Source organism: Myotis lucifugus, unplaced genomic scaffold (assembly GCF_000147115.1).
Source record: "Myotis lucifugus unplaced genomic scaffold, Myoluc2.0 scaffold_476, whole genome shotgun sequence".
NCBI classification, from domain to species: Eukaryota; Metazoa; Chordata; class Mammalia; order Chiroptera; family Vespertilionidae; genus Myotis; species Myotis lucifugus.
In genome coordinates, this window is record NW_005871524.1 from 145355 (window position 1) to 214252 (window position 68898).

Sequence of the window (68898 nt, forward strand, 5' to 3'; positions counted from 1 at the left end):
CATTCTTGCTATAATAATTAAAATACATTTATCCTTACAATCACTCTCTCCATCCTTTTGGCACTTTCTTTTATTCCTGGATGGAATTGCACCTCATAATTGTTTAAAGAGCAGTCATCCTGCAGCGTATTTCCTTTGGGGATAAGTTCTAATGTCCTGGAGTGTGCTGAAAGGTACAGATTGATTATAACCTCTATGTACTACTTGGATCAGTAAGTGACAAATAGCCATCCTTTGGTCCCAACACGGCTGCGTTGCTGGCTGCTGCATATTTACCCTGGAGGGCACTGCTGAGCCTAAAATTATTTAAAATTGCTGAAAAGTTAGGCACCTCATTTCAGGGAAGACAAGAACCTTTTAAAAAGTTTATAACACATATGCATCATATTTCCATCAGCAGTTTTCTCTTTTGCCTTCACACTCTCTTTATGAAAAATCTGTCATGGAAAGCTGAGAGTCAAAGTGTAGATTTAAGTGTATGACTGCTTAAAAACCTTTAACTTGCAGCCCATTCATTACCTGCTGAATAAGTCTAAATGGCGGTTACCTGTGCCATTCACTTACCTCTTATACTTTTGTAAACTACATTTGGCCATGTAACCGCTCTGTTCCACCTTCCAGTTGCATATTCAAAATCCACTAAGAGCTCCCTTAATTGGAGGAATGAAGTTTGCTGGTCAATAGGATAGTGTCATTAAAGGTATATTTGTAAAGGCAAATCCTCCATCCTGTTATATGTCGCAAATTTCCCTCTCATTTGTCTCAAATCCACATCACAAAATTTAGAAGTTGGTGTTCAGTTTGCTATATTCAGTAGTATTCAATGTTTTATTTCAAATTAGAGATGTCTATGGATAATAAATAAAATAATTATAAAATCAGTCTGTAAATGCTCTAAAAAGTATAAAAAGAATACGAATATGCAGAAAATGAGCAATTATTGACAAATAGAGATGAAGACTAAAATTCGATCTAATGTACAGATTCCAGACTAATCAATTGTTAAGTCTTGTTGAGAAAGAGAGAAAAACAAGTATTTGAGATAAGTGAAGCTATATAAACACACACACACACACACACACACACACACACACACACACACACACTCTTACACAATGTTTGGACAAGAAACAGCCAAAATAGTGAAATAACATCTGCAGGGCATTAATGAATTTTTTTCCCAATGTGTTCTTCTTTAGAGAATTATGAGCAGAGATCATAGTAATCTTTAAAGAGAATTTATCTTAATAATTGGTAGACTTCTAAAGGGCTATTCCTTGCCCAGTCTGCATTGTCTTATCCTTTTTCACTTTGCCGCCTCTGCTTTCTTCATTTCTCCCCCAAGTTCATTAAAGACCTCTACCTAGGCCCTGCCTTGTGTAAAAGCCAATCTTGACAAAGAATTACAGTACGTCCCTGGCCAGTGTTGCTCAGTGGTTGAGTGTTGACCCATGAACCAGGAGGTCATGGTTTGATTCCTGGTCAGGGCACATGCCAGGTTGCAGGCTTGATCCCTAGTAGTGGGCATGCAGAAGACAGCTTATACTAGTAAATGATTCTTATCATTGATGTTTCTATCTCTGTCCCTCTTCCTTCCTCTCTCTAAAGGTAATTATAAGTATATGAATCACAGCCTCTTTCTTACTTCATGGAACTCAGAACTCAGCTACTTATACAGCTTATTCCTCAAGATGAGAGTAGATACTGGTGCATTATAAGTGATCAATAAATGTTTATTGAAAGAATAAATGGACAGATATATGAGTTGTTTTTCCAGTATCATTTTATGTTTGAGTTTCCTTTTCTGCCAATTAGACTCAGAGTTCTCCAATACCTGGAACTGACTTCCAGTCGCCTACATTATTCCCAAATCAGAGTTTTGCAACTTGCCTATCTTTGCTTAGTCCTGAAACTCATGGGTAGACCCTTCAGTATGCCTTCTTGCTCTCTCAATTCAAGCTAGCAACTGCAGAATCAACCTCCTTATCTTCAATTTTCTACTTGCCCTTTTAGTTTTGCCATCAGATTAATCTACAACAGTATGAACAGTTTATCTCCAAGTTCTCTTCCAATCTGATAGTAAGGATATGCTTTAATTCTGGTCCATATTTAACTTTCAAATCTGGTCTCAGGTCTTATTAACAAGACTCGGACCAAAGCAGAGTAGAAAAGACAAATTCCATAAGAGACTATCTACAGATTTCTATACCATCAATATCCACATTTGAAGACTAAGTGGGTAAACACATAATCTGTGTTTCCTTTGACTTAACTGACTAAGTAATTTTATTTCATAGAATCTATAGGGAGAAACTGCTGGGAAAGTTTGAAGAATTTTGCATGAAATGAATGGAGGAGAATTTGAGTGTCAGAGGCAATTAAATCATTATCCTATCTAGGACAGAAATTATAGCCCTGGCTTCCTTATTATAGTGGAATTTAACCAGGCTATCAGTAAAATATGAATGGAAGTTACTAATAGTTGCTTGCTCAACTTTAATTTCATAATAGTTCATTTCCTAAGTGGCTGTTAAATGCTAAGTTTGTGTGCAGGTGCATGTGGAACATTGAGGTTTTGTGGTTATGTAAATGCAATTGGCAAATAGAAAATCATAAAAGGGATGTCACGAAACCAACACAAACTTTACAATTTGTGGAGAAATACATTAAAATTAAATGTATGAACTCCTTTTGAAATTGTCATTAAGTATTTGTAAGTGCCAAGAACTTTTGTGAAGTAGGAGACAGATGTGAAAAGCTATGAGAAGTGTATGGTTCTTTGTTACTTTCTTTTGTAGGAGGGTGTCCAGTGCTTTTTCTGTAATATTCAAGATCTTTGAGATGGTTTTACTAAATCTCTCCTACAAAAGACAGGCCAAGGTTCCCATCATGGCCATTTATTCAATAATCATTTATTTTACAGCTTGTCTAGCCTCTCCATTTTCAGTGTTATCAGTCTTCAGTAATTTGTCCTAAGGCAACAATCTGTCATTCACCAAAGACAATTCAACCCTCTCAGCTCTTTATAGGGAATAGCTGTAGCATTATAGAATGTAATTTGCAAAATGGCATTCTAGGATCCTAAAGTTTTTCATTCACTTCACAAGACAAGTCACTTCTCTGAAAATGGTTATGCTATCATTGTATTATGGCAAAGGGCCAAAGGCAGATCCTTTCAGCTAGTTGAGGTCACTTGGTAGGCCAGCTGACATTTCCTGGTCATGGTGAGATTTATCCTAATGACCAAACATTTACCAACCCATCAAAAGCCTGTTTTTTGAAGAAAGTCTCTGACAGAGGAGCCTTCCTCAAAGGAAAATAAAATTGAAGAGATTAAACAAACCAGAGTTGTAACTCCAAACTCTAGAAATAAAAAAATTAGACTAGAGATACTTGAAAGATCTTTATGATATGCATTATACCAGAAACAACATTCTGATTAAAGTAATGTAATATTGAAAAAAGTCAACAAGACAACAACAAACACACACAAAAAAGTATAAATGTAAGCCTTGGGAACAGAAAAAATAAAGGAAGGAGGCTATTCTTGTGGAAGAGAAAATCTGGCAAGGCTCTGGGGAAATGCCAACAGCTCATACTTGCAGAACTTAGAGTACAGAATAATCTAATTAGTCTAGAAAAGTGAGAGCTATGCCATTAATCAGATAGAACTTGCAATCTCTCCACTGATTAAAAGTCAATAGAGAGAAGGGGCATGATTATTAGAGGGTACAGAGATGACAAGCCATCCTGGTTTACCTGGGACTGAGAAAATTCCCCCAGACATGAGTAATGGAATGTTAGAAGTAGGACAATCGCAGGAAAATTGGGATAGTCCCAGGCAAGACAGGATAGTTTGTCACTTTAGGGTAGTTTGGAAGTCCAAAGTCTTAGAAATCAATACCCATACTTGGTAGAACTGGATGAGACAAAGAAAAGTCAAGTATTTAGACTTAAAGATAGAAAGTTGGAGAGTTAGGTCATGGGATGGGCCAGACTTAGAGGTAGAAATGAAGATAAGAGAGTGAAAGGTCTAAATCACTAAAATTCTATTAGGGTAATTGAATAGATAAACATGTGCAGAGCTTTGCAAAGTAAACACCAGAGCATTTTCTAACGAAGTGTTATGGGAATTCAAAAAGGGTAGAGAGTTGCCAATGGCAGTGACATGGAAGGGCAGGGAAGGCATTATTACTCAGGAATATGAGTAATGAGTTAAGCTACATTTCAGATGATTTGCACAGACAATGGTGAAGAGACAGGCTTTGCAATAAGGAATCACTGGATAGAGAGAGTTCTTGCAAAGGACAATGAAGATTACACAGAAATGAGAAGAAACAACAGCTTGAGAGAATGAGAGAAGGATGGAAAATGGTGGATAGGGAAAATATTAGAATTCCAGGCAGTGTGGCAAAATAGGATGAGCTCAGGCTGTAGAGACAGACTGACCATGACCGATTTCAAGCCTCAGCTTACTGACACTATGGCCTCGAGAAAATAGCTCAGCCTTTCCAAGCTGCAGATCTCATCTATGAAACAATACAATATTACCCATATTGAATTATCAAATATGACACTAGAAATAAAATCCATATTAGAATGCCCAGTACTTAAGTCAATGATGACAATGTGCTATAAATTTACAGAGTTGGGAAGTGATCACAGATGGAAGTAAAGAGTGTACAAATATGAAAAGTATCCTAAAAATTGTATTTTAGAGTCATATAAGATTCCATGAAAGTTCACGATGTAGCTATTGAGAGTCTCCTACAATTATAAATAATTTACCTGGCTTCAAGTTCTGTCTTAGCCACATTCTAGTCTATAGACTTGAAAATTCACCTAATTTTTCTGGTTATTAAGTGTGGTACACAAATACATATGTGAATCTATTTTTTTAATTTATTGGTTGATAGGCTTCAGAATGCTTATATTCTTACTTTTATTTAGAACTAAATTTTAGTGTTGGATATCCTCCAAAACACACACACACACACACACACACACACACCAATTTTATTTTCTAAAGAAACTGTCAATTATTCCCAACAAAAAATAGGTGATAAGGTTATGATATACAGCCTAATTGGATGATACTGAATTAACATCTAGGTATGGAAATGCTCAGACAAGAATAATTGTACTGAGGGATGGGTATTCCCATGGGCAAGACCATGAGGCAAGCAAGATCTGAGCAGAGGTGCATAATACGATTTATTGGATGGGATTCTTGAACAGGAATCAGAACAGTTTTGTGCAATACTCCAACCTGTTCTATTAGCATACAAGTGCCTCTACCTGTGGTAAAAACCCCTGGAACAGTCCTTTCCTTTTCCAGGCTTACTAGCTGATTCTTCTTACTTCTTGGAGATCCTGATGATGGAGATGCACATGTTAAGGTGTAAAGTGGGACCAAGAATTTTCCAGAAGCAGCCATTCGGCACCAAGTTGTAAAAATGTCTTGAACGATGGCACTTAAAAGACCTAATGATCCAGGTGAAATGGAAACTAAACCTAGATGTAGTGCAGAACCATTCCCAAGAAATGTTGCCTTTGAAGAAAGTTCATTTTCCATGCCACATTGGTCCTCTCTGAGGATGATTTTTAAAAAGAGGAAAGCTGAGGACATCCTGTGCGTCCCATGCAGCCCATAGTAAAAGATGAGAATACCAGTGCTCACATTGGAATTTACATTATTGTGAGGGAATATATATCCATATGGCTTGGGAATGCCCCTCAGCCAATAACTGTTAGAAGGAAATTATAAGTGCACTAAGGGGCATCATTAACAATGATATTCTCTTAACCTTACAGTAATGCATTTCAGTTTATGGAACTTATACCAGCATTTACAGACCTTTGGGGAAAGAACTAAATGTGGGTTTGATCGCCATGGTTAGATATGTGAATGTCCCGGCTGGTATAACTGTTTTTGAAAGCACATTCCTTCTTTCAGTTTCAACAGGTGTTAGGAAAATGGATTTGTATGAAATATTGGTGCCTTGGATAAATATATCTACCTAGGGAAAAAGATTAAAGGTGTTTCTGTAAAAACTCGTTACTGATATGAGTATATTAAGGAAACCAAATTGTTGGTTGCTAGCATAAAATCAATTGTGCATTGTTAGAGAAAGTTAAATCCACAAAAACAATTGTGAAGAAACTCGCAGGACTGTAAGCACTTATTGGCTAGAACAGCTCACGCTAACACATTTTTATGAGAGGTAGATGTGATTCAATCATTTGCTGGTAAGTAACATTCCCTTCCCTCCTTCTGAGTAGGAACCGGTTGCCTTAGCAACACAGGTACCCAGATGACTCATCATGCATATTGTTTTGTCGTTTCCTCTGCTTTGATCAGCTCTCTAATACGTGAGGTTGAAGAAAGGAGAGAGACTTTAAAAAAAATACTTTGGGAATATGCATCAAGAAAATACACCAGCTTGCCCCATGATTACTGTTTTTCATAGGATAACACTGAATACTTAGAGCTATGATACAAATAAGTACAGTGTGCAATATGAGCCGGAAAGAAGAGTTTTGACACATTTTTATCCCCAACAACATGCATTTAGGAGAGTTGTCATGCAGTGCGATACGTGTGTCTTACTCCATTCCCTACACATTCTCCAATACAGGTGCCCCCCACTAGATGAAAGTAGGATGTTCCTATGAAACCCTTTGCAAGCCAAAATGGTATAAAGTGAAGAAGCACTTACCATTAATTTGTATAAGAAGAAAATCGAGCTTTACCAAAACCCCAAAATAACCCATCAAACCGTACCAAATACACGGAATTATGTCCAGTGTTATGCTGTTCTAACGCTGTTCTGGTACCGCAGGACACATGTGGCTAACAGATGCACGGAGTGAATCCACATACGGCCCGGATGCTCACAGACAGAGTTCAAAGCTCTGGCGCTCGATGCTGAGATGCTACCTGTGGTCCCCGCGGAGGGAGCTTGGTGGCAACACTGGCTACGCCATTGATTGCTGTCTCCATGATGCTCACTGCAAAACAAGCACTGGATGCTAATTTTGCTTTTTACCTTTTTTAAAATAAAATAAAAAATGTACCTTAGTTAGCCAAAGCAGATACTAATGTAGGCCTTTTATAAAGTTGCTGGGTGCAAACCGTTGAAAATGGGGGAAGAAGGGAACACCTGCACTTAATTCCACTGGCTCCTCTGTGACCACTCCCTCGCACCATGTTTACTCTAGTAAATCTCTAGTCCCCTGACGTTTTGTCACAATTCATATATGGCCCATTCCTTGGGCTGCCTTGCCCCGTGATTACTGTTTTTTGTAGAAAACTGAATACTTAGAGCTATGATCGAAATAAGTATAGTGTGCGATATGAGCCTGACTCAAACTCGCTCAATATCCTGGTGCATAAAGAACAGTTATCTGAGCCCGGCCAGCATGGTTCAGCAGTTGAGTGTCGACCCAGGAACCAAGACTTCGCTGGTCCCAATTCCTGGTCAGGGTATATGCTCAGGTTGCAGGCTTGATACCCAAGATGGGGCGTGCAGGAAGCAGCTGATCAATGATTCTCTCTCATCATTGATGTTTCTGTTTCTCTCTCCCTCTCTCTTCCCCTCTGAAATCCATAAAAATATATTAAGAAAAAAAGATGTTATCTGAAGAGGAAGCAAGCCATTACTATAAGTGAGCATTGCTCATTTCCATAAGCAAAAGATGATCATCCTAATAATTTTCCTTGCTAGCTGACAGAAATTATACCTGAAGCGTAGGCACATATGTCTAAATAATTTCAGCAGAGGTAATTGTTAGAAAAGGATTCCGGAGCCTGGCTTTTACCTATACTTGCTACATGCATCGACTGAATTAACTGGCTAATTAACTGCCTGCACACACATTATACAGAACCTACACTTAACGAAGACATGAGGTCAATGTGTAATGTTTTTAGCGCAGCTCTATGTCCCTTTCAGCGATCACGTCTTCCCCACCAGCTGCTGTAGTACTTTCGGGGTTTTTGAATATGGCAATTTCTTGTTCATTTTACCATTAGCAGCACTTGTGCTAACCGTGTTCCTCCCTCCCTGTCCTGTGGCTCCATCAGACCCAGAGAGCAGTTGATCTTCCCCATGGTGGGATGATGTTTGCTGGTCATCCTACCTCAGACATGGGCCTTTTCAATGTCATGAATGTCTCGTGGCCCAACTGTGTAGGTGCTATGGGGAGCTTGTGGACAAAGGGCACTTTGGTGCACGCCAAGTCACAGAGAGTTAATGGCTTTCGGTGGCACTAAGCTCTCTTTTCTCTGCAGCTATCCTGGAATTATTTACGGCCAGTTCTTCTTAGGAGAATGGAAATTTGCATGTTTCTGTCTTTTTCTCCCTGCAAAGGATTGCTCCTCTCACTTGGACCTTGCGAAGTGTTTCTCTTCCCTGGAAACTGCAACACTACTCGGGGGGAGTATGACTTGGATGCATTGCAAATGCACTCGATGAGAAGAGAAGGAGGCAATGAAGCATTTGAAATGCGTTCCTTTTCCTCGCTAGTAAATCTAACTGCATGGTGCCAGTCAGACCAGCTCACAGTCATCTGGACCTCATATCTTTGCAATTCACGACCTGTGCGATTTATAAATCTTCCATGAATCCGTTCCAGGGATATCCATAGAGAAACACAAACACGTTGCATACATCAGCATATGAAACAGCAACTTTAGTAGAAACCAGTTTTTCAGTTCAAAAAAAGAGGGAGGTGGGGGCATGCTATGGAGCGACTAATTGCCTTCCATCTGATTGCCTGAGATTTAACTCCTTGTTCCATTTGTCAAACTGTCTCACCGGCACTCATTTTTGGCATAAATTCTTTTCACACAATTATTTTTAGGTTCTCTTCTATGAGATTCTCTTCTACTTTAGAGGTGTCTTTATGCTTTTTCCCTCTGCTTCCTGCAAAATGTGAATCATAGATCAATGGAGATGTAAGGTAACTCAACACAGGCTACTTGCCCTTCCTTCTCTCCACCTTCCCACAGGAATGTGCTTGCACACCAAATAGTATATCACTGTCTTGCTCACCAACAGGAAATGATGTTATAAGTTTAGTGTCACACTCCCTCTATCCCTCCCTTAATGCCCCCACGCATGGAGCACTTGCTAAGAGGAGAAGTTAGGAGAAGTCCTGTAACAGCTGATATTAGGAAATATCTGGACAAAACTTTGAATGTTGTTGCTGGAAAATCAGCTCCTCCTCATCTTCTTTGGACTCATTTTGTTGATGGAATAAGAAAGAGCTGTTTGTGGATATCTTCAATAGCTCCCTGCCATCTGCTAAATCAATCTCTAAGTTATAGTTTCCTTATCTTTAGAGAAGGAATAATAAAAGGTCTTACCTCAAATAGATGCCACCAGGATAAAATTTGGGTATTGTACCAACATGAAATATTTTAAAAACATTGACTCACTCATGATAAATGCTCAAATTCAATTTGCTGTTGTTAATATCATTACAGTGGGGCCTTGACTTACGAGTGTCCCGACTAACGAGTTTTTTGAGATACCAGCTGTCTCTCCGCAGTTTTTTTGCATTGAGTTGATAGAGTAATTTGAGTTAACGAGCTCCTTAACGAGCTCGGTCTGGGAACGAATTAAACTCGTAAGTAAAGGCCCCTTTGTATTATTACCCACTGAAATAACAGGAAAGGCAGACTGTCGACTTAGCCATGTAGGCAGGTATCAATATCTTGCTAGAATTAAAAAAAAACTTGCTTTGCTTTCAGTTTATTTTATGGTTTCCTACTCTTAAAGCAGGTTTTCTGTTTGTGGATGTACTGCATTGTTTTCTTCATGAATGAGTTTATTCAAGGATAAAAGTGAGTCCATGTAAAGAAAATATTAAATAAATTATGCTTCAGTTTATTCACTGACATAACCACATCGCTCAAGTAAATGATTTTCACTTGGGACTATGTAAGAAATGATGTACATCTTTTCTCTTATCTTCTTATTGTCACATCCCTCTTCCTCTACCCATTTGCTACCTCCTTACCTTTATCAATCATGCTGTTTTCCTGCCAAAAACACTCTCACAGTCTCCTTCACAGATTGGGTCATTTTCTCCAGGAATCCATCCCTAATTAGCCTGACTTGTAATTATGTTCATTAAAATATTTTTTTTCTTTTTAAAAAATATATTTTTCAATTATAGTTAACATACAACAATATATTAATTTTAGGTGTACAAAAATGTATATACTTTACAAAGTGACCACCCCAATAAGTTTATTACTCCTAGGGCATCATACACCAAATTATTGACTATATTTCCTACTCTGTAAAAAAGAATGAAATCTTGCCATTTGCAACAACATGGATGGACCTAGAGGCTATTATGTAAGTGAAATGATCATACAGACAAAGACAAATAGCATATGATTTCACTTATATGTGGACTCTAAAAAAATAAATGAATAAACAAAATAGAAACAAACTCATAGATACAAAGAACAAATTGATGGTCATCAGAAAGAATGGGTTTTGGAAAGAAGGGTGAAATACTTGAAAGGGATTGATAAGTATAAACTGCCAGTTATAATAATAGTCATGGGGATGTAAAACAATTCTTTTAAAAGGGCTTTGTGTTCAAATGATAATCCCGACTTTGCCTCTTGCTGGATGTATGACTACAGGGAAATACTTCACAGTTTCCTCATCTTTAGTATAAATGCATAAAAATTATCACTAGTTGTATGTTAGTATAAGAATCAAATGAGATAAAATATGTGAGACATTTAGATTAGTTACTCAAACTGAATGAAAGTAAAGTGTTATGATGGCTACACTGTATTTTAGAACCACATTTATTTTATTTCCTACCTTCCCTTCTTTCATCTTCTTTTTACAACTATTCTTTGAGCATCTTCTTGGCTCGGGTGCTTTTATAAGTACCCTGTTTGCAATATAGAAGGAGGATAAAGGTCACTACTTTCTCCCTAAACTCTCCGATCAAACTATATTTATTCATTTAATGGTTGTTTATTGAAGCTCAATAGCTTTTTGAGTTTGCTTACAATAGAAGACATTGAAACTAAGACCATATATTATACTTAAATGTTAAGTTCAAATATATATGGAGGAATGGGATATAAATATGCTGAATACTGTGGCTAATGAGAATTACTGTTATTGAACCTAAATTCAATTGTGCCATCTTGGCAGCCTGGGCATAATGGGACTTCTGACAGGTTAGGAATCTGATGAATATTTTCAAAGATTAACTACATATGACTACTGGTTGTGAAGGCTGAAAGTTGCCTTCAAGTCCTAACCGGTTTGGCTCAGTGGATAGAGCATCAGTCTGCAGACTGAAAGGTTCCAGGTTCGATTACGGTCAAGGGCATGTACCTTGGTTGAGGGCACATCCCCAGTAGGGGGTGTGCAGGAGGCAGCTGATTGATGTTTCTCTCTCATCGATGTTTCTGACTCTCTATCCCTCTCCCTTCCTCTCTGTAAAAAATCAATAAAATATATTTTTAAAAAAATAAAAGTTGTCTTCAACAAGTGGGATCAGAGATAGTAGATCTATAAATCTATGTCCCTAAGTGTTATTTGGGGATATCTGTCAGAATGGTAGAATTTAATTAAATATAACTAAGTCAGGCTACATGTTTTGCAAAACATCTGTCCAGTTTGCCATTGTTTTTGTGATTTTTATAACACATTCAACCATAAATGCAATTTGGTATATTGCCCAAGTGATCAAACTGAATGCATAATGCAATATTTGGAACTGAAGAATAATTTTTGGATAGCTAGTGTATCAACAAACTAATTCTGTTCATTTGTCTAGTATTTTACAGTTTACAAAGTGCTTTGGAATATATTACCACTTTTAGAAACACAGCTGAAATATATTAGGAAGAGAAGCGCTCTGGGCTTGAAGTTAGATGATTTGCATTCACTCTGTGCACCACAGTCCTATTGCCATAACTTTCTCTTCCCAAGTCATTCTTCCAGAATGATTCTACAGATAGGCATCTCCAAGTTAGGCACAATTTTCTTTTAATTATTTTATAAGTTTGTAAAGTTTTCAACAGGGAATCCTGGGATAGACTATAATAAAGAATGAAAACAAATTATTAACCAATCATAAAAGGTAAAAATTATGTCTTATTTCCATGAATTTCTTTTCAGGTCAATGTAAAGTTGACTTCAGATGGTGGTATGACATCTTTCATCTCTCTTCTTTTTTTTTTCTTTTGTGTGTGTGTGTGTGTGTGTTAATCCTCACCAGAGGATATTTTTTCATTGATTTTTTTTTTAGAGAGATTGGAAGGGAGGGGGGAGACAGAGAGAGAGAGAGAAACATAGATGTGAGAGAAACACATCGAGAGCCTGCAATAGACTGGTAGGAGCCCTTGATCAGAATCGAACCCACGACCCTTCAGTCTGCAGGCCCATGCTTTCTCCATTGAGCCAAACCAGCTGGGGCTTCATCTCCCTTCTTGAAACTAACCCACTGCACTGGTTGCTCCATCTGCTGGCAGGTGGGAAGATGCATACAGCTCTGGTCTTTTCATAATATTGGTCACTTTTTAAATATACATTTATTGTCTTATCTAACTAATTTTTTATGTCTGGTTTTGCTGTATCACCAGAGATAACTTCCTCTCTTCCTTCAGTAAGTTAGAGGGGGAAACCCAGATGATAATAAAAGAGAGATGTGTATGTGTCCCAGTATGCATGGGAGATCTTGGAGGGACAACCAGTGTTATTTCAATGCTAATGTATTGTTGTTAATTTTTTTATTTTAGTTTATAAGAAGAATAATATACTATAAATCTTATCTTCTTTTTACTTTAAATTTTCAGTACCTTTTAAAAAGATGTATCATGCCGTTTTATGTCTGTCAATCTCATTTATTACTTTTTAAATTTTTTATTATTTTTTATTTTATTAAACTTATTGAGGTGGCATTGGTTGATAAAATTATATAGGTTGCAAGTGTAAAATTCTAGGCCAAATCACCTGTGTGCCCAACTCATTTCTTTTTAATGCTCTACAAAATCCCATTCCTTGTATTCCTGAATCCTGGTTTCTATTCCACACCTGATCCACATCTAGATTGCCTGTAATGTCTTTCAATATTAGGTCCAATATCCTTCCCTTTGGGGTTATATAAAAGTTTCGATTGTCAAGGGCAGGGGGAAAAAAGGACACATATGCAATACCCTTTGTAATACTTTTAGCAATAAAATAAAAAAAAAGTTTCTCCTGGAAACACATCCAAGATTGGGACTACTTTGTAATGGGGTATAGGTCATCCTCATATTGCAAAGTGTTATCAGCTATCGCTATGTTAAGCAGTACGCAGATATTCCTCTTGCCCCAAATTCTTGCCAACAATTGATTTTATTAAATGATTGACTATTTGTCCCTAGTGGGTATGTAGTAATATCTCATAATCATTTTAACACACATTTATCTGGTGACAAATGAAGTTGAACATTTTATATTTCTCATTCCCAGTACTATTTTAAGACTATTTTTAGAGCAGTTTTTGTTTTACAACAAGATTGAGGTGAATATACAGGGATTTGCTAAGTAACCCCTGTCCCCACACATGCATAGCCGCCCCCATTATTAATAACCATCACCAGAGTGGTACATGTTTTACCATGGATGAAACTGCACTGATAAATCAGCCGAAGTTCATAGTTTACACTATGGTTTATTTTTTTAATACAATCTATGGATTTGGAAAAATGTGCAATCACATATACCCATCATTATAATATCAGAGTATTTTCACTGCCCTAGAAATCCTCTGTCTTCTGCCAATTCATATCTCCTTCCCTTTCACTACCCTAGCAACCACTGATCTTTTCAGTCTCTATAGCATTTTTGCTTTTTCAAGAATGTCATATTGAAATCCTACAGTTTGTAACCTTTTCAGATTGGCTTCTTTCACTTGGCAATATGCAATTAAGATTCAACCATGCCTTCTCATGGCTTGATACCTCATTTTTTTTTTAGTACTGAATAAGGCTGCACTATCTGAATGGACCACAGCTTATTTATTCATCACCCAATGAAGGATAGTTAGCTGCTTCCAAGTTTTGACAATGATAAATAAAGCTGTATTTTACATTTTGGTGCATGATTCATTTTTATCTTATTGTAAATTCTAGATATTAATTTCTTATTGGTTTTAGACATTGCAAAATCTGTTCCATCCTGTCAATAATTCTATAATTCTGTTTGTCATTTGTTTAAAAATATTATATTAATTTTTTTCATGAGTCTTTATGTGGGCATTTTTAACAAAATGTTAAATGATATTTTCAAAGTTAGTTTGGCAAAAAAAAAATTAAAAACATGCTTGCATGGATGGAACTGGAGAGCATTATGCTAAGTGAAATAAGCCAGTCAGTGAAAGAAAAATACCACATGATCTCACTCATTTATGGATAATAAAGAACATTATAAACTGATGAACAAAAATAGATACAGAAGCAGAGAAGCATCGAACAGACTGTCAAACAACAGCTCTAAGGCTGGGGAGAGTTAGGGGGGTGGAGGAGGTAAGAGATCAACGGAAGGACTTGTATGCATGCATATAAGCATAACCAATGGACACAAGACACTGGGAGGGGCTTGAGGGCATGTGCAAGCGGGTAGGGGAGACTGGGGGAAGGTCAATTGGGGAAAAAAAAGGAGACATAGTACTACTATTTGTAATATTTTAAACAAAAACAAAAAACATGCTTTATATTCTGAATTCAGGTATACGGTAATATTTTAAATACAAAGTACATAAAATTAAGGTACTACTTTAAAGAAGTGAACATATTAGATTGTCTGTTTTAATGGCTGATTGCTTGATTTGTTATTTTTCCATCCATTGTATATAATCAATTTTATTATTTTTTTATTGGTCTAGTGATTGTTATAGTTTCTAATTCTTTATTAATTATGCTATGAATAATCCAAAAAAATAAAATTCATAAAATAATTTATAAAATAAAGAGCTGACACTTAATCTGTTACATAAAAACAAAAAACAGATATGTAAAGTTATGACAGGACATATCAGACCAAAAAAAGTCATCTATTTCTAAAAAGAATTTTTTCCCCCACATAAAATGTAGCTAATTAAATTATTTTTAGAAGTCAGAAAAGTATGAAAAGGTTTTACGTTTTATCCTTTAAATTTTCTTTCCAGTGGCCAATAACCAAATTTATCCCTTTGGACTTTCTGATCATATGTTGTTGTTTTTTCCAATTCAATAATCTTCAAAGTCCTGGAAAAACTGAATTTACCATTTCCCTTGATGATACCATGGCATCTAAGCTATACTAAAATTGTAAAAGTCTTCTTTGCCTGTGATATTTCCTTCTAGGCAGGAATTCTGAAGAAAATCACACACATATTCATCTCAAGAACCAATAGGGTCTTATTCACATGATGCCAAAATAACAGTGAAGTTGTATTCATCCTTGGGATGCTTGCACACTCCTTCCCTAACACACTCATGCACACTCACACACACACACACACACACACACACACACACACACACAAACACACTCACACACTATTCTCACAGGGAAAATCATTTCTTCATGTCTAAAATATAACTACCAAGGACCCCAAACTAATTTCTGGGCCAGAGCTATCTATCTAACCACTAAATTTCAGGGGTTCTTTAGCAATCAGAATAGACTTTAGTCCAGATCTCTTGTGTAGAAAGGCTTGAGTCATGTCAAACTCTCACTATAGGATCTGTTATTCATTCACAAATACTGTTGCTTCTGAAAAGCTTTATACCTATTGAATCATTCGTTGCCTTTGGCTCTATGGGGACTTGCCACTTCATGGGATTGTGTTTCCAGGAAATCTAGTATCAGGGCACTGATGTAAAAACTCTTAATTTATGTGAAATACTTTTGAGTCTTCTTTATCTAATTCTATATTCCAGTGTTAAATATTCACAATATACTTTTGCTTAATGGGCCTCAGAAGATCATTTTGAAAGTGACAAAAGGCCAAATTGAGCCCAAGGAGACACTAAGGTGAACTTGAGGAAGAGTGCTTGAGTAAAGTAGCTCTTAAATAATTAAAAATAAAATACAGCTTTTAGAATGTCAGAAGTTGATGGGAAAATCAAGGTCCAACTAAGAAAAACCCTTAGAAAACAAAGCACAATTTTGTCATCTGTAGAACCCAATACATGGAAAAGCACTTGAAGGGATAAGAATATAGCACCATGACATTTGGCTGGTCATAGAGGACAGCTTCTGCACAGTGATGGGTTATGAAGGTTTTATGAAGGAAATGAGCAAAAGAACCTGAATTTCTAGGAGATGTAGGCATGAAAGACCAGGTGGTAAGATTTAGCCTTATCATGGGATACTCAGGAGGGACCTCCTGAAGACATTTCTTAAAGTGCTCAATGCAGCTGGCAAGCAGGATTTTCTAATCAAATATTATCCCAGTGTGGGCTAATTATAACCTCTGGTTTCTGGAGTGGAAGATTAGTCTGCAGGTGCCTGTGCACTCATCAGACAGTAGCAAGATGGATCTAAGCCAAAGAAATAATTAATGCTCTCTGTGCTACTTTACACAGACGTTTTTACACAATCCTTACAAACCAATTTTCTTTACATTTCTATTAGTATAAAGCATAGTTTTGCTCTGTGTAATGAGAGTAACTGTAGCTTTACTTGATCTGTTCATTTGTAGCTTTTGCAATCAACTTCATATGATTTCATATGCAAGAAAACTTAAGCTTTTTCGGTAAGCCTCCCAGTGTGTTCACCAGGTCTCTCTACTGAAAAGAAGAAAATTTCTGTTGACCAAATCTGTTTCCCTTCCTTTGGCCCAGGGATGGTCAAACTACTCAGTGGCCAAGAATCATTAGATTTTTATTGGTAGCAAAAGCATTGTAACATAGATATCATCTTTTATTTTTCTCAAGACTATAAAAAAAAAGTTGCCATGAGCATCCTTTCTAATTTTTTAAGTATTGTCTAAATTACCATTTATTCAAAACAAGTTATGCTGAAGAGTCTAGAGTCTTTAACTTTTCAGGACATATCTATAATAATGAAAGCATAATATGCTAATTAGACTGGACAGCCAAACGACCTTCTGGACGTCCTTCCGGACGAAGCTGCTGCAGCCGGGGGCCAAGGCAGAGGCGGTTAGAGACAATCAGACAGGCAGGCTAGTGGTTAGGGGTGATGAGGCAGGCAGGCAGAGGCACTTAGTGGCAATCAGGAAGGCGAACTTAGGGGTGATCAGGCAGGCAGGCAGAGTTATTAGGGGTGATCAGGCAGGCAGGAGAGTGGTTATGAGTGATCAGACAGGTAGATAGAGGGGTTAGGGGTGATCAGGCAGGCAGGCAGAGTGGTTAGGGGTGATGAGGCAGGCAGGTGAGTGGTTAGGGGTGATGAGGCAAGCAGGCAGGTGAGTGGTTAGTGGTGATGAGGCAGGCAGGCAGAGTGATTAGGGGCAATCAGGCAGGCAGGCAGGCAGACGAGCAGTTAGGAGCCAGTGGGCCAGATTGTGAGAGGGGTGTCCCACTGCCGGTTTAGACCCACCCGATCCCGTGGGATCGGGCCTAAACCAGCAGTGGGACATCCCCCAAGGGGTCCTGGATTGTGAGAAGGTGCAGGCCGGGCTGAGGGAACCCCCCTCTGGTGCACAAATTTAGTGCACCAGGCCTCTAGTTAATCAATATAACACATTTTGGAAGAAACATTTTGAGATTGACATTGCAGTTTGGTAATATGACAGGTTATAAATGGACAATAAGAAACACAGAATAGCCTGGCTAGTATGGATCAGTGGTTGAGGGTTGATCTATGAACCAGGAGATCACAGTTTGATTTCTGGTCAGGGTATATGCCTGGGTTGTGGGCTCGATCCCCAGTAGGAGACCTGCAGGAAGTAGCTGATCAATGATTCTCTCTCATCATTGATATTTCTATGTCTCTCTCCCTCTCCCTTCCTCTCTGAAATAAAAAAAGCATATATTTTAAAAAAAGAAAAGACAAAACATGGAAACAGCATGCATATAACTTATTTTGCAAAAAAATAGAGATAGTTTTTGTTGACTCCCTTGCTGGCATGACCATAACTCCAAAATGTAGTCACTTAGAAGCATAATTTTGTTGGTCCGTTGTCACTGTTTGTTCCTAAATTGCATAAGTCCAGTGCATGGAGCAAATGGACCTGGAAAGGACATGATGAAAGGCTGAGTCCAAATATTCTTCTTTCCAGTTGTTATCGATAGTTCTGTTGCCAAGAGATGTCTTAAAGAGCAGGAATCTTTGTGGTTCTGGTGTCTACTAATGAAGCTCTTCTCCCTTCACCCTGAATTAATAATTTACCGTCACTTTGGCATCTCCTTCTTGCTCCTTTCTCCCCATGTCGGCAGGTGGTGTTTTTTTTGTTGTTGTTGTTGTTATTGTTGTTTTTCTCCTATAATATCCCTCATATATATATCCCTCTTTATCTCCACACTAGACATGATAATAATGCATCACATTAATAATTAACAACCATTAAGCACTTGATAAGTGCCAGGCACCTTGTTAAATAATTTACATGCCTTATCTCAATGAATCGTCACAGTAACATTGGTATCTTCCCTATTTTACCAATAAGGAAAACGAGGCTCCAAATAGTTAAACAAGTTATTCAAAAATCACATAGTCAGAAAGGAGGTTAGGATCTAAATCAAAAGCCTGAGCTTTGGAGCACTGCCCCACACCTCCTCGCTCTGGGTCATACCTTCTGCAGACACTTTAGTGTAAATTTCCCTCAACACTGCCACCTGATTTCCCTAACATGCACCTCTAATCCTACCAGTGTCCTTCTCAAGGATTATTCCCCCGTTACTGAAGGGAGCAGGGTAGTGACTTGGACTGTGGGCTCTGGCAGCTGACCCTCTGAGTTTGAAACTTGGTTCAAGTACATCAAATCCTCTAGTGTCCTCCTTGTTGGGTTTTAGGCTCTTTAAGAGTAAGGCTGAGTCCTATTGATCCACATATCTGTGATAAGTACTTGGCTCATAGTCACACATACTGTCACCCCACAAACATTTATGGGAATCAGCTAACATAAATAGAGGTGACAGTTCTTTATAAAGATAATTTTATTACATTAAAGAGGCTAATCTTACCACTTTTTTAAAAAATGCATTATGAGATAGAAGCAAGCTCTTTGTTATTTGGTGTAAGAGAACGTAAATAATGAATATTCAACAATGCAGTATAATGATGACAAGGACATAAAGTACGGTCCATTTCTAGTTTTGTTGTGAAAAAAAAAGAGTTTATTGGTTAAGTCAGTGAGTCCCTGTGTCCTAACCAAGATCATTTTAGCAGGATATTTTCCATTTGACTGTCCTATCTTTTAGCAACCACCCCCATACTAGTCTATGTCCCATTATGCCCAATCAGTCTAGTTTATACTTCTAGGAAGTTCTAAAATCTACTTTAGTTCTTACAGAATACCCTTTACCTATTTTGGGGTTCTGGTAGGAAAGGAGTTGTCTTCTAATGGTACCCCAATAAAACTAGAAATTATACTTAAAAGCCAGTAACTGTGGGTATAGCCCTGCCTCATAGATGTGTCACACTAGGCAACCACTCAAATTTTTTGAGACTGAGTGAAAAAAAAATCTCACAATATACAATCTGAATAACATATCTCTCTCAAACAGAGTGTAGGACAGATTATTTTTTAAATATAAATGCATTTTAAATTCAAGAATTGTCCTGGGAATTTTGCAAATATTAAAATAACATTAATCTGCAAGGGTATGTTTATGAACATATTTCCAGACTACTTAAATCAACAAACTATCATTTACAATCTGGGTGAAGTTGAAAAACATACTTAACTTTTCTTTTTCTCCATCTGTAATATGGAACTAATAATAACACTCATTTGATAAATTGTTTTTAAGATTAATGAGACATTAATTGTAAGCAAGATCTCCACGTACATAAAAGAAGGCGATAAAGTACATTATCAGATGTTAAGTTTGTTTTTCTTCTTATTATAAAGCATACCATGTTGTTATTTTAAGCTTGATTCTACATAGAGGGAGGCTAAGATACTGCTTCTAATTGGATTGTGAGGGTTTTGGGGGAAAAATTGCTGCCTCCTATAACTGGTGCTAGTGTAATGTGTTGTTTAAGTTTTATAGAAGCATTAGGAAAAAAAATAATCTAGCTAACAGAGCAGACCTCAGTGAGAGTCATACAGAGGAATCATTTATTTTAAAAAATATTGTTAAGCCAGTCAGAGCAAGATAAGTATCATATACTCTCACTCATATGTGGAATCTAATGAACAAGATAAACTGATGAACAAAATAGATCCAGAGACATAGAAGCATGGAACAGACTGACCAATTTCAGAGGGAAGGCACGGGTGGGAGTGGGTGGGTGGGGAGTGATCAGCATCAGGCTGCACATTGTCTTGCTTCTTTTAACCATCTGTCTTTACACAGGTTAAGGACATATTCCTGTGTTTCAAACACCTTCTGAAAAAAAGTTAATGGAACATGAGCGGGTACAGACAGAACTGCTGACTCACCATACAGCATGCAAACTCCCTGCAGAATTCACTATTTAGTTCCTTTCCAACCTGGTCTTTCAAGACTTCTGACAGATACCCATTTCAGGTTGATTTTTGGAAACAGAGTGATATGTTTCAGCGTGTACATGGCCTTGTCACAAAACATAAAGTGCACATAATCAGATGAAGCTGCTGACTAGTTGCCGCATGCAGTTAACATGCAACATACCTGATGCAAGACTAAAATGGAGGAAGAAATACTTTTTGATAAATGAAAGAAAAGCAGCTTTATTCACATAAGTTCATATTAACATTTTTATGAAGTATTTTATGGAATCATTGCCTATTAGACTTAGCAGATATTTGGCTTGAAAATAATTGCAAAGCAGAAACTACTCCAGAAAGCAGGTCACATGCCTCCCATTCTGTACTTTTTCCCAATTACACTCTGCTATCATATAAATCACACACATCTAATACATGTGTGTTTTTATTTGCTACAAGAATAATTTCAAACATTATTTCTTCTCCATTAAATTATATGTGCAAAATCTAAATAAATAAGTTGTTCAAGGTCATTTTTATATGTCCAAAGTTGTTTAGTATCTTAAAAATGATACAGCGACTCTAAACATAGTTCTCTTTCTTCATTTCACAATTGAATCATATTCTCTCAGTGCCTTAATGCTCCAAGGCTGAGATACCGCCAGAGGAAGGAGATGAAAAGTTCCTTTAGAAGAAAAGAGGTTACTATTCAGTTGAATTATTTGACTGCTTTTAGGGAGATGATTGTTTATTTAATGCCACCATATCACAGTAAGATAAAGAATACTACATTTGAAAGCTCCTTAACACCACAGACACTCCATCATATCAGTCCAGAAAAGAATAAAACCCAGTAGGGAACTTGGAGTGTATGAAAATCCACCCTTTCTAGGTCAGAGATTTGGGGGGAAAGGAATGAGAGAGGCTAACACATATCAGTGGACATACCCACCTTTCCCTAGAGGTGGTGGAAGAGGGTAGAGGAAGATTCAGATGGCTGTGGGAAGTCTGAGACCACTGCAGACCAAAGCACCCAAGTAATAAGCAAAATCCTGCAAATGGTTACTCCTATGGAGGAAAGGGGCAGGGCACAATGCCCTAGATGGGGCATGTCTGCTCAGAGGAGTCTGAGGCCTGGTTCCTGGCTCTTCCTCAGCTGCCTGCAGACTGCTGGGCCCCCGTGCTCAGCTTGCTTTGGTGACTGCCCTACGTGAAGCTCAGCTGGGCCCAGATGCCAGGTGTCTGTGGGGTAGGAGAGTAAAAAATTCTCCTCTTTTCTCTTTGTTCTCTGGATACTCCTAAGAATTAAACTTCTATAAGATACATTAACAGGAGAAAAGTGTACAAATTATATTGAATTTTCACATGCACAGAGGATCCTTCGCGAGGAACATAAAGACCCAAAGAAGTGACCAAAGCAGGAAGCTTTTATACCTTTTAGGCAAAGAAATGATAAATTTGTAAAGAATTGACAAAACAAAGGGGCTTAAGCCAGGGGTAGTAAATGATGGAAACGTAAACAGGATGATAAGGGTTAGTTTAACAAGGTGTGTTTGTACAGATTACTTAGCCCCCGATTCCCTGTCTCTGGTGATAGGAATGTGTTAAGCCTTCTGGGATGAGGGTGTACCCTTTCACATGGGAGTTTGTTTCTCCTGCTTTCAGGAAGACAGAAAGAGTGTCCTTCCTCCACCTGCTGTTTCTTAAATGCTTTTATTTCAAAGCAATCTAACAAAGTGACATATTTTGGGGAGACATATTCTGAACCCCTCTAGTGGCTTAGATAGCAGGAGCAACTACTTTGACCAACAACTCCTGCAGTGACTTCCAGCATGTCACCTTGCAATGTTACCTCAAAATCACCTTTGGAAGAGGATCCTCAGTTAGTCAATATGCAACAGAGATACAGAAAATACAGCGTCCACAGAAGAGCCCCTTATCCCTACAACTATAAATACATTAAGTACCTGTATATGCCCAGATTCCATAAAGGGGATTAAGAGTAAAGGACAGAACTCAGGGATGATTATTTTTTTTCCTAAATGCACTGAATCATCTATAAGAGCTTATTTAAACGATTTATGATAAGAGATAGATGTTTCAAAATTTTAAACATTATTAAATGTAATGAAATATTTAGAGTATTTAGAAGGATAAATAGTTAAACTGAAAGGATATTTTTTAAACTAGAGGTATTGCATATTTTAAAGTTGCTAAGAGAGTAGACCTTAAATATTCTCATCACACAGAAAAACTCTGTAACTATGTATGGTGATGGATGTTGACGTACTGAGGTGATCACTTTGCAATATGTACAAATCTAGAATCATTATGTTCAACACCTGAAACTGATATAATGTTGTATGCCGATTATACTTCAATAAATTTTTTTGATTATTTAAAATAGTAAGTAAATAAACTAGAAGGAATGAGATGTTTTACATTGAAAAATGTAAGTTTCTCAGATAGCGTATAGGACAATGGCTCACAAGGAAGAGAAGATCAGCTACAGGAAAGAATGAAAGAATGTGGTGGGTTTTAGTGACTCAAAGGAAGCACATGAGCTGGGCATCGCCATTTTCAAAGACTGGAGTTCTACATGGCTTAAGTGGTTCCACATTCTATGGTAGCTAATTTAGGGAAGGATAAAGGGTATAAAACTTAGGATACTATTCCTATGAAATAGATATTGTTAGAGTGCATTTTAAGTAATAAGATTACATATGAGGGAACTAATCTCAAAGAAGTTAAACAATGTTATTAGGACCACTTAACAGAGGCCTGACTTATTTGACTTCCTGAGCAGAACATTTAACATTATACATATCAAGAACCTCTTTGTAGTCTCCGATTTGTGGGGGTGAGTAATGTGTCCGCACCAATCAAAATAATTAAATATATGTGTATTAGACCTATATATCAAAATAAATTGGGTTTTGGATGTTGGTTCAATCTATCTGAGTTAATATAAATGATGATATTTATCAAACCATTATACTGTGTCAATTTCTGGAAAGATTTTTCATGTTAAAAATGTGTGGGGTTTTTTAATGCTCAAGAGAATAATAGGGAAAACATGATAGAACCCATCCATCAGGTTTCAAATGGAGCTCTACAACCTCTAGGCTAACATGTCTTACACAGATCTCAGAAGTTGGTTGATATTTTCTTTATGAGAAAGTTTCACAGATACTGGAAAAGGCGACCCAAGGTCAATAAACTTCTCAGCAAACTTTGTGGGAGAAATTGAATTGCAAACAGAAAAAAAATGGGAAGCAAAATAAACCTAGTCCAGAAGAGAAAAATGTAATCTATCACATTTAAAAGGAAGCATTATACTCTAATTTACAAATTATTTCAATAACAAAACATTAAGGTCTCTATTAAATTATTCTATTCTATCTCTTTAACCATAGATTTAATATTCCAATTCCAGAAAATACCAATTTGTCTTACTTCAATAATATTTGCTCTTTTTTATTCTTATTTTTAGAGGTGGTGGGTAATCTCAAGGCTAGCAATTTGGAATTTCTGTATTAATCTATCATGATTTTTGTTTCCTGAACTCTATAGTAATACTATCATATTCTAGATAGAATTTCTAATGCAAGGTCAAATACCCAGAAAATTTGCCTTTTCATTTACTTTTTATCTCTTTCACAGAATGCTACTGTGAAACAATTTACTCTTTGTACTGTACTGATCTTTGAATCAATATTCTACCAGGCATATTGTCCTATCAGCTGGTTTTAATCACATACAAGATATTCACAGATAAGCACAAAATCTTCTTTGGAAAACATGTAATTAAATACTATAGAGAGGGAATCTGCTAATCTCATAAAGAGTATCCACATACAGTAATAGGATTATAGCTAATCCTATAATCATTTTGGTTGAAGCAAGGAAAAATAGTCAATTCCATAGATGCAAACAGAAAAAGGTCACTATTTCCTCTTATTTGCATATTTTCAAAGAAATAAAATTCATTATAATTATAAAATGCTGAATTCTATTACTGACTTAAATTTTTAGAATTTAAAAAGTGAATTCCCATCAACTGAGGTCTTTTTGAATAATACTTTTTTTTAAAAAAAGTGAATATACATCAACTAGATGATGTATATATAGAACAGACACATTAGGCTCTCCAGGTGGTACCAAAAATGAATATTTAAAGGTAAGAAATAAAAGAATAAGTTATATATTTTATCAAGAAGGAATTAGGAAAAGGCTGTTTTCCAGGGACAAAATAGTTTACCTACACTCTAGAATTTTTTTTAATGCATTTTATTGATTTTTTACAGAGAGGGAGGGAGAGGGATAGAGAGTTAGAAACATCGATGAGAGGGAAACATCGATCAGCTGCCTCCTGCACACCTCCTACTGGGGATGTGCCCACAACCAAGGTACATGCCCTTGACCAGAATCGAACCTGGACCCCTCAGTCCGCAGGCTGGTGCTCTATCCACTGAGCCAAACTGGTTAGGGCCCTCTAGGATTTTAAGACATGAATCAAATAAATCCTAATGTTTGAAAATTAAAATTTGAGTCAATCAAGCAAAATTGTAATGGTAAATTAGAAAAAAATAAGGAAGGTCTGGGAATGTCTTTTTATGGCATAACTCCCCTTCCCAACTAGTTATGTGACCTTAGGCGATTTAATTAAGTTATCTGCCTCAGCTTCACCATGGATAAAACTCTTCATGTATAAAATATATTTTAATATAAAAAAGAAACAATATAAATACACCTTTAAAATGGTTTTCAGTTAGTTTTTTTCCATGACCTTTACATGAGTCATTTTATTACAATTATATAAAATATTAAATTTTGTAGATTGCATGACTTAATTTCCAAAAGAGTTTACATTTGAGATTAGTTCACAAAACCACTCAACCCATCACCCACTATTCTGAGTTCTTTTGCTTTTTGAGACTTATTACCTCCACACTCCAAAGTTTAAAGTTCACTAGAGCAGGGACATTGTTTTCTGGCTCACTGTTTTTCCTTCTGCACAGACTGATGTATAAAAATATTGTTATTGAGTGACATATGGCATTCAGAATTCCCTAAAAACCTTTCATTTTAGTCACTCAGCATACACAACAATGTATTAAAGTTTTGTTTACAATACATTCCTATGGTGAATCAGCAAATGGTATTGTTATGGCTGTGTTGTTTCCCCTCAAAATTCATATACTGAAGTACTAACCCTTATTCAGTACTTTATATTGTAATTGTTTGGAGACAAGGCTTTAAAGAGGTAATATTTTAAATTAAGATTTTTTTCTAGCAATGACTAATCCCAAAGTGAAATTAAGAAGATAATTCCACTATCAAAAAATAAAATATTTATGTATGACTTCAACAATAAACGTGCACACTGAAGCCCTTGTGGATTTTGCTCAGTGGACAGACCATTGGACTGGGGATTCAAGGGTCCCAGGTTCAATTATGGTCTGAGGCACATGCCCAGGTTGCAGGCTCGATCCCCAATGGGGGGCATGCAGGAAGCAGCCGATCAATGATTCTCTCTTATCATTGATGTTTTTATCTCTGTGTCCCTCTCCCTTCCTCCATGAAATCAATTAAAAAAAAAAAGTACACACTGAAAAACACCAAACATATTGAAAGAAATTGAATAAATGGAAAAACCTAAATAAATGGAAAAACATCCTGCTTTCATAGATTGAAGGCCTTAATTTTTAGGATGATCCATTTCCTAAAATGATTTACAGATTCAGTGCAATCCTATCACAATCCCTCTACCTTTTGCAGAAATTTATTCACTGATCCTAAAATTCATATGAATATACTAGTGGACCGGTGCATGAATTTGGGCACATTGAAAGGAAATTAATTAGAAGAAATATTTTAATATCACTATGCACCCTTTCTCTATAATAGAAATGTCAACCAAATTCACGATCAACAATGACAGATGGAAACCCATGCGTGCGATTGGCACCATTGAGAACTTTATATGTATTGCACATGTGAGAGTCAACTTAGCCTTTTATAGATAAAGAACAAACTTGCTTAATTAGACCTGCTTTCTGATTTAGCTAAACTTTTTCCAGCCCAGTGAAGCACCCAACTTCTCTTTCAGGTAATTGTCAGCAACACAACAGTAAATATCAACATGAAGCAGATTATTATTGTAGATCATGCAGGGAGAACAAAGGGTAAAATATTTAACTGCAGCAGTGTTTAACTATATTTTATGCAGTGAGAAAACCTGAAGTCATTTTCAAGGTCCACCATTTCTTACTTCTTTTTAGTCAGGTCAAGTTTCTAAACTTTCTAAATCTCTGTTTTCTGGCTAATGAAAAGAAAATAAAATTCCACTGAGTTTCCTATCTACCTACTCCAGGACTTCTGTGAGGATCAAATGAGATGAGGTATGGGAAAATGCTTCACAGACATTTGGTTACAGTGTAAAGTGTTTCCACCTGGCTATAAAGCAAGTCATGTTCCTTGGCTGAAGAAACTGTAAGGAGGCTAGTCATTGCTAGGGAGAGGAAGCCAGGTGTTGCTACATGACATCATTATCCAGACTGAGGGAAGGGTATTTAGCATATTAACCTTTTATATATATATAGATGATGATATAGATAGATATAGATATAGATAGATATAGATATAGATATAGATATAGATATAGATAGATATAGATAGATATAGATTTGGATATAGATAGATATAGATATAGATATAGATTTGGATATAGATATAGATAGATAGATAGATATAGATAGATAGATAGATAGATAGATAGATAGATAGATAGATAGATAGATAAAGGACCTAGAAGAGCCAAACCAATCTTGAAAGAACAATTTCAAAACTTAACAAAAAAAGCTACAGTAATCAAAACAGTGTGGTACTGGCATAGGAACAACCCTAAAGACTCATGGAATAGAATTGAAAGTCTGAAAATAAACCCATAAGTTTTGTTCAATTTATTTCTGAAAAAGTTGTCCAGACAATTTACTGTTAATTGAATGTTTATGTCTCCCAAAAATGTATATGTTGAAATCTGATCCCCAGTGTGATGGCATTTGGAGGTGTGGCCTTTGGGAGGTGACAAGCTCATGAAGGCAAAGACCTCATGAATGGAATTAGTGCCCTTAACAAGAGTCTCCAGAGAGTCCCTTGCCTCTTCTACCATAGAAGTTTACAGGAAGCTGGCTATCCCTAGACACTGAATCTGCTGGCACCTTGATCTTGAATGTCTGAGCCTCCAGCAGTGTAATAAATTTCTGATGTCTATAAGCCACTCAGTCTATGGTTAATTAAAATACACACTCTTTGAATATTCTTTTGGACAGTTTTCCAAGGGTGAAATATCATATACAACCTGACTCCAATAAAGGGGCTTCCTGAAAAGTGAGTGCCCTTCACGTATTTTTTTGTGGGGAGGGGGGCATGTTAGAGCTAACAGAATGATAAATCTCCTCTCAGATGATGGAAAAGAAAAACAATAATTAGGTATGTAACTGTTTCACTTTCTGTTATTGGAAACCTAAAGAAGGGAATATAAGGCTAAGCCTATACCAATTTTCAGTTTGACAAATGTGTCTAATATTTCTCTTTCAAATAACTATTGATAATTTTGACTGATTGTTTTTTTCTCATAGGCTTGAACAGTTTAAGGAAAATGACTGAATTGGCTGTTGGTAGGGTGAAAGATAAAGTATAAATTAGACAATTTACACGTTCCATGCAACTGTTCTAAACATAGCTGCAACTGAAAAGGTAGAGAAGTATCCAAACATAGTTTGCATGATAATAGACAATGAATGCAATATGCCTTTTTCATGGACAAAATATAGATTTCAATAACTTCCATTTTACTCATCATTATTGATGTATGCCTGGTTTTGCATTATGTACACATATCATGGTTTCTTTATGCAGTCCATCATAAACACAAATTGTGCTTATTTCCAACCATTTGTCACCCATGACCAATGTTAAACTCCCATGGACATACTTATGAATAAATATTTTTACTTGCATATTATGTTCCCTAGTGTAGATTACAAGGGATCCCTGAAAATGACTATGCCAATCTCAAAGACAGCACTGATTTGTGGCTCTTTGTACAAGGCCCATTTCTTGACCATTTCCTCAAATAATGAATAATGTATTTATTCCTCACATTTTGCCTGTATTTCTGGTCCTTTTTCATTACCTATTCTTGAAGTCATACAGTTCTCGGGTTCTGCAGACATATGATATCTAGTGGCCAGCAATTACTTTCATTTATTTATTTAATATTGGGAACAAGCCAAAACCGGTTTGGCTCAGTGGATGGAGCGTCGGCCTGCGGATTGAAGGGTCCCAGGTTCGATTCCGGTCAAGGGCATGTATCTGGGTTGCGGGCACATCCCCAGTAGGAGATGTGCAGGAGGCAGCTGATCGATGTCTCTCTCTCATCGATGTTTCTAACTCTCTATCTCTCTCCCTTCCTCTCTGTAAAAAATCAATAAAATATATTTAAAAAAAAAAAAAAAACAAAAAAACAAAAAAACAAAAAAAAAAACAAACCCTGAGATGTAAAAAAAAAAAAAAAAAAAAAAATATTGGGAACAAGCCAAGGACAAACCCAATTGGCCAGCAAGACCTACAGACCCATTCTCTCAGATGGTTATAAGTATATGAATTCAAGTGGCCGTTTTGTATCTCTCCCTTGGCCAGCAGGTGTAATGGGATGAGACTAAATGTTCCTGGATGAACCCATATTTTTATGATCCATCTGTTCAAGCAGGAAAGAATGAGGCAGGTGGGATTCTTTCTGCTATCGTAGGACTAGATAGAAGCAAATGGAAACGTTTTTAATAATACTTTGTAATTCACATTGACATTATATTCACACTGTCCTGAAATCTATAACTTACAAAGGGGAAGTTTCAAAACAATCATCTTTTATCATAAATTTAACATATTAATAGTTTTTCTTGAAACTTTACTGACAGTGGTGTTGAGGCCAAAGGACAGAAGCCTAGGTGAGGCAGCAGCGGTGCCCCAGCCTATTGGCGGCAAGTCGACACAGAAGCTCTATGGAAGGATTGCGTGGATTAAGTGTCAGAGGCTGATGCTGCACGTCCTGTGTTGGTCAGGAAGATATGCTGGATGCCCTGAGAACGTACAACTTTGCTGGCGGGATTCCAGGCCCTGGCCAGCCTCAGGTGGCCACCAGAATATTGTGCCCTTGGAGGAGGGAGTCCTGCAGCAGTGCGCTAGCCCAGCGCATGAACCCCGGCCACAAAAGCTCTCAGCTTTACCTGGCGGAGACCTCGCTCAAAGGAGAAAGGATGCTGGGTTATGCGGAGCAGCCTTGCTATCTCTGGTTTGTCGCAGTCCTGTGAAGGTGGTGTTCTCAATCAGCATGTCCTGTTCCAGAATCCAGACCCAGCCACCCACAAAGACCTCATGCTCCAGCTCAGGAGCAACTGCCTTCCTGCGCAAAAGCACTCCGTGCACAAGGACCTAAAGCCAGAGAGCACCCCCACGTGATCAAGGACAGCCATCCTTAAGGAGAAAGACTTTGGACTAAGCAAGGTCCCTGGTCTGTGTTCTGGTGACACCTCCCTTTCTAGCCTCCAGGAAAAGAGGACAATGGAGACAACAAAAAATGTGACTGTGAATAAACAGTGGCTGTCCTCAGCCTGCGGCTCAGACTTCTACATGGCCCTCAAGTGTGGAAGGGACACTGCACAGAGGGCATTTTTGCCCTGAGCATTTCCATCCGGGCAACAATAGAAAGAATCGTTAACTGAGACCAAGGAGGACCTGGCCAAGATTGTTCCTGTTGGAAAGAAACAGTTAGAAAACCCACAGATGGACTTGCATATTCCCCAGAAACACAGAACTCCCATGCCTGAGGGGACCAAGCAGCTCTTGAAGGATATGTTAGGTGCTAAGCCACAGGACTGGCCTGATGTCTTTGAACCTGAATCTAGAATGGGCCCAGTCACATGTGTAGCTAAAATTCAGGGCAAAGCATCTTGGGTGTATTTAAAGGAGGTGAGTGTACTTTTCGTTTTTCATGTACTTTCACTGTATTGGATTCTTCATCCTGGGCCCAGGAGATGGTCCTGTGGAATTGGGGGAAATGTAGGGTTGAAGAGAATTGAGTGCTTGTTATCATCCCCCACCCAAATCTCAATGAGGAAATACAATGGGACTATTTCAGTATGAGTTAGAAAGTCTAGAGAAGTCTTCTGAGCTGGAGGTTGACATTTGAGCCAAGTGTCTTTACACTTTATCTCATCATCAATTAATAAATGCTTACTCTAGAAAATGCAACACATGGGAAGGTTGGTGGTTAGTTCATTTGACTTGAAGAAAAATTATGTTATTATAATTATATTATATTATTATCTTTAAATTAAAGAAGACATTAAGAATTTCCCTTAGGTTGCATAGCATGTAATGGGTACTCCAGGTTTGTTCCTTCAAATTTCAGGGAGCTCTCTATTACCTCTTTGTATTATATACACACAAACATTCTATTAATTCCATTATTTCAGTGATAGCTGGAAAAAAAATAAAAGAAAGGAAAAAGCCAGATTTGGTAGGAAATACCAGGAACAGAAAGTTCATTCCATAGTATGGAAACCTTTATTGGTGACACTAGTGCAAGCCTGGTGCTGGGGTTCTTGGTGAAGTTGAATGGAAGGTGTCTCACTCTGTGCAGGGCTGACTGGATTTGTGGTAGAGGTCACAGGAGTAACTTGAAAGTGTTTTTCCAACCATCTTCAGCGCATCTCTTCTCATTTCTGTGCTGCACCCAAGTGCTGTACCCCTAACTACTGGAATCCTTAGCACCTGTGAAGGCATTCTCAGGAGTAGAAATTGGTTCAAATTGATGTTTCTTGGAGGGGGCAAGTAGCACTAGAAATCCCTATACTGCCATCTTGCTGGTCCCAGAAACTTTTTTCTTCCAACGAAGTCATGAACTCATTCACATTGTCCTTCGACCTGTTTTTTATTTGTTTGGTGTTTTTTTTTTGCTTGGAGCATCTTAGAAACTTAGACACACCTTTTAACATTTATGGCTCTCCGTCAGGTACAGCATCTATAGAGCGGAAAACACTCTATTAAATTGATTATAGTATCAGTTAAGAAAAGATCAAGGTGTAATATTCAACCACCATAGGGATTTCAGATTATTACTACCTGACCTATTTAATAAATACGAGTGTAGTGCTGGGGCGGTAGAGAAGGGCCAATGGGAAATAAATACTAAAGCATCTAGCTTTGACTTGAGGGAAACAAATGCTCAATAGAAATTCTAAAGCAGCTACAAACCAATGAAAGCTATTCTTCATAATTTACAATGCCAGCCTACACTGCCTTTACTTTAGGATAAATTTTAAGTATGTAACTGCTGTTTGTAAGAGCATATACTTTTAAATAAGACTTATATGCTTTAACCATTAAAAACCACACATCCCTTTCTCTGACTCCCTAACACATTTTTTCAGACTTGGGTGATACTATGTCCATACTCATCTGTTTCATTATTGTATGAACTTTGATATTTTCCCTTCCCAAATGGATAGTAACAAGTTTTCAGTCTGTTCGAAGCAAAAATCATTCCAGTCTTTATCATAATAACCTCATTCCAGCATTCTCCATTTTTAGCCTGAGAATGGCAGACCCAGTGACAAGTGTCCTTAGTAACTTTCTTGTCTTGAAAAAAAAAGTATACATTAAGTCTATACCATGTCATGTGATAAAATAAATGACTAAGCTTGGACTGAATTCTGAGGTTCTGGAATGGATTCCTTTCTCCCCTGTCCGAAATTGGTTAGAATTCTGATGAAACCAGACTAAGCTTTAAATCAAAGCATCCCTCAATTCAGCCATAGCTCTCTGTCTTCCAGGAATAGCTTTGGTGAAGAAATGGTGCTATTTTGGATTTTGCACCCAGATGGCAATGCAAAATGAGGTGAACTTGTCTCATAATCTCAGAATCTTCCCAAATGTTTGCTTTGAGTACTAAGAAAATAGTTTGTAAGGCTGAACATGTGGTGGAGGAGAAGGCACAGATATCTTTTCTAAATTGATTTTCATGCGCATAAGACAAATGCGTTTGCCACATGACTTTTCATACCATTCAATGATTTTATGAAGCAAATATGTTTATTACTGAAAAAGGACTGCTCATCATTCTGTGACCTTGAGTGCATAATCTCCTCAAATTCCTCTTCCCCTCTTGGATTTGGGTGTTAAGAATACATACAGGCATGATATATTAATTTAAAAATCAATTTTGAAAGGCCTTAAGTGGATAAAGCTCTACCTGGCCTCTTGGTTTGAATAACTCCATACCTATAGCTCTCTTAGTTTGGCACCAAAAAGCCAATATCCTGCAAGAGAAATGCTCAATTGTCAAACTTCATAGACTCTATTTGATTAGCATATATGGCAATTCTAATCTGTGAAATGTGCTTATGAGCAAATAGGTTTGATATCTATATGTCCAAAAATATTGCAACCTATATCTCTCACTTGAGATAATTATTCCAACTGCAGAGTGGATCTAGCTTCTCTTCTTTCTTTTTCTTTTTTTTAATTTTTTTAAGTTATAAGACTAAGTCATTAGTTTATTAATATTTTCCCAGTATTATTGAATTGTTTTTCCTTTAAATATGTAGGTGGGTACTTTAGGCCAGCAGGAGGCATTAACTCATTCTTTGAAAAGTAATTATAAATATGATGATTTGGGAACTGGACTAATGAACTCAAAGAACCCAACTCAATGCTAGAGAGACAGTAGAAAACTGAGCGATTTGAGTTGAGCAACGACAGAAATCTTTGATTAGAAAGGAACTGGAACCCATTCGCACTATGTATTATGGGGTTAAGTGGTGGTAGTGGTGGCTGTGGTGTGTGTGAGACTAGATTATTATATAGCAAACAGTCACTGCCTCCCAGTTGACTCTAATGTAAGATGTTTTTTGCTTTGCTTTTGATATTGGGTTTTAGATAATGGAATATTGAACAAACAAAAGTTCAAAATATGTGGCTGTGCTTGCTTTTCAGGCTCCTGCATTTGACCATAAGAAGACTGTACTGCAAATGAGGGCTGGTCAGATGTGGAAAAGAGTGACATAAAGCAGCTATGATGCAATATACAGCTTGGAACTTACCACAGCTCTGCTTAAACCAGCTATAGTCAAGCTGACCCACAGACATGTGTGTGAGCAGAATGTTATTGTATATCTCTAAATTTTGTGAAGTTTTTATTTTACAGCATTACTGTGAAAATAGCTAATATGATGTATATCTGTTTATTCTTCATAGCTTTCTTCTAATAGGATTTTCTCTCACTGATTATAGCAGGGATTCTGAGCATGAACTATAAGTAAAATAACCTATGTTCAAATTCTTTCTCCTCCACCTGTTATTTACTGTGGGACTTTGGACTTTAACCTACATAAGACTTGGAACTCCAAATCAGAAAATAAAATTCTCATAGTGATATTTACCCCATAGAGTTTCTGTTAATATTAAGTATTACAATGTATGTCAATTGTGAACATAATATCTGAAACATAGGCAAAATATATAGTAGTCATTGTTATCATTTTAATTGCTTATGGTTAGTACATAAGCATATAGAGTTAAAATATTTATTTATTTATTTATTATTGATTTTAGAGTGCGAAAAAGGGAGAGTGAGAGAAAAGGAGTGAGAAATATCTTTTTTTTAAGAGAGAGAGAGAAAGGGAGTGAGAAATATCTATTTGTTGTTTCACTTATTTATGCATTCGTTGTTTCACTTATTTATGCATTCATTAGTTGATTTTTATATATGTCTTGACTGAGGATCAAACCCACAACCTGGGCATTTCAGGATGATCCTCTAACCAACTGAGCTACCAGGGCCACAGTAAATTTATTTTTATACAGCACTACACTGGATGTCAAATGTTCTGAACTCTGTGATACATATCCTGAGTAAGCCATTTGTGTGTACCTGTATAAATGAAACAAGTAGCTACTTCAACTGCAAGAATAAATCCCAGAAGTGATTAATACAAGTTAAAGGAACACTTCTAGCAAGTTCAGTTTATTCACATAGCAGCAAACATGTCAGACTCGGTCAGTTTTACTATCATGAACTTTAGACTCCAAGTCCATTTGTAAGTGTAATAAATGACATCACCATATTACAAGCCTAAATGATGAGTTGAAAATGTATTCAAAATATGTGTTTTATTACTGGGAGAGGCAGATCAATACTTAAATATTATTCTTTTTTTTAAAAATGTATCTTTTTTAAACTTACCTTTATTATTGAAAGTATTACAGATGTCTCCCCCATTTTCTTCCCATTGACCCCCTCCACCTTGCATCCACCTCTCCCAGGCCTTCACCACACTATTGTTGAGAGTATGACAGATGTCCCTTCTATTTTTCCCCTCTACCTGGTTACTGTCCAGCCCCGGGCCTACTAGTCACTACCCTATTGTCTATGTCCATGGGAAATGCATATGTGCATATAAATTCATTGGTTAATATTTACAGATTCATCATTTGGTATCTTTTAAAACCATTAATTGGATAATAGATAATATTTTGTTTAATTTTATGGGGTTCTAATGTGAAATTCTTGAAGGAGTTTAAAGAGAATGCAAACATAATTTCACATTAAGAAGTTGAAAATTAATTGAATCCTAGTTCCAAGTACCATTTGACCCTCTTATTGCTAAAAGTTGTTCTAATATTTTATTAACTCATTATTGTAATAGAAATCACAGTAGAAAAGGGGAATTATCAGGCTAGGCAATTATCAGTTATCCTATCTAATAAAAGAGTAATATGCAAATTAACCATTACTCTGTCATGCAATGACTTGTCACAATGACACACACTGACCACCAGGGGCAGACGCTCAATGCAGGAGCTGCCCCCTGGTGGTCAGTGTGCTCCCACAGGGGGAGCTCTGCTCAGCCACAAGCCAGGCTGACGGCTGCCAGCATAGTGGTAGTGGCGGAAGCCTCTCCCGCCTCTTCAGCAGCACTAAGGATGTCCAACTGCAGTTTAGGCCTGCTCCCCACTGGCAAGTGGACATCCACTGAGGGCTCCCAGGCTGCCAGAGGGATGTCTGACTGCCAGCTTAGGCCCAATCTCCCGGGGAGCAGGCCTAATCCAGCAGGGGACATCCCCTGAGGGGTCCCAGACTAGGAGAGGGCACAGGCCGGGCTGAGGGACCCTCCCCCGAGTGCACAAATTTTTGTTCACTGGGCTTCTAGTTAGGTATATAAAACATAATAAATAAAACTGTGAGGATATGGAGATTAAAGGGGGTAAGGGTAGTGTGATGACATGTCTAAGTAACAGGAATTTTTATTCTTCTTTTGTACACTTTATCTTTAAGGCTACACAAACAAGTCATACATAAATTAATTCTGAAATAATCAATTTACTCATGAAATTATATAGGCAGCTTTTTAAAAAACATAGTTAATAAAGAAAGTTTATTTTTGCAACATAAAGTAATAAAAATCCCATCTGTTTGTAATCAATAATTTCATTTATTCTAAAAACATTTTTCAAAGTTTTTATAGCCTTTTTTTTTAAGAGCAGTTTTAGGTTTACAAAATCTTGTGCAGAAAGAACAAAGTTGCTTATATTGCATCTTTGTTCCTCCTCCCAACAGAGTCCCTTATTTTGTATTATAATAGAGTAATATATTTGCAACAATTGATGGACCAATATTGATATATTATTGTTAACTGAAGAGCATGGTTTTCATTTATGTCCACTCTTTGTGCTATAAAATTTTGACAAAGGCTTACTAGTAGCATTGTGTGTCCACCTTTGGAGCATAATATAGAATAGTTTCACTGCCCTAAAAATGCTTTCCTTCACGTATTCATCCCAACTCCCTTTGTTCTGAACTCCTGGAAAACAGTGAATTTCAGTGTATCAACAGTTTTGCCTTTTCCAGAATGTTATATAGTTGGAATCATATAGTATGTCCCTTTCAAGTTGACTTCTTTTACTTAGCATTATATTTCCGCCATGATTTTTGAAACTTTATAGTTTATTTCTTCCCAGTTTTTCCAATTATGAATAAAAGTGCTATAGACATTCATTTGTAGATTTTTTGTGAGGATATAAGTTTTAATCTGATTTGGGTACATATCTAAGAGTGTGATTCCGGGATCATATTATAAGCCAATATTCTGTTTTGTAAGAAATTTCCAAACTATCTTGTAAAGTGGGTATATCATTTGGCATTCCAGCCAACAGTGAATGAGTGTTCCTGACATTTGGTGTTGTCAGTATTTTGCATTTTAACCATCTAATAGGTATGTAGTTGTATGTCAATGATGTCTTAATTTGAGCTTCCTTTGTGACATCTGATGTTGAACACATTTTATATGATTATATGTCATCTGTGTATTTTCTTTGGTGAGATGACTATTCAAATGTATTGCCTATTGTTTCAATTTTTTTCTTATGTTCAGTATTATAAACCTTTGTATATTTGGAATACCAGGTGTTAACCAGATATGTGTTTAGAAGTATTGTTTTCCTGTTTGTGAATAGTCATTTTGCTCTCATAATTGCAGATAGGAAAAATAAAATAACAAAATAAATCTACAAAACTTCTTTTTTAAGTCAAATAAAGGGCATCTGCAGAAACACGTTAAAAGAAATCAAACCTACAGTTATTTAGTTGAGAATGACTGGATGCTTTTCTCCTAAGATTAAGAACAAGGTGTAAATGTCGATTCTCACTTCTATTCATTATTTTATAGGAGGTTCTAGCCAGTGCAATAAAGTAAGTGAAGGAAAGACAAGTATCAAATTGGAAAGGAAGAAGCATAAGTGTGTTTAATTTACATTTGATATGATAATACGTGTAGAAAAGCTGATGAATTCTACAAAAATAAACAAGACACAACTCAAGCAAGATTAGCAAGGTTACAAAATAACATTAACATACATATATCAATTATATCTCTATACTGTTAGACAAACTTGGAATTAAATTTAAAAACAGTACTACTTATAATAGCAACAAAAATATGAAATACTTAGAGATAAATCTGACATGTTCAAGATTTGTATAATAAATGATATAAAACATTACTGAGATAACTAAGACCTAAATAAATGTTGAGAAATCCCATGTTCATGAATCAGAACAATCAATATTAAGATTTTGTTTTGCCAAATTAACTTATAGTTTCAATACAATCCCAATCAAAATCCTAGTGGGTTTTTATTGCAGAAATTTACCCAGTCAAATCTATAATTTATGTGGAAATGAATTATGTGACTATCTAACACAACTTTATTTCAAAATTTAGTATGAAGTTACAGTAATTCAGATAGTCTGGTAATGGTATAAAAATAGACAGCCAGGCTGGTGTGACTCAGTGGGTGAGAGTGGACCTATGAAGCAGGAGGTCAAAGTTCAATTCCCGGTCAAGGCACATGGTTGATCCCCAGTGTGGGGCATGCAGGAGGCAGCAGATCAATTATTCTCTCTCATTACTGATGTTTCTATCTCTCTCTTCCTCTTCCTTCCTCTTTGAAATCAATAAAAATATTTTTAAAAAATAAATTAATTAAAATAGACAAAAATATCAATGAAACTGAGTAGAGACTACTGAAATAGGTGTATACTTATGAGGACAATTGACTTTCAACAAAGGTACTATGCCAATTCAGAGAAGAAAGGACAATCTTCAACAAATGGTGCTGATTGGACAATCATATTAAAAAATTATTTTCACTATATACCTCATGCTATATACAAAGCTCAACTTAAAATGTATTATAAAACAACTATGAAACCTAAGTCTATAAAACTATTAGACAACATAATATGAGAAAATATTTTGTCACCAAGGGTTAACCAAAAGTTTTTTAGACATAATACCAAAAGTATAATCTGTATTTAAAATTTCATATTTGCTTTTATCATATTAAAAATTTTAAATATTTTTCCTTTCTAAATAAATTGTTGAGATAATGGAAATACAGGTCATAACCTAGGAAAATATATTTGCCAATTGTTTTTCTGATAAAGGAATTATATCCATCATATATAAACCAGTTATAAGAAAACTATGAAATAGTTTGGATGTTTCTTAAAAAGTTAAACATATATTTTTGACCAGCCATTTTATTTCTATAAAATTTACCTAAGAGAAATTAAAGCATATGGTCCTACCAAAAAGTGGACTTGTGTTCATACCAGTTTTACCTACAATCATCAAAAAAGTGGAAAGATCCCAAATGTCCATCAGCAGATGAATAGATAAATATATAATAATAAAAGGGTAATATGCTAATTAGACTGAACATCCTTCCGGACTTCATTCCAGACGTTCTTCTGGACGAAGCCAGGGCCAGAGGGAAGCTCCTGTCCCAGGTGCCTGCGGGCAGCAAGAGGGAAACCAGCCCGGGTCCCGGGTGCCAGAGGGAAGCCAGTGCCAGCAGCCGGGGGAAGAAAGGCCTGCTCTTGCACGAATTTCGTGTCGGGCCTCTAGTAATGTTATAAAATGCTACTCTTCGGTAAGAAGGTGTACTGATATTTGGAACAATATAGATGAATCTAAAAATTATTAGACAAAAACAAACAAACAGATTAAAAAGAAGGTAAACAGTTCATAATGTCATTTATATAAAATCCTAAAAAAAATAGTCTATTTAACAGAAAAGAGATCAATGGTTTCTTGGAGAGATTATGGGATGGGTGGTAAGAGGGAGAGATTACAAAGGAACATGAGGAGACTGTTAGTGTGATTGATGTGCTCATGCCCTTCACTGTAGTGAGGATTTCATAGGTATATACATATTGCAAAACTTATAGATTCTACAGCTCAAATATAGTTAACATACTAAATATCAATTATACTTGTAGTTTTTTTAAAGGTGAATCTTTTCTACTCTAAAAAGGTAAGAATAAAAATTGTTTATCTACATTTACATATCTGCATATTTTTTTTACTTTATTTTTTAATTTTTATTTTTAATCCTCACCCCAGGATATTTTTCCATTGATTTTCAGATAGAGTGGAAGAGAGGGGAAATGACAGTCAGAAATATCGATGTGAGAGAAGCACATCGATTGGTTGCCTCCTGCATGCACCCCAACCAAGGCCTAAGCCTGGGAGGAGCATGCAACCGAGGTACATGCCCTTGACCAGAATCGAACCCGGGACCCTCGGGTCTACAGTCCTACGCTCTATCCACTGAGCCAAACTGGCTAGGGCTCTGTGTATTATTTTAGATTACATTTGTTTTTGCACACTTTACAGATTCACTACCTTAATTCTATAATATCCCTTGGAGACGGCTTTGGAGGCTGGAGGTGAACATAATTATCCTTATCTTACTTATTTAAAAATAAATAAATAAGAAACAAGTTCTGAGGTATGTAGTGAAATACATGGAATCACAAAACGGGCCTATGGCAGGGAGGGTAACTATAATAAGCTAAATGTTTGTGTGGGAAGATTAACACTCAATTTGTTTGGGTCAGATTAGAACATATGGACTGATGTAAATCTTTGCCAGCTCCATCACTCACTTGGGGCATCTGCCACTGACCATCGATGGACACTAATTCAGATCATATGGCTCATCTGTCATTTTAGAATGACAGTCCAAATTTGTCACTTATGAAGGTTTCTGGTCTGGCAGGCTCACAAGAACGTCTTGGTTTGGAGTATGTTGGTGGCCAAGCGATTAAATAATGAATGGAAACATGTATATACAGAGAAAAATTTAATACCAAGTGATTTCTGCACAAAATGAAAATGGTTTCTCTACCCAACTCGGGTCCATAGGGACTCTGACACCAAATCCTGACATAATTTGTTAATCTAAGCTGGTAGCAGTTGAATAGGGATAGAAAGAAAGAATGGTTGAAATCTGGCACAACTTCTAATCAAATAAACCTCACTTGAATTTCTTTTCTACATCAGTAATTTAGCTTTTTAGAATTTAGATTTTTAATAGATTTTTACTTGGAATAGGAATAGATTATCGAGGCGACTCAGAGCAGGGAAATAAAAAGGGTGAGGATGCTGACCAAGTTCAGCTTCAATTAGAAATCTGTTCTGAACACACACATGCCAGGTTAGTATTAGACGACCCTACTCTCTAACCACCAATAGTCTTGCAGTAGTGGAAACATGACCCAAACTGAGAAAGGGATGCATATCTTTTCCTAACTCCATGCGACTGTCTTGTCCTGGCCTCTGAGCTGCTGTGTCAGCAACACAAAGCTAGCCGTAGGTTTATATTTTAGGAGGTGAGAATAGACCCTTTCAAGGACCCATTTGGTAGTCTGAGACCAACAAATGTAGCATGTGAGCATGCGCGCTCTCACTCTTCCACCAGTTCTCTCTCCTCTCTCTCTCTCTCTCTCTCTCTCTCTCTCTCTCTCTCTCTCTCATAGATCTAGAGAAATAATTTTTATTACTATGTGTGTGTGTTTTTCAGAATAGAAGAGATTCACCTTTTATTACCACAACTCTAACCAAATAAGCTTACTAGCCAAGTTTGAGATTCACTTTTAAACATTTATTCAGGTGAAGTTGATGTAAAATATGCTACATAGCCCAGCCTGCTTGGCTCAGTAGTTGGGCTTAGACCAATGAATCAGGAGGTCAGGGTTCGATTCTCAGTCAGTGCACATGCCCAGGTTGCAGGCTCGATCCCCAGTGTGGGGCGTGCAGGAGGCAGCCGATCAATGATTCTCTCTCATCATTGATGTTTCTCTCTCTCTCCCTCTCCCTTCCTCTCTGAAATCAATAGAAATATATTTTTAAAAATATGCTAAATATATTTGAACTGCATATCAATTTTACTATAATGTATATATTTGCAACTATTTTCCTTTCTGTTTATCAGAGAGACTGGATTTCATCCTACTTCACCTTGGGACCTTTCTCTATTTCTACCTATAGGCTTCTTTATATTCTTCTATTTATTTATAATAAAATAATCTATATGTAAGCTACCTGGACTGAATTTTTGTTTTTTGTATTTTTTGTTTATTTTTCCCAGATAAGATTGTACACTAAGACAAGAAATTTTTAACATTTAAATGCTATAATAATTTATAGTGAAGAGAAACTTAGTTCATAAACTATTTGTGAAAGATGATGGGTTAATTTCTCCTTAAATATTCCTAGGACATAAGACCTGAGCATATATAGCCATTATGTCAAGAATCTGTGTACAATTAATGCAGCACTATAATGACTGAAAATGCTTTTTATTTTGAATTGAAATTTATCTCTGTATAAATTTTACCCAACAGTGTAACTCATATTCTCTTGAAATATCACAAGATATAGTAGGGGTTAAAGAATATAGACACTGGCTTCAGACACCAGGTCAGCTGTTTTCTGGTATTATGACCTTGGACAAGGTATTGAACTTTGTTCTATTTGATTTCCAAGTTGTTGTGGTGATAAAAAAGCATAAAGTAGATAATTTATTTGGATCAGTCTGTTTACTAAGCACTACTGTCTGCTTCAGATTGATAATCAGAAGTTATTTTGGGTAAAGGTTTTTATTTTAATAACTAGAGGCCCAATGCACAAAATTCGTGCAAGAGTAGGCTTTTCTTCCCCCAGCTGCCGGCATCGACTTCCCTCTGGCACCTGGGACCAGTGCTGACTTCCCTCCAGCCCCTGGCAGGCACCCAGGACCCAGGCTGGCTTCCCTCTGACCACCTACAGGCACCTGGGACCCGGGCTTTGCTTGGGCTTCCCTCCAGTCCCTGCTTCGTCCAGAAGGACATCCGGAATGACATCTGGAAGGACGTCTGGTCTAATTAGCATATTACCCTTTTATTATTATAGATTATCATTTGATAGCTAGTTGGGAAAAATCCTAAGGTGTTTTTTTTTTAGTTAAATTTATTAGGGATAATATTTGGTTAATAGCATTATATAAATTTAATGTATACAACTTCATAATATGACATTTGTATACCCTACTCACCATCAGATGCCTAGTCTCATTCCATCACCATGTATTTGATCCCCTTGACCTCTTCATCTTTCTGTATCCCCTTCCGCCGCTGGTAACCATCGTTCTGTTGTCTGCATTTATGAATTTGTTTTGTTTGTTCACTTGGCTTGTTCCTTTTTGTTTATACCACATATAAGTGAAATCAAAGTGCTTGGTCCTTTCCCATCTAACTTATTTCACTTAACAAAATGCTCTCAAGATCCATTCATGTTGTTGTAAACTGCAATACTTCTACGTTTTTTATCCCACAGCAGAAGATGAGATTCTTCAAGTATCCTGTAGATCTTTTGATTTGTACCCCATAATCAGATGCACTGAAGAAAACAACTTGCGAGTTGTTTGTCTAACGTGTGGATGGGACTTGAGGACAGAAGGTGCGCCTCTAATTTGAAACGGTTGGTCCTTTTCCTCAGTGTGCAATCTCTCCTACTCAGTTTGGTCCTGCACTGAAACTTGAGTGGGCTCTTACCTATGAGGGCCCTGAGGCAGCCTGTGTAAGCTAAGGAGCATGTTCACCATTGCAGGAGGCTTACCTAACTGCCCTTCCAGAGGGAATTCTGTAGCCCCAGGAAGGATTTGACAAACACATGATTGAATAATTAACTAAATATAAGTCAGAGATGTGGGGCAGTACAAAGATCATTTGTGATAAAGAAATAGGTCTGAGCCAAGAACTGATTGTGAATTTTATTAAATGTTGTATAATCTATTCAGGTCAATACGAGCTCTTCTTTTGAAACAGCAAAGTCATAACTGAAATATTGTTGAGTTTTCCTGTTAAGTCAGGCTGCCAGTAGTCAGCACAATTTATCATCAGGACGATCAGAAATAACTATGGCCATGTGTATGCCTCCCTAACCTTCGCAAATAAATCCCATTATTACTAAGTGGAAATGTTACTAGGGATTTTATTTAAAATCTGACTCATCTGCTTTATCCTGCAATGAAGAAGTCTGTACTATTGTTCAGCAACATGATTTTACAATATTTTTTTTCTTTATCTTATGCAAACAAACATCCACATGATCGTTTCAACCATATTCCATTCTAATCCAGATATTCTGGTGGGAACTTCATAGACTCATGACTGTCACAGGAAATGCTACCACCTGGAAGAGAGTCTCCCAGCTTTAAGTACAGCATCTCAATGAAGATTTGTTGTCCTATAAACAAGTGGTTAATTCTCTGCAAAGAAACCCCTTGACATTGAAGAGATTGTTATTTATATTTAAAGCGATAGACCACATCTACTTCATTCTTTACCACCTACAAAAACCAATTTGTTCCATTTACCAGACCCAGATAGTCTTCTTATATTTTCTGTGTGGATCATAAAGTGGGTAATCTGGGGTGACATAGTTCTTTCCAGAAATTCAGCCACATATCATACCGGAGGTACAGGACAATTTCAAATTGTATTTGCTTTACTGCCTCCCTGTCTAGAATATGGACTTAAAATATCTCTTATTGCCTGAGCTAAAGATGACTGCTCCAGTAATTCCCAGCACAATCATAAATGGATGAGGTTTGATGAGGTCACTTATGTCATGCTTTGTTATCCCTATGATGAGCACAGGTCCCCCCACAATCCAAAATGAAGTGTTTCTAGGAAACCTTTCATAAGCTGAAATGATACAATATGAAGGAGCAGTTGCCATTAATTTCCATGGAAAAGTTTCTGAGCTTTCCCAGACCCCAAATTCAATATACCTGCAATGTCTTTTTTTTCATTCACCACCAAAACATTTAATTACATCCAGGTTTATGCTAAGCACAACACCCTTATGAGTAGATGCTCTCTTAGTCTTTTCTTATACTTTAGAGCACATCTTGCTAACAGATGCACAAAGTAAATTGACATAAAGCCCAGATGCTCACAGACACAGTTCAAAGCTCAGGTGTTTGATGCTATGATGAAATTTATTTATATTTATTTTTTAATGTAGTTCCTGGGGAAAGAGCTTGGCTGGGTCACTCCCCCTTCCCTGGGGTGGACTGCCTGTACAAAGACTTGCTGCAAAAAAAAAATGTTTACCACTATATTCACAGTTTGCCTTTTTTTGTAAAAGCAAAATTTCCCTTCAGATTTGTTGTTGTTGTTGTTAGCAAAGGTAGATACTAATGTAATCTTTCGTAAAAGCAAAGTGGTATAAGGCAAACTTTTGAAAAGCAGAGAATACTTCTATTGGGGTACTTATGGGCCTTTGTGTCATTGTTAGAACTCTCTAGTGCTGAAGAACTTTCAACAATTTAACTATGCAATTAAGTTCATCTGCTCCTCTAAAGGTTCAAGAAATCTATATTAGGTTTTATCTTCTTCACAAGTTCTTCTGGTATGTTTTCTAGCATTCTGTGTCCTCTGGTATGCCCATTCATAGAGTTCCTAACACATGTCAGATACAAGACATAGAACAATGGCAAGATAAAGAAGATCACTGCCATCATGAGACTTCCATTCCATCTTATCACATATATCTATATAACTAGAGGTCCGATGCATGAAATTTGTGCAAGACTAGGCCTTCCTTCCCCCCTGGCTGCCGGCACTGGCTTCTCTCTGGCACCCGGGACCCAGGCTTCCCTTGCAACCCCGGCTTCTTTTGGAAGGTAGTCCAGAATGACGTCTGGTCTAATTAGCATATCACGCTTTTATTATTATAGATGTAATACCCAAGGATACTGTAATTTTTCAGAAAAACAGTTAAGATACATAAGGCTGACCAAGATAGGAGCTAGTAGACCATATGGCCCCACATTTTATGAGTCAGTACAGTGGGCAAGCAGCAGTGGAAACACTAGACATTCACATGAGTCAGAACTAAGACCATTTAGTACATGCAGGATTATGACATTTATTTATTTTTATTTTTTATTTTTAATGTATTTTATTGATTTCAGAGAGGAAGGGAAAGGGAGAGAGAGATAGAACCATCAATGATGAAAGAATCATTGATCAGCTGCCTCCTACATGTCCCCCACTGGGGATTGAGCCTGCAACGTGGCATGTGCTCTTGACCGGAATCAAACCCAGGACTCTTCAGTTCGCAGTCTGATGCTCTATCCACTGAGAAAAACCAGCGAGGGCCAGAATTATGAAATTTAGAGGTGAGTCAGAGTAATTAATCAATGATTATACATGCATTCACTTATTTAGTCATTCAATAATAAATTAACATATTTATTAAAAGTGATATACCAGAAACTCTTTTAGGAGCAAAATTATTTTTGAAGTATTGTTTTCTGTTAACACTAAGAGAGATAAAAAGTAGGAAAACCAGTGACTTTCATCATTTGTGATAAGCACAATGTGAATGGAAAAGAACAACCCAGATGAAGCCTTGAGATCTTCCCTCAAAATGCAGAGTGAATTTGAAGGATAAAATATCTTTTTGCAGGAAGAAAGTTCTAGTCAGAAACAGCGGGATATGGAAATCCACCATTCAAATATACGTATCAGAGACCAGAGGCAAGCAAAAGACCCAGAAATAAATGGGAGAAGAACTAAAGAAAGTAATTCACATCTCACATGTGAAATGAAGCATGACACAGCTCAGACACATTTGACTAAATGTTTGGCACTATCTTAGTTAAGTTTGCTTGTTTGACATTTCAAAGTCTTCCCTCAAAATGTGACAGTTAAAGTGGATTCATTCTTTCACTGATTGTTAAAAACATTAGGGAGAGTGATAGACTGTTTGATATTGAACTTTTATTCTTCTTTTGATGCTTTGAATGCTTGTGTGAGTTCTGGTCCTCTAAGAAATAGATGCCAGATGGGATTAATGTGTAAATGCTGTAGTGGAGAAAGACCTGGGATGGACAAAGGGGAGGCAGCTAAATAGCCTTTGGACCATGACTCAGGTCGGGTGCTTGTAAAAGAAGAGCAGGAAGTGGGATTGAGTCGGAAGATCTAAGACTGCTCTTCAGTTCTCAGAAAGGTTTAATTAGTCCAGAGTGGAGTCTCTGAGTTACAGATGTCCATTATAGCAGTTCTGTTCTGAGGACTGGTCCAGCACTAGTGCTCCCACTGTGTCTGGTTTTGCCTGGGGGCAGCTAGGAAAAGCATAGGTCTTGATGGCGACACTAAAGAGGATCAAGTGTTGTCAATCCAGGGTGCTCCCCTCAGCAGGTGATCTGAGTCCCGAATTTTTATCTCTGCCACGGAGACTGTGGACACAGTACATTAACTCTTGTAAGATCAGTTTGATAGTGGGGACAATTAAAATAATAGCACTGCCCTGGCCAGTATGGCTAAGTTCGTTCAAGGGTTGTCCCATGCATCTAAGGGTCATGGGTTCAATTCTTTTTTTTTTCTTTTTTCTTTTTTTTTATATATTTTATTGATTTTTTACAGAGAGGAAGGGAGAGAGATAGAGAGTTAGAAACATCGATGAGAGAGAAACATCGATCAGCTGCCTCCTGCACATCTCCTACTGGGGATGTGCCCGCAACCCAGGTACATGCCCTTGACCGGAATCGAACCTGGGACCTTTGAGTCCGCAGGCCGACGCTCTATCCACTGAGCCAAACCGGTTTCGGCATGGGTTCAATTCTTGATCAGTTTCAGGTCGATCCTTAGTTGGGGCACACATTGGAGGCAACTTATTCATCTCTCTCTCTCTCTCTCCCTCTCTCTCTCTCTCTCTCTCTCTCTCTCTCTCTCTCTCTCTCTTTCTCTCTCAATCCAAACACACAGAAAAAGATAATAGCACGGCCATCCTTCTGGGACTGTAGTAAGGATCATTGAGTTAATGCCCATAGTATAGTACGTGACATATAGGAATCAACGAGAATATTCTAATCTCTAAAACACTGTTTGCCTTTTTAAAGATCTTCGCAGTTTTTATTTGCCACGATATCTAACGAAACACTAGAATTATGGAATTTATATAATAAATGCTCAATGAAAAATTATCAGCATCTACCAGCCTGTAGCCATGAAGACCACACACATAAGCAAACCAAATGAGTTTATTATTTGCTTCCAAAAGGAAGACCGTACCTCCTGAGGAGCTGAGAGCTGTCTCACTTAGAGGGTGTGAGGAGGGATTATTTATAAAATTTGGGCCAATATTAGGTAAATTTGAGAAAGATCCAAGAAGCAGTTCTTTTCTCTGGTTTGGGTGCTGTCAGAAAGTGAGGGTAATTCTGGGATTGGGCACATCAATCGTTTTTATCTGAGCACACTAGGAACCAAGTAGAGCTAAGACCGTAATTGCTAAAGAACCAGCAGTCTATTGTCATCTTAGCTGGGAGAGGGCAATGTTTGCTCATGTTGTGGTTAGTACAGTGCTTGTTTCGGGCTGGGCTCACACATAATGAGTTGTTCTGCTTTGTCTTGTCCCATCACAGCACAGAAGTACCTTGTCTGATGTTGGTGTCCTGTGAGTTGTTTCTGTTGAGTGATAAGAACCACAGCCTAGCTCTCGGGCCAGGGCTGCTACCAGCTAGCAGCTCTGTGAGTTGGTCAAATTAGGAGGAAACACAATCCAAACCTAGAGAACTAATATTAAGGAGAGTCCTAAGTCAACCACATGGACCAAAACAGGAAATACAAACACAGCTTAGGGAACCTCCAGATGCCCAGGTGAATTGTGATTTAATAATAAACTCAGTGTTTTCAAACTGCTTTAATTTTGTATATAATTAAGAGTACATTTTCTGGGATGTATTTCTGGATCTTTTTAATCAACTAATACTATGTTTAGTAACTGAGTTGTCAAAAGACATACTAATTCTGTGTATGTAATCAAAATCAGACTTTCAGGATGAAGATAAATCTGATTCTCAAAATATCCAAACATATAGTCAACCAATTTTTTTCTGGATACATATGACATCTGCTTTTCCAAACTTTGGGAAATAGGAAAAACATATCTACATGACAGATAAAATATCAGTTTCTCATTTTAGTTACTGGGTCTACATCTGTATTAAAGTCACAGTTCTCCATAGAATTATAATATCTTTCATAATGTGCTTTTGAAAAATTTAATGTAAATCAGCTTTCAACAAGTTAGGGCAGTTTTTCTACCTTTGTTTGGCCTCTAAAACAATACAAGATAAATAAATCACTTGATAGTGCTTGAGTTTATAACCATTTGGCAGCTTATTCAAAATGCAATCTGTGACCATTATATTGTTTTTCTAAATCCATTCACACCCTTCAAAATGTCACAACTAATCATATTGCATCTCCAGACTCCAGAGAAAAGAAACTTCATACCAGATCTATTTCTTCAGTCACAAGACTCTGTACAGTCAAGCATATAATCAGCCTTTTGTTACATTCTTTGAAAATTTTCAAACCAAAACAAAAGAATAATCCAGACAAATAAGAGATCTTTAAAAAGAATGATGTTTCTGTTCAACTACATTATCACACTCTACATGTTCTTTCAACCTTACCCCTTCCCTTTCTTTAGCTAAATGTCTGAAATTAACACACATCCATTTTTAATTGTTCTCAGTGGCACCTCTTTATCTATTGGATTAAGTCTGACAATACTTGCCCAGTCTATGGAGAAAACGGCAAGTATAATGGACAGATGACTTCAGCAGAGATAGTGTGCATAAATATTGGGCCATCTTCCAAATGAAGTTCAAAAGAATAAACATTAAGTAGTGATGCTTATAGTGTGAATGTTTGAATTCTTGGAGTACTTAATTCAATAGGATCTTATGAATTCAAAATATATTTATACCTTAATAATCTTAAGATTGAATAAAATTCCACTAACACCAAATTCTTTATTTACAACCTTTTAACTACGAATTATACTAATTGTGACTCCAGTTTAATTAAGTCATTAGATGACTATGAGAGACTCTGGCGTAGGCCTTTAAAGAAGACATCCAGATCACTCCTATTCTGTTCATTGCTATACTCTGTCCCCACTTAAACCGGGAGCTATTAAAGTGTCCCTCTTTCATTTCCCCTATCTATAGACAGCATGCATGTAAGTGTTTCAATAGCAGGGAAGCTACAATTTTATCGCAAATCTAGTTCATCAAAGAGTCCACACACATAAAAGATCTTGCTAAATGCCTGAGATAAGAAATATCAAATTGAATTGGGAAAACATGTTGATGAAAACAATCTACTTATTCTTGAGCATTGATTATGTATGGGGAAGAAAGAAAATAGGGAGTTTAAAGAGCTAATCTGTGCCCTTCAGAAATTTAAAATCCATTAAGGGAGAGATTCAAATATATGCCCAAGGTCATAGGACATTTAAACGGGGAGAAACACATCACTATGGAGATGCAAAGAAGAGAGTAGTCACATTGAGCAGGGATACTGGGAATGCTTTCAGTGGAAGACACTATTTGAGATGAACTTTCAAGGATGGATAGAATTTTGATATGCGGGCAGAAGTGATAGGTAACAGTCCAGATGAGTGGAGGAGCCTGAGCCAAAGAGTGAAGATGGAGAGTGTTAAATGTTGAGGGAAAAGGGTGTTTCAAGTAATTTGTGCAGAGGAGGACAACTTTGAGTAGGAGAATAAAGAGGAAGATAGGAAGTAAGGCAAGCAGCTAAGAGAACATTACATTTATTTTTTTAAATATATTTTATTGATTTTTTACAGAGAGGAAGGGAGAGGGATAGAGAGTTAGAAACATCAATGAGAGAGAAACATCAATCAGCTGCCTCCTGCACACCCCTTCCTGAGGATGTGCCTGCAACCAAGGTACGTGCCCTTGACCGGAATTGAACCTGGGACCCTTTAGTCCACAAGCTGATGTTCTATCCACTGAGCCAAACCAGTTAGGCCTACATTTATTCTTGTAGGAAATAGTAAAGACCAGAAACCAGGATAGACATCCTGGAAAAAGAAAGAGGGGGAGATAAGAAAGAGCTACAGTGATTGACCCTGCACAACTTGATAACTGACCAATGTGGGCAAATTGAAAATAAAGGGGAAAAGATGTGCTTTTTCACTCTAGGCTTTTGAGTCATGTTCTTCCAAAATGACTGGAAGGACTCTGATATATAGATAACCATACGAAAAGTGGTGAATCAGCTGTGCACAAGGGTATCAAGTGCATCTAGTATTGTGAGAAAAAATAATGAGTAGTTTGGCCAGTGGTGCATTTGAGTGTGAAAGGCAGTCATCATCATCAGCAGCATTTTCATCATAACCTAAATTAATGCCATATATTGTTATTGATGAGTCTATTACCTGTCTGGCATTTCATAAGATTATATATATATGAATAAAAAGCCGTAGTGCCTGGCTTTACAAAACTTTCAATGTATCAAGGAACCATGACTAGCTAAAGAAATTAATATCAAAGTAAAAAGTCATATCCAAGACAGTACCCTGCATTATTTATATTAAATAGCACTTTAGGTTTTTCAGAACTCTTTTGTATATAATATCGCATTTAATGTTATTAAAGCCAGGTAGAAAGCAGCAATTGCCAATCCAGTTTGTTCTGTGGTGGGTAGTTCTGCCAAGGGAATGAGCTATTATAGTCTAGTGTAGTTCTATGATTTGAGTCAAGGTGGTGTGATCTTTGGAAGATCGGTCAGATTTCCAAATGCCTATTTAACCAATAAAACGTTATAGTGTACATTGACTTAATAGAAGCTGGGAAAGCCATTTCAGGATAAGAGAGGATAAATAGTGGTAACTAAGCAAATGTTCTAATACAGGGGCTGGCAAGCTAAGAATGAATTTTAAATGATTGAAAAATTTTTTAAAAAGAATAATATTTTGTACCACATTAAACCTGTGCAAAACTTAAATGTCAATGTCTATATATAAAATTTTATCAGAATATTATCATACTCACAAGTTTATGTATCGTCTGTGATAGCTTTCACATTACAATGACAGGGTTGAGTAGAGATAAAAGACATTATGTGTCCTGAAAAAGTTTAAAATATTATCTGGCTCTTTAAAGAAGAAGTTTGCCAGCATGGTCTCAGGCAAAAAAATTGATGACAACATTTTGTCAGTGATTTTGCATGGCCTCACGCATTGGTGAGGAAGAAGCCCTTAAAAGTTCCGTGTCAGAAATGGGTGATCCCCTGTCTTCCACACGCATATGAGTCTCTATGACAGAAGGGAGCTGAGAGAAGGTGCTGAGAAGATAGAGATGAAAGAGAGCAGGGCCCTGGGGAAGTGGAAGAAGTCTCCTGATCTGGCCTCTTGGCTGGAGGCTTGGGGACTCTGAGATGGCTCTGAAAAGTAAGCAAATTTTCTTGCTGATAACTAGATCTCGTTTGGCACTAAAACTATGGGAAGCCTCAATACATAAATCTGTCTTAAAAACAAAGCATAACGCATGGACACAAACAATAGGGTGGTAAAGGCCTGGGGTATGGGGCAGGGGTGGGCTAGAAGGGGTCAATGGGAGAAAAAAAGGAGAAATATCTAATACTTTCAACAATAAAGATTTTTAAAAAATAAAATAACAATGAGGTATCACCTCACACCTGTCAGAATGACTACCGTCAACAAATGACAAGTGCTGGCGAGGTTGTGGAGAAAAGGGAATCCTTGTGCACTGCTGGTAGGAATGTAGACTGGTGAAGCCACTGTGGAGAACAGTATGGAGTTTCCTCAAAAAATTAAATATGGAGCTGCCATTTGACCCAGTGATCCCACTTCTAGGAATATATCCTAAGGAACCCAAAACACCAATCAGAAAGAACAGATGCACCCCTATGTTTATAGTAGTGCCATTTACAATAGTTAATATTTGTAAACAGCCCAAGTGGCCATCAGCATATGAGTGGATAAAAAAGCTGTGATACATTTAGATATTGGAATACTATACAGCAGCAAAAAAGAAGGATCTCTTACCCTTTGAGACAGCATGGAGGGACCTGGAGAGTGTTATGCTAAGTGAAATTAGCCAGTCAGAGAAAGACAAGTATCACATGATCTCACTCATGTGGAATCTAATGAACAAAATAAACTGTTGAACAAAATAGACCCAGAGACATAGAAGCATGGAACAGGCTGTCAAATCGCAGAGGGAAGGCAGGTGTGGGTGAAAGGAGATCAACCAAAGAACTTGTATGAATATATGCATAACCCATGGACACAGACAATAGGGTGGTGAAGGCTGGGTGGGGGATGGGAGAGGAGTATAAGGGGTCAATGGGAGAAAAAAGGGGACATATGTAATACTTTTAACAATAAAGATGAAAACAACAACAACAAACAAACAAAAAAGCAGATCCCTGAGAGTATTTTAGTAATTTTTAACGTGTTAGGATCAGGTGAGCCTCACATAAACCAAACTATCAGTAAACCAAAAAAATAAATAAATGTTCATAAAAGTTTATAAGGAGTGACTTTTATTTAGAAATAACTTTGATAAAAATATTTATCATTAAAATTCTGAAAAATCAGGTTAATGAAAATAATAATAGTTAGCATTTGTTGAGTTCTTACTATGTCAAAAACTATACTATTTTCTTAATTTTCACAGCAAACTGATGAACTAGGCACTTCTAGCATGTCTCTTTTTTAAGGTGTTTTGCGAAATAACTTACAAGGTCTCCCTTTGTTAATGTACAGTTCTAGGAGCTCTGATAAATATATAATTATGTAATAACACTTCCCTTAACAATCTTATTATTCCCAAAAGTTTTCTTATACTCTTTTGAAGTCAATACCCTCTTCTCACCCACAGCTCACGATAACTGCTGATTCATACTGTGTCTTCATGCTTTTGCCTTTCCATATTACCATACAAATGGAATTATATAATATATAGCCTTTTATTTCTGGCTTTTTTTCACTTTACATAATGCTTTTGAGATCCATCCATGCTGTTGCAAATATCCATGTGTGTAAGATTAATTCATTTCTTTTTATTTTTGAAAGGTGTTACACTGTATGGGTGTAACATAGCTTATCTATTTATAAGTTAGTGGACAGTTGGGTTGTGCTTCTTTTTCTGATTGCAAATAAAGTCACACTAAGTGCTTGTGTCAGATATTTTTGTATGGATATATACTTATTGAGACATGTTTTCATTTCTCTTGGTAAGTATTATCTACAAATGATATTGCTGGGTTGAAAAGCTTACACTTCATTTAAGAATGAGGGACTGAGCAATTATCAGGTTAAGTAACTGACCAAGATTCACAATTTGTAGAGCTCAGATTATACTAAAGCAATCTAATCTCAGATTCCATGGTGTTAACCACCACCTCAACATGCTTAATGTAAATATATCATTGTAAGAAATTGTTAGCATAAATAAGATATCTGCTTTGCTTTTCTCAATTTATTACTTCTTTTTCTCTTTTTTAATATACTAGAGGCCTGGTGCATGAAATTCATGCATGGAGGGGGGGTCCCTCAGCACGGCCTGCACCCTCTCCATTCCAGGACCCCTCAGTGGATGTCCAATGGCTGTTGGACATCCCTCTCGCAATCTGGGTCCGCTGCCTCCTAACCGCTCACCTGCCTGCCTGCCTGATCACCCCTAACCACTCTGCCTGCCTGGTGACCAGCCTGGTCACCCCTAACCACCACTGCCTCAGCCCCCGCCACCATGGCTTTGTCCAGAAGGACATCCAGAAGAATGTCCGGAAGATGTCTGGTCTAATTAGCATTAATTATTAGTATAGATGCTATAAATATGGACTTTATATGGAAAAGCTATCAAAGATTCAGGGATCAGAGTTAGGGTCTTTGTTTTAGATCCTGCTCTAGATATTTAATGTAAAAATATATTTTAAAATATTTTTTCAATACATGGAATTAAACATTTATTTTGTATATATATGAGATTAACATCTCAAGGGCAAAGTGGGTGCATGTCCACACACACACACACACACACACACACACACACACACACACACAATTCTCTGGGAAATATTATTGCTTTCTAATTGGCCACCCCAAACTTGGAAATTCTTCCATGCCCGAAAATAGTAACAACAAAAAATGCTTGCATATATTGGGATTCAAATCCCTTGCCTTAAAAATGTGAAAAAAAGCGTGTCTTTTGCAAAGTTAATGACCCAGTGCATGCCAAAACAGATATAAAACTGGATTTCTGTATGCCTCTGAGATTCAATATTCTCCAAACTCTCTTAATAGGTACTTCTCCTATTAAAATCAGCCTATGTAAATGTAATAAATATTTTTCAGTGTTTACTTAAATGACACTAATATTGGCCATTGAAAAAATGTTAGTATTATCATCATCATTATTAATCAACATAATCATTTCCTCATAATTTTGAGTCTGTAACTCAACTATCACTATTACAACGTTACTTATTTACATTTTCCAGAGCCTGTAATTTCTGTGGAGGGCTTTGTCAGCTTCATGGTAATAGCCATCAAATCCACATACCTTCTTATTTCTTTATCCAATCAAAATATCTCAATCCAATTAATTAATTTTCCTACTTTTATTGAGATATAATTGACATAATATTGTGTAAGTTTAAGGTGTACAATGTAATTATTTGATATTTTAATTGATTTTAACTTGTTTTAGGAGACATTTTGAAACAAATAAAGATTACCACTATTGATTTCCAAACTTCTATGTCAATACCCCTTTCCTCCTCTCTGCTTTTCTAGTTATTCTTCCAAAATATATGCATTACCCCTGCAGTTAGCTTTTGTTCATGGTCACTATTGAAAAATGTATCACTGTTCAAGTTTTACTCAATGAAAACTTAATTGCTATCCCATTCCTCGCTCTAAGAAGATTTCTATATTATTCAGGAATCTTTAAACCAGGAAAAGAATTAAAATTCCCTTAAGTGTTAAAAACGAAATTAAATTTAGAAGTAAATTATCGGCAGGCTTAGCAAATGTTCCCTGAGTAGAAATCCTTGCATCATAAAGATAAAGGGATATTTGGCTTTTAAGGTTGGTTCTCCTCCTGTTCACTCTGGGTGTCCACCCATTTATGGAGGATTCTGGGAAGCATTCACACATCATTAGCTTAATATTCCTGTTTCTCAGCAGCTTAAGCCATTTCTTCTCCTTCACATTAGTGCATTTTAAAGACTTATTCTAGTATCGTTCTTATAGGAAACATATAAGCTAAATCACCACTGGCTAAATTAGGGCAAGTATTTTTGATACTTAGTATTTCTGTATTTTTAACCTTGTATTTTGTTCATGGTTCTATTAAAAGAAATGATAAGACAGCAATAATAAATATACTTGTGGTTTAGTGCTCAGCAAATTAGAAGAGTTGGTTTTGGATTTGGATTCCCTGAGTAGGTCAGGGAAAGTTTCTGCTAACCCCAAAAATACGTCAACAAGTTTTGTAAAGCTAATGTACTGACCAGACTAAACTTATTTCTGTACCTGACCTTTTTGTTTCCAGGCCCCCCAAGAGTACTGGGCCTCCAATTCTCTAACTGGAGTGATATTTTCTCAATCTGACTCCTCATTTAGGGTTCAGAACAGTGTGTCTTCAATGGTAGTGGGTGGTGCATATCTTTGGCAGATTAACCTTCCACTTGCTTTGGAATTCGTTTTGCTGTGGTATGTCATACCTTTGTTTTTTATCCTGAACTCAGAACTTCAAATCTGTGAATAAAGTGTGGCTGGGTTCATTGCATTTATGTGCTTATCTCTGTAATTAAATTACAGTGCCATCAATTAACTACTATCTATAATATAAATATATATATAATATATTATATATTATATAGATATTATATATATTATATATAACATATATTATATATCTATAATAATATATATATAATATGCAAATCGACCGACACTATGAAGTTCACTGACCACCTCCTGGTCCCTCCCTGCAGCTGGCAGGCTCCAATCCCCCGATGGCAAATGGGGAACTGGGGGCGGGTGGTGGCAGGGGGCAGGGCCAGCTGCTGGCAACCAGGGAAGATGACCCTGATCACAGGCCAGGCCTAGGGACCATACTCATGCACAAATCTTGTGTACTGGTTCTCTAGTGTAATATAAGATGTCTGTATGCTCAGCACTTAGCGAACCACGATAGTAAGTGGCTTACTAGCTCGCATGGAAGGTTTATGAACTTTCATCATAGGAACATTGTGCTGGGATGTGAACAATGTCTTAGAGGTATATGATGACTTAGTGATCACAAAGCACTCATATAACTCAGTAGTAGCTGCTGCTACTACTACTTTGACTACCACCACTGCTTATCTACACTAATAAAAGAGAAACATGGTAATTAGCATACGACCGCTACCCTTTTCATTGGCTAATCAGTGAGTATATGCAAATTAACTGTCAGCCAAGATGGCGGCCGGCAGCCAGGCACTGAAGCGAGCAGGGAAGCTTGCTTGCTGCGGACTCCAACGTTCCCCGCCTGCCGCTGCCGGCCTCTCAGTTGCAACTCTAAGCAACTATGTACTATGTTGCAAATAAGAAGGTAAACAAAACACCAGAAAACAGCCGGACTGAAACCCAGCTGGACCGAAACTTTGTATCAATGTTTTCAGCAGCAAGGCCTCAGAGCTAAAGCTGGCCCAGAATAAAAAAAAAAAAAAAGAAAGAAAACAAGGAGCGGTTGGGAGCTCCAGTCACTCGCCACCCGGAAAACAGCCCTCAGCCCCTCAGCCAGACTGGCCAGGCACCACAGTGGGGACCCCCACCCTGATCCAGGACACCCTTCAGGGCAAACCAGCCAGCCCCCACCCATGCACCAGGCCTCTATCCTATATAGTAAAAGGGTAATATGCCTTCCAGCACCGGGACCAGTGGAGCAGCGAGGCTCCTGGCACCAGGATCAGCGTGACAGGGGGCAGCGCCCAAACCCCCTGATCAGCCCTGCTCTGTGCCTGATAGGGGGGAGCTCCCCAATCCCCTGATTGCCCTGGGGCTCTGTGTTTGACAGGGTGCGGCGCCCCAACCCCCCCTCCCCACGGGCCCTGCTCTGTGCCTGATAGGGGGGAGCTCCCCAATCCCCTGATCGGCCCTGCTCTGTGTGTGACAGGGTGCGGTGCCCCAATCACCCCCCTCCCAACGGGCCCTGCTCTGTGTGTGACATGGTAGAGCCATAACCTCTCCATTGGCCCTGCCCCGAATGTGACAGCGGTGACGCCCCATCCCCCTGATCGGCCCTGCTCTGTGGGTGATAGAGGATGGCCCCCCAACCCCCCTCCACGGGCCTTGCTCTATGTGTGACAGGGTAGAGCCATAACCTCCCCATTGGCCCTGCCCTGAGTGTGACAGGGTGCAGCGCCCCAACCCACTGATCCGCCCTGCTCTGTGCATGACAGGGGGTGGCGCCCCAACTCCCCAATCGGCCCTGGTCTGAGCCTGACCAGAGGCTGCACTTAGGGATTGGGCCTGCCCTCTGCCACCCGGGAGCAGGCCTAAGCCAGCAGGTCGTTATCTCCCGAGGGGTCCCAGACTGCGAGAGGGCACAGGCCGGGCTGGGGGACCCCCCTTCCCCCCCCCCAGTGCACAAATTTTTGTGCACCAGGCCTCTAGTAAGGAATATAAGAACCTTAATGAAATAACCTGTATGTGCCTCTCTATAGTCACTGTGTTAAATTATTTACAAGCATTGTCTCATTTGATATTTAGCAAAACCCCATATGATTATTATATAACATTATGTATTAAAATGGAATCATAATACACTATGATGTAATATTATTATTTCTATTATAAGTATGGGCAAATTGAAACTAGAGGTTGATAAAATTTTTACAAAGCTCACATAGATAGTAATGGAGTTTGTATAGAAAGAATAGGGGTCCAAAGCTTAATGGATCTAAGCACACAGGTAGGTAAGTAGGTGGTAAAGATAGATGCAGTAACCCCACAGTCTCCTTCCTAAAAATTTCTGTGGAATTTACTAAGTGCCAATATTAATGATATCATCATATTTATTTATTTATTTATTTACTTACTTTTTGGTCTTCTGCATTAGAAGACATCCTAACGGGGATAAAGATGTGCCTAATAAATAAAAGCCTCTATTGCAAATACAAAGATGTACCACAGAACTCTGTTAATGCTATTTTTTTCTCTCCTGACCCTTGTCCTACCTGACTTATACTGTTCTATATACTTATCCTAATTTCCTCCCTGACATGTGAAATGTCAATGTAGAACAATAAATCAGTCTTATGCCCTGTAGGACAATGTGGTCCCTTTCTTATCTATGGAAATTATACTCAAGTTTTTAACCATTCCCTATTCTCTTCATACCACTTTTATGTTTTCTTGCCTAAGTCACTATGTTGATGGTCCCCAGCACCACCCTCAGGCTCAATGATTTGCTGGAAGAACACAGAAAAACAATTATACTCACTTACAGTTTATTTCAGTGAAAGGATATGGGTTAAAATCAGGGAAGAAAAATGATGCCTAAGACAGAGTCTAGGAAAGACCAAGTTCACGTTTGCAGTTGCCCTCTCCCAGTAAAGTCTTATGGGCAGTGCTTCATTCTTCCAGCTGCTATATGTGAGCTTACTTATCATGCATGCTTTGACAGAAAATTTTAACATCTGAAGTCTTGTATATTTGATTTTGTCTATTTTATCTAGCTGTCAATTCAGTTCATGTTTTCCTCTTTTGATTTTCATTTTTTTTTAATATGAAGTGCTGATTTTTCTTAGAAATTTATTTGGGTGGGCTATTTTAAGGTCAGATGTGAAAATAGGTCCTTTGGAAATTATTATTACTTTTCTTTTTTTGTCAGTATCTCTTACTCACCCAGGACCATATTTTATGTATATGTAGGTACGTATATGTGTATATATATATATTTGTCCAATGACATGGGTAGCATAAAATTTTTACTACAAATTTGGCCTTGGGCTGGCTTGTTGTTATAAATTCTCAGAAGGGTGTTTTATTTCCCCAACCTTCCCTTCAGAGTTTCCTCCTTAGCCAGGTATGAGGGTTCATTTCTAATTCTTTGTACAATATTCTGCCATCAACATAGAGGCGCAAGTCTCCTGTGTTCAGTAAAATCACCCAAGGTTAAAAGCTGGCTTTGGGTGTTTTACTTTTAAACCGTATAGAGAATACAGTGTAAATACTTGGTTCTTTATCTTTATTGGATATTTTCAAAGTGCTGAGTTGATTCACTCTCATCTTACAATGGTTTGTGTGATTGTATGGAGATTATCATTGTCCTTATATCCTGCTAGTTGTTGACATTTTCTTTACTGGTGTCTGATTATTTCATGGTTGGCTAGTAGTATTTCTATAGGGTGGCTCCTGAGTCTTAAACATGATCCCCATAGTCTTTGGTAGTTTTTTTTTTCTGTTCCTACAAGGTATTCTCAGCTAATTTCATGTTTCATTCTCCAACCAAGAACCAGCCATTTCTCTAAGGAACCCATAAATCATCTAGAAACTAGAAGTACTCATTGCCATTAAAATCACTCATTGGTTTTAAATATCACTAACTTGAGTTTAATTTTGTCTAAAATTTTATAAATTATTTATATGATTAAAAAGAAAAATCTAAAAAAATGGCATATTCTAAAAAAATCCAGCGTCTAAATATGTTCTCTTTATCTGTCCTATTAACTCTTTGCTATTGGGTATATTTGCTTTGTTTTATGTATAATCTTTTGGCATTTTAACAGATTTAAATATAAAAAAATGCTTCTCTTTTTGATGAATTTTAGCCTTTCACACATACTTTATATAGCAGTATATTATATAGCAGTATAATCTGAATATATTCCACTATGATAAATAAAGATATAACTTATTTTTTCAGTTACCTACTACTTCTTGGTATAATTTTGCCATAACTTGGTTAATATTTTGGATACTTATAAGGTTTGGGACTTTTAAAATATTGCTTAGTATACATATATTTTTGCATATTTTGTAGCAAAAATAATCACTTCCTTTTATGTGATTATTTTGGATACATAATCTACCATAGCGCAAGAAATGGAAGTTTAAATGTGGCAATAATGAATACACTCATCATATACATAAGGAAACTGAACCTCAAAGTAACTTGTCTAAGACTATACAGTTAGTGTTTAATACTAAAACCATATTCTAATTCTGCAGGGCCTCAAATCCATTCAGTTTAATTACTAACACAATAAATAATATTTTCTAAAGAATAAGATTTGAATTGATATTCCACCAATCACACAATTGAAGATAGCTGGAATGATAACATGAGTGATTCAGCTTTATCTGAGAGCAGTTGCTTGTATGTATTATCATAAGGGTTGCTAAAGCTGAATCACAGCTTTGAATGTTGCACAGTCCAGTTCTTTTTTTTTTTTTTTGGAAAACACTGTACCAACAGGCACGTACAGAATCAGTGTGAAAGGGCATTTGTAGGAGTAGGGAAGAGCGTAGGGTTTGATCTTGTCAAAACTCTTCAGGATGCTTGGCCTCAGATCAGAATAATAAAAAATGCACTTGATGCTCTGTAACCACAGGCTCTGCTCTGCAGTGAAGACTCTTGAAAGAGGAAAATGAATTAAATTCTACATGGGGATTTGCTTCTCTAATATTCTGGTCAGTTTACAGAGGAAACAGATTAGCCTATATAAAATGTCCTTCATAGCTCTATCTGCTATACGAATTATTTTAGTTGAATAGAAACAGAAATGAACCAAAGAGTAGAAAAATATTTGTGTTTTGGCTTACTTTCTACAAAGAAAATAAGAGAGCAGAAACATTTGAAATAGATCCTTTTCTTTTTTACATCACAGTAAGGATTTCATTGACTGGCAATTTTAATGACCGTGAGGTTGCTTTGTTCATTGCTAGTATTACAGAACCATGAGGAGTTTGCAGTGATCAGAAATTCTGTTTCCTTCCACCAGGAATCTACATCCTTCTCACTCTCATTTGCTTCTGTAAATACTGTTTTCATTTCCTGCAAATAATGATGAAGTCAGGCATTCTTGAGAATGCTGTTCTTCATTCAAATATTTCATGCACGCAAATTTCTTTTACATAAGCCATTAAGCATTGTGCTTTCAGTACATGTTACCAACATAGTAGCATTAGACTAGTATCTATAATAATAAAAACATAATATGCTAATTAGACCAGACCGCCAAACGACCTTCACCTTCCAGATGTCCTTCAGGACGACCTTTAGGATGAAGCCGGGGCTGTGAGGGTCAAGCCCCTTGCATGTGTTTCCTGCATCAGGCCTCTAGTATTATTTATAATCAATAATTCATTCTTAAAGAAATTTCTTTGTCTAATGGATATTGGATGTTAATATTCTCAAAATATGGAATTGGGAAACTACTCATTAACCTATGCTTTGAAATCTTATAAATATCTGGCAAGTACTCAGCAGAACTTAGATTTTGTCTAATAAAATTAATCTGTGATTTAAGTCTTAAACCATTTGTTATTCTCCATCCTCCAGTTGTGACCCTAATATTTCTGTTTTTAAGTAAGGGTGGGGTTTAATCAATGGAATACCATATAAAGTGACTATAATCATCATTATAAGGTTTATTTCAGAAATTTGGCCAGCCTAATATTTTTTTTATTTTCAAACAACTACTAAAGATATTGTAAAACTTCTTATTTCCTTATTTAATCAGTTTCTTACTTCCATGGACCCAATTGTGTGTCTCCAAAATTCATATTTTGAATTGCTAACCTCTAATGTGATGGTATTTGGAGATGAGGACTTTGAGAAATAATTAATCTTTTATGACATCGTGAGCTTTGGTCCCTCATAATGGGATTATTGCTCTTATAAGAAGAGGCACCAGAGAGATTGCTCACTCTTTCCCAACATCATTTGTGTACACGGTGACAAGGTGGCCATCTAAAAGCCAGAATGAGGACTCTCACCAAAACCAAGCATGCTGGCACCCTGATTTCAGACTTTCAGCCTCCAGTACCATGAGAAATAAATGTATGTTATTTAACCAACCCAGTCTATGGTATTTTGTTACGACAGCCCATCTTGACTGAGACACTCACTGAACAACATGTAGCAAATGCTAAGTGCTCAGAAAATAGCATATTTTATGTGCTGAGGATACCAAGATAGTATATTATGATTATTTTGATAGAAAGTAAAAGAAATATAGCTCAATTAATTTAAGATGAAAAGGTAGGAAGTGAATTATCCACTCACTTTCCTGGAAAATGCATAGGTGCCTCTACTTCCAGGCATGGCTAGATCCAGACCCAGATACTTAAACAGAACTTCCAGAATTTATTCTTTGTCTGCATCTCCCTGCTTCCCTTTTTCTTCTGCAGAATTTGACAAAGTGACCACAGCATTTCTTGGTTTCTAAGCCTACATGATTCACAAAGCTCATAATCTCCTTTGGCTTCTTTCATAATCATTCCAGAATGTATCACAAGGTGTTCTTTAATATTACTATTTTTTTTCATCATAAGCAATCACTGACTATAGCTAAAAGGATATAAGGCTCTGATGGTTCTGATCTGGTTCATGAGTTCGCCTCTGCTATGTTAGTGTAGGAAGGGGATACACACACTCATGCTCCATAATGGCTGAAAATGAAGGAAGTTGATCATTCCATAAATTAATTGCAGTCAGTAAAAACAGACAGAACGTAAACTCTTATGGTGTTCACACACACACACTCACACATACACACAGAGAGACAAGTGAGAAGTACCCTTAAATTATATAGCAATTATATAGCTAATTTCTGGACTTCTCAGGGATGTAATCGGAAGGTTGCCTCAGGAGGTTAACTGTAAGCTGACATATAAATAGTGAATAAGATTTAAACAAGTAAAATAAAGGTGGTTGCTTATGAGAAGCTTTAGTGTTCCAAATAACACTGGATTCTAGCTGTGACTGCACAAGTCCCATACAAAAAAAAAATAAATAAAATGTCATCTTCATTAAAATCTGTATCTACCATGACTGAGGTCATGATTGCACCATGAACAATAATCCTTTCAACAGCTAACAGCGGCCATCCTATCAATTAAAAATTTCTAGCCAAGATGACCTCTGCCCCTAGGACTTGTGCTCATGAAGATAATCCCTGACATTATGCAAACTAAAAGCACCGTTATGACCTCACAACTTTCCCTGGTGCTCAGTTACACAAAAACACCCATGATTAATAAAGCAAAATCTGAAAATCAGAGGAGCTTGTCTACTCAACAATTTGAATTTTGCTCTTAATATATGCTATCTTAATTCATTTGGCTGATATAACAAAATACCACAGAGAGGGGAGCTAATAAACAACAGACATATATTTCTCATAGTTCCAGAGGCTGAAAGTCAAACATCATGGTGCCAGCAGATTCAGTATCTAGTGAGGGGCTGCTTTCTCATTCATAGGGCACCTTCTCTCTATATCCTAACATGCCTGAACAGACTAGGGAGTTTTCTGGAGTCTCTTTTTAAAGTGTGCTAATCCCATTCATGAAGGTTCCACTCTCAATGGCATCATATTGGAGGTTAGGATTTCAACATATGAATTTTGGGGAGACACATTCAGACCATAGCATATGTAAGGCAGAAAAAAACCACCAAGTGAACACCATAGCTCTCACTTATCCCAACAATTCTTTTTTTTTCTACAATGTTCAATAAAGAAATGTTATTTTCTGTGGGATTTGATATTTGTTTCCTTCTTATCTGCTTTCCTTGACTTATTTGCACCATGGTCTGGAAAACATTTCTGAATCTATGTCTGTGGATCTTGTGCCATCACTTTTAGAATCATATTCAGGAGGAACAAGTCAGTAATATACTATATTACACAAATGTGTTACCTTACATATCTGGAGTTCAGAAATCCAAAATTGGTCCTATGGTGATAAAATTAGGGCTGGCTTGCTCTGGAGGCCCTAGGAGAGATCCTATCCCTTGCCTTTTCCAGTTCCCGGAGGTTACCTGCATCCCTTGGCTTGTAGTGCCTACCTCCGTCTTCCAGGAACATCACTCTAACCAGCGGTTCTCAACCTGTGGGTCACGAACAATGAAAATATATCCTGCATATCAGATATTTACATTACGATTCATAACAGTAGCAACATTACAGTTATGAAGTAGCCACAAAAATAATTTTATGGTTGGGGGTCACCACAACATGAGGAACTGTATTAAAGGGTCGCGGCCTTAGGAAGGTTGAGAACCACTGTAACCTCTGTCCCCCTCATCCTATCTCCTCTCTAAGACTGAGCCTCCTATAATGAAGAACCCTTTGTATTACATTGGGAGTACTCCACTTCATGAACCTTAACTTGGTCACATCTGCAAAATCTTTTTGCCATGTAAGGTAATGTATTCATGGGCATGGGGGATTAGAACATGGGCATATTTAGGGACCTATTTTTCTATTTACCACAGGACATTATCTCCCTTCCAAGTAGGCACACACAATAGTTTTACCAAATGAGTTGCCTCTTTGTTGAATGTGTTTCCCTCCACGTCCCGCGTGGTTCAGGGTTCAGGACCTGGAAGAGGAGCCGCACACAAATGAAAGAGAAAAGACAAGAGATAATTACAAATATTGGGGGGCCAGGCGGGCAAGTCCAACTCAAGGGGAAGGACTTCCACCCGTGCTCAGGCCTCACCAAGCTTTTATTGATCTGGGATACACCCATAGCATAGTCCTTAGGCAGGTGACCCCCAGCAACAGGCAGACTAGCCCATCAGCAAGGATTTACATAATAATAAATGGGGAAGTTGCTTCAGCTACCACTGTCTGGACAAACAGAGGTGGCACCTAGCTCCCACCTTTGCTAGGGCTTCAAAGGCACCCAGCCTTGGGGGGTGGGGGGTTCTCTGTCTATGCTTATCAGCTAGTGAAGACAATAAACTGTTTCCCACACTCTTAGTGATATGCAGAGCATAATTCTAACCTTTAAAATAAGTTTCCTTAGTCACTGTCTTATTAAGCGGCTCAGGCTGATGGGCCATGTGCAACCTGGAGTATTACCAATGGCCTTGGCAGAGAAAAATAGAGCTCTGGGCAGTATTATACTGAAATAAAGGTTCCAGAAGGGATATATGTTACTTCTACTCAAGAATTATTAACCATGCCCATGTCATGGTGCTAGAAAGTTTGGTCTTAAATATGTATCCAGGAGGGAAAACAAAAAATAAATGTCAAACATCATCATTGATCACCCCATAAAATATTTTATTCCCCCAAATTTATTGTTCGCTATTAATGCAATGATTACCCTCTTAATCAGAGGTGGGGAACACCCAGCCTGCTGGCCGTATAAGTCCGGTAAAATCATTTGGACTGGCCCTGCCAAGGCAGTAGGGGTGAGTAAATTAAATGTTTGACCAAATATAGCTGGCTAATTTTTAATTTGATAAGTTTGTATGTCCACAAATGATGTTATAAATACCCAAATGGCCCTTGGAAGAAAAAAGGTTCCCCACCCCCTGCTCTTAATGAATATTTCTTCCTAATTTATTACAAGCTTATAGGATGTATATTTTGGAAAACTGGTATAAATGCATATTCTGTCAAGTATAAACAAAGGAAGAGTTCTTAGTTTCTTCTATTATAAGTCACCATGAAGACTGTCTTATGGCCTTTGGTGATAAAAACATAGATAGGATTAAACTAAACTGGCTTCAAAATCATCATTTTTTATTGGAGTAACTCTCCAAGGTCTGTCATCTGTGGAGACTTAAGACCAATACTGTGTTCATCCTCTGTACAGTTGGCCATTTAGACTTTTTAAAGTGAGGTATATGGCCGAAACCGGTTTGGCTCAGTGGATAGAGCGTCGGCCTGCGGACTGAAAGGTCCCAGGTTCGATTCCGGTCAAGGGCATGTACCTGGGTTGCAGGCACATCCCCTGTGGGAGATGTGCAGGAGGCAGCTGGTCGATGTTTCTCTCTCATCGATGTTTCTAACTCTCTATCTCTCTTCCTTCCTCTCTATAGAAAATCAATAAAATATATTTTAAAAAAATAAAAAAAAATAAAGTGAGGTATATGTAATTTATTCAACTTCAGAGATGCTAACATAACTGCACTCATTCTTGTGGAAGATAACTTGAGGGAACTCTAACACTCTCTGTGTATTTGAGTCGGACTATACTAAACTGACTGATAAAGAATAAAAAATATTTAATATTCATTTTATTTAGTATCCATTGTATTGCAAAGTAAAAGAAAGTTATTATTTGAAACTTAAATTCTCCCTTGAATTTGATTTAAATAAAAACCCAAGTGGGTTTATGCACAGGAAAAGGCCATATCTATATAGCTGATATTGTATTATTACTATCTATCTATCTATCATCTATCTATTTATCTATCTATCATCTACCTATCTAGAGAGATATATGATACTTGGGATTTAAAAAAATGAGCAAAGTTGGAAAGATGGCTGAACACAGATTGAGGTCTTAAAGTTAATTTAAATAATATACCAATATAACCCATTATAATAGTCTTCTGCCCCAAAGCTAAAATAAACAAAGAAATAGTGGTTGAAATTAGGAAACTAGTTAATCAAGGTAGAAACTAATCTCTATAACTAATCTTTGTCCCTAACACACACACACACACACACACACACACACACACACACACACACACGGGACATGTCTTTCCCTGTTTGCTTTGCAAATAAAAAGCTGAAAGGTATTTGAAGAGGAGAATACTTTTTATTGAGGAGACTCTACATCCTATGCACTCTTCCCCATCCAGGAAAAAAGAGGGGGCATGGGTCAGGTTTGCTGGGTTCTCTCTCAGATAAACTAATTTTCAATACATAGACTTTTTTTTTTCTACTTGTCTTTATAGAAAATTGTCTGGGGCTTATAGTATTTTCTCAGTTTTTCACTAAATATATATGTTTTTAAATATCACAAAAATACTAGATTGAATATTTCAGGATTTTTTTTCAAGCAGATATCTGCTCATTTTTGTTATATCCTTTGTGCCTTCATAGAAAGTTTTTTCATATCTCCTCTCAGCTTCTATTCATCTATTTTTTATTAATAGACATGCTGAGAACAAAAGCAATGGTTACCAGAAAAAAGATAAGCCCTCCTTGCTGACCCTCTTCAGCTGAAACTCCTCACACTTGTGGTAGGCTGAAGACCTATAAGTATTTACTTAAAACACACACACACACACACACACACACACACACACACACACACACACACAAGCATCTGTTTGCTCAATACAAATTAGGCCAACATTTCAATTCCTCCATAAATCTTTTGGTTATAAAAGCAGGCATTGTTGGTCATTCCCCACCTGAATTCCTGTCTTCCTTATGATCATTTTCAAAATGTTCAGTTCTTTATCCACTCACATCTCTATTCCCTTTTCTTCAATTTGAATTCAGATCCCTTCTTTCATAGAGGTAGAATGCTAAGCTTTTCTCTTCTCTTATCTGCCTCTGCCTTGCCCTATTACAGAGTAGTATTCAACTGAACTAGAGCATTCAATCTCCATTGAAACAGATATTTTTTAAAAAGTATCTATCATTTGTATATAATCAGAAAAAACGGGGTTTATTCAGTATAAAGCAAATGTTTCATATAGTTGAAGCAGCATTAATCTTTCATTTAATATAGCTTGTCAATTTCAGCACTGCTAGCATTTTGTTTCTGATAACTCATTGTTGTGGGAGACTATATTTGCATTGCAGATTACTTAGTAGCTCCCCTGCCTTATACCCACTAGATGCCAGTAGCATGGTCCCAGTTGCGGCACCCAAAATATCTCTGGACATTCACAAATATTCATAGAGGAAGAGGGCAGAATCACCTGTGACTGAGAACCAGCGACCCAGTAGGTATCGTGTCATTCTCCATCCTGTTAAGCAAGTCAGAGTCTTCAAAAATATTATATTGTCTTGATCTTAGGTGTTAAAACAAGAAAATAAAACTCACTCCTAACATTCTACCACTGCAACGATGCATTATATTGAAATGTAACTGGCAAATCTTAGAACATATGGGGAGGAGGTAAAGCATTAATTGAGTGCTTTCACATGGATGAAAAAATTAATTAAAACGGCAGTAAGTGGATCATTGAAATCTCTCTGACATGTTAAATTACTGAGACTGTTCTTAAGGAAGGTGAAGCTCACCCTTTGATATGCAATCCCACACTTGGAGATTCAATTTGCTCCTTCCCATGTTTCAGATGGTTTTCCTGGAGCTTATTAAACCTACTTCTGACTGCCTTAATAATTTGTTTTAATAATCAATCTTGTTTTCCTTAGTTTCTCTCATGCTCATCACCACACTAAGTTCTGGCTGCCTCCTAATTTCCACATCAATTTCTTATAGATTTAGCACTCCTGTAATTTGTGAGGCTAAAAACTCAAGA

The 68898-nt window shown here is 37.2% G+C and overlaps 1 pseudogene; it reads left to right on the forward strand.

The window, feature by feature from the left end:
• The first annotated feature begins 28282 nt into the window (after nucleotides 1-28282).
• Nucleotides 28283-46244, forward strand: LOC111823353 (annotated as a pseudogene).
• The last annotated feature ends 22654 nt before the right edge of the window (nucleotides 46245-68898 follow it).